The following is a 72,089-nucleotide window of genomic DNA, read 5'->3' on the forward strand; positions in this document are numbered from 1 at the left end:
ATGAAGTTGTATGAAATTTGCTACAACCAGTGTTATTGTGGTGGTTGGTAAGCACGGTACTACCGCGTGCGGTCTCAGTACAGCTAAGTTTAAAATTATACGCTTTTAGTAAATAATATTAAATACATTTGAAAGAATTTAATATACTCACAACAACTTGCGCAATAAAAAAGGAGGGCGAATTCGTACTTGTCACCAACCACTACATTCAAAAGAACTGCGAGGAGCCAATATTTTGAATTCATATCTGATTCGGCGGATGATATCCTAAACTCTGTGAAAGACATTTGAGGAGAATATTGACAATAATTATATTATGAATAAAAATAAATAATAAAGAAATATTATGAATAAAAATAAAGAAATATGTCTATAAAATGTAGGAATATAGTTATTATTATCTCATCTGACGGTATTCCAATACTGAAACAAATCAAGAAGTCAAAATAATAAATTCTATTATTCCATGACCCTTGTGTTATTACATGTTTGAATGCTTTCAGATGTAAACAAATTATGCTGGAGCAAAGCTGAATGGGAAAAAAAACTAAAATATTCGTTGATAACTAATTACATTATCACTTACACCTCATGGGACAAAAAAGTTATTCCTGTTTATTCCAATTATACAGTTTTTAATATTTTTAAAATTGGTGTTTATCTATGTTTTGTGTCTCGTATTTTAATTCTCTATCTCGCCTCCAAATATCAATCTGATCATTGGATGTGAACTCAATATCGGGAATGAATAAGATATTTTAGTAGATATATTTCCACCCTTAAATAGATGTTTCTTTCCTTTTATCTCTCTATATTCCTTGATCTTTTTTCGTTTACGTTGTTAAATATCTAGTTCTCTTCTGATGTTTTTATTATATGGTCTAGTTTTTTTTTTTTGAATCCTTTAATGTTCTTAAATATCTCATCACTGCAGCTTGTATTTTACTTTCGCCTTTCTTTTTAACGGTCCATGTTTCCGAACCATATAGCAGAGTGGGAGTGGTCGTACTTAAAAAAATTTGTTCAGTTTCATAACTTGTATTTTTTATAGGGTGACTTTTTAATTGTTCCACAGATTATCTGAAATTTCTTTATTTTATCATCTATATATTTATCTTTTAGATATATTATTATGCGGTCTAAATAATTTAACTGTGTCACATTTTCTAGTATTTTATTTTCTATGATCTAACATGATCCTCGACTTTTAAATGCCATGATTGTGTTGTGTGTGTGTGTGTGTGTGTGTGTGTGTGTGTGTGTGTGTGTGTGTGTGTGTGTGTGTGTGTGTGTGTGTGTGTGTGTGTGTGTGTGTGTGTGTGTGTGTGTGTGTGTGTGTGTGTGTGTGTGTGTGTGTGTGTGTGTGTGTGTGTGTGTGTGTGTGTGTGTGTGTGTGTGTGTTGGCTTATTTGGTTCAACCTCTCTACTGGCCGTGATGGATAAAATAGTGAGACAAAATGCATTTCCTATCCAGGTTATTCAATAGGTGTTACAGAATCATATCCAGATTTTGCTAGATGTCTATAAACGTCATTGGGGTGTTTTTAATTTGTAAACTGAGTTTTGAAGACCATTCTTCATTGCCTTGTAATATAATCTGGCAACTCCGATGCCAAAGGTTTATATTCGCGATGTCTATCTGATAAATTTGAACATTTTAAAGTACTTGACTATAAAATATGATTGGACCCACATTATTCCTGATTTTACAGATTTATTATTTCATTTTCAGATATGCAAATATGTGCAAAAAAAAAATAAATACTAATCATTATAATTAGAAATATGAGAAGTCAGTCGCTCTCTTCATTTGCCGTCTATTCACAACTGCCAAAATCCCAATTCTCCCGCAATAAGAAAGTGGAGACATGTCAAACCGATTTTTAAAAGGTTAGTGCTAAAAGAGTATCGCCTACTTGCTTTGAGAGAAAAAATCAAAAGGCCTTTGAAGAATTCATTTTGCATGAAATGGTTTAAATACAAAAATAATAAATATTATAAATACTATAGGTCAGAATTCAGGTAGCAACCCTTGACATTTCTTAACACTCTAGACGTTGGTCTATCATATCAGTGCTGAGTAGGTTCTATATGACGATTATTGAATGTAATCAACACGTACATAATTGAAAAAATTTCAAGTGGTTTTGTTTCGGAGTGGTCTATAAAAGGCATGCTATTTATAATAGTGCACTGAGACCATTTTATTTCAATGAAGATATTTGTTTTCATGTGTCCATATTATAAAACACGTGCATTTGCAGTCAACCAGAGGATACCACATGATGAAAAATTCTTTGCATCTCCTAGTTTTGGAAATCTCGAGATTCCGCGTGTTCTATGGGATAGTTCACATGTATAGAAAGGTACAAATTGAATTTTAGGTGAAAACATACCCGCAAGACTGTTATCTCTAAACCCGCCTTCATCTGAAAGGCTTATGAAACAATCCTCGCGTTATTGATATGAATTTAACTCAGGACTTCACGGCCCTAAGGATCAAGTTTTTAAAAAATTCTTGGTATCTTAAGGTATAATACACCCAAGATAAAAAAAAAATAATGTATAAAAAAAAAAAAAATATATATATATATATATATATATATTAATGCAGAAGTCAACTTGTATATTACTTGTATATGAGATAAATATGACTTCTGTATTACTTCAACCTTGGTATCTCTCGCAGGTCTGGCTCCCACTGAAGAGACCTCAATATATATAATATAACATATGAACCCTACGTAGCTCAGTGGAAGAGGCATTTGCACTCCATGGCACTTGTCCTCCCAAAGAAAGACCGAGGTTCAATTCTAGTCGCTAACTAAAGGAATTTTTTCAAAGCCTATCTTCGACCTGTTCCAGAGTTATTTCGATCTCTGGCACGAGTAAGCAGATTGCTGTTAGCCCTATCCGCTCTCCAGCCAAAGGACTGAGGTTCGAATTCCGCAGTGGGCATGGATGTTTCTGATTGTCTGTGGAAATACTAGTGGTGGTGGCGGGCGGTCTCTGGCGTTTGTGTCATTGTATTTGGTGGATTGAGATCTCCTCAGTGAGATGTAGAGCAGGTGTCCTCCCTCGATGAGTCTTTGGACTCCCTGAAAGGATTTACGTAATATCAATAATACATATTTTTTGGTAAGCAGATTGACTCGGTTTATAAAGATGTTAAATGTAATTTAATGAATTCCGAGATAGTAGGGGAAACGAGTAAATTTAATATAAAAATTTATTTGTTTCTTTATTATCTCGGATTTCAGTGATTAAATAATATATATACATATATATATATATATATATATATATATATATATATATATATATATATACTATATATATATATATATAGTATATATATATATATATATATATATATAATATAATATATATATATATATATATATTATATATATATATATATATATTATTTATATATATATATATTATATTGTATGTATATATATTATATAAGGTGCTTTTACTTTTTAATAAGATACTCTGGAGATAAGGTTATGGGATAAAGTTGATAAGTCTTCTGTATTACTAAAAGCCTTGGTATTTCAGGGTCTTGCTACTTACTCAGGAGACTTCAAAAAAGTTGAAACTGGTCTGGTAGTGAACCCTTCCCCCCCATGAAATGGCTTTCTATTTTCGGGGCAATGAAATCAATTGGGGGTAATGAAAAAATGTTGCGTGTCTAGTCTCCATATAGATTTCAATACTGTTGAGAAAAATAAATACAAAAATTAATTTTAAAAAATCGTTAAAAATCATTACTGGTATACCAAGGTTTGCTACTTTTTATAGTGAGAATCACGTGAAATGAAATAACAATATAACAGAGGCAAGTAAGGCCATCATAACAGCATTCTGTGATCTTTTAATTGTGTTCTGGAGCGTTTTTCCGATATCATAATGGAAAGCTGCAGCCATTTTGCTATCTGGCTTTTAACACTTTCATTGTCAAGCTAAAAATTGGAATTTCGTGTGGTGGCCAAATTTTTGTTATTTGTTTTATATTTAGTTAGCGACGCCCCACGCGATAACGCGTGATCGGCAGCCGTGTGAGAGCTCGCATCACATGATATCGCGTGATTGGCAACGAAGTGTTAAGCCAATTTCGACAATCTAAATCGAAATTTTGTATTTTAATGGATAAGTCGTATGTTTTAATAACGAAATATCCCGATTACAATTATGAATATTTACAAAGAATACAGTATGCGTAGGCGAGAGGACCCGGTCAGTCATAATATTTACTGATTCACCTTGACAATTTGTTATTTAGACAGAGATGCGGACATATTCTTTTATACATATTGAATGAACCGTGAAAAATCTAGATGTCATGCAACTCATACGATATTGAAGAGCTTAAAATTATTATTATAAGTAGTAGTAGTAAACTTTCGTTAGTGTCTCCTCGGAGCCGGTTGTTCATACCGAGAGGTTGAGCTGTTCTGTGTACTGTCTACTGTTTGTACTACACCCTGTACAATTACCAATTACACTGTATTTTTTCTGTTAAATATGTGTGTGTGTGTGTGTGTGTGTGTGTGTGTGTGTGTGTGTGTGTGTGTGTGTGTGTGTGTGTGTGTGTGTGTGTGTGTGTGTGTGTGTGTGTGTGTGTGTGTGTGTGTGTGTGTGTGGTGTGTGTGTGTGTGTGTGTGTGGTGTGTGTGGTGTGTGTGTCTGTGTGTCTGTGTGTGTGTGTGTGTGTGGTGTGTGTGTGTGTTTTGAGAAACAAAAATCCGAACTCTTTAATAGATCGCCTAATATGCCTTTAAAAGAGACTCAAACATTCCTTTCATCGTATTTTCATTCTTATAACAGGAGAAACTATTCCAGAGGAAGGGCTTCTGTGCATTGTACAATGGTTTCCACCATGGGGTTGAAGTTTCTTATGGATTTTGATATTACTTAGTAAATGAAAATAATTTATTTTTAATAAAATAGAAATAAAAAAATAAAATAATAAAAAAATCAGCTAATGCCTTTTTATTCCCGTATACGGGGAGTAGGCGAGGCCATTTAGCCTTATCTAACTTTTGGAGACTGAGAGTGGGCAGTTCAATCTCCACTGGTACCAATCAGAGATAGATGGCCCAAGGCTATCACTAATTAAGCGGTACTCAGTGAAGAGAGACGGCTCAAATGTGCCGCCATCTCGTGGTTCTTAACCCTAACACAATATATTTAATGTCTGAAATAATGTGGGTTCTACGGTCGATTTTCTTGAGTTTACATGACGAAAAAACCGAGTATCTGGGAGGAAAAACCTGCTTGCCGGTGCCAGAGATCGACTAACTCGGGAACCGGTCGAAAAAAGGCTTAGAAAAATTTCCTCTAGTCGCCGAATAGACTCGAAACCCAGTCTTCCTTCGTGGCGCCAAGCGCCGTGGTGAGTAAGGTAAATGGTGAAATTCCACCTATTTTGAATATCCCAGTAGCTTACTGTAAAATACACACATTAGTGTGGAATATGCATTAAAGTTCTGAAATATTGAATCCTTCCAGTAAGTTTAGGATGTAGGTGAAATGGACATTTATCCAGTTCGGTAATTTCTACCAGAAACATAAAAGGAACGATGCTCATAAAAACAACAAATAGATAAACATACAAAAGCAAATCCTCATCATGTGGTTTCCCCCCTTGATCCTCAAACTTTAATTAGATCAATATAACAGCAAAGAGAGAGAGAGAGAGAGAGGAGTCGATAAAATGATAACATATGATCACTTCTTACCCGAACGTGTAAGAAGAATAAGAAGTGATCATTCACTGGTATTAACAACATCATTATTATTAAATATCTCATGGTGAGAGTCGCTTTAAATATATAATACATGAATAAGAACGTAGTTGTCCTCAAATATAAAGTAATAACATTTAAGCAACTTACTCTAACTTGTAGACGGAGAGACTTCTAGGAACTGATCCTCAAAATTATAGTTCAGTTGGTTGTAGGAGAATAAATAGTCAAAGTTGTTACTATAGAGGGCACTCCAGGGAAAATACGTACATATAATCTAGCAAATTATAAAATTGCAATCGAAATCTAGCTCTTGACAGCATAGCTATGTTACAGAGAAAGGCGACCTCTGCTGTTCATTTCGCTACTTTTTGTAAACGACTATACATGAATATCGAAATCTTATTCAACATATTAATATATTATTGAAACAAAGAATAATCAATATTTTATGAATATTTTGTAAAATAATAATTATAATTAATTTAAAATTCAATGAGTTTTAAATATGCAGATTTTAACATAAATATTTCAGTTCTTTTTCTAAAAAGCCTTGGATTCTTTATAATGTGAATACGTTTAGTATGCATACTTTGTACTCAATATTTCTCATTTACTAATGTCATCTCTCTCTCTCTCTCTCTCTCTCTCATATCGTGTGTAGTAGTAGTAGTAGTAGTAGTACTACTACTAGTAACTCATATACATCTTTTTGGGACATTGCAACAGATTTCCAGTTCACATGTAATATGGTTTGTACCAAATTACAAGTTAACATCTAAAGTGACTGAGAGCAGGTAAATGTATTAAAAATTATGTGGAATAATTATTGTACTCATTTGCTTAATAAACTCTCATTCAACCGAAGTGAAATAATTACAAGATAATATAGGCTTACAACACAAAAATTCCATCCCTTTCTAAATGTATGAATAAGTGATTAATCATATCACACAAAACCAAAATTGTCGACATTTATTGCTTTGGCTTTCATATATTTTCCTGCTTATGTTAGTGGAAGTAGATGAGAATGAGATAAATTAAAGACAAAAATTCATTTAGTTCAATAACCAAAGGGTGGGGAATTGGAACGTAGATCTCTCATAACATATTTTAGCATACATTTTGAATGTTGTTATTATTGTTGCTGTAGTTGTTGCTCTTTCACTCCATGGTGACGTAAAAAGAGAGTTATATTCATGAAAACGTTTTTAGCTGTAATGCTTGAAAATACTGGGAATGGCTTTCAGCATCCGGATTTCTGAAAAAAAGATATGTATGATCAGTTAATTAACAGAAAACAATCAAGGTATTATTATTATTATTATTATTATTATTATTATTATTATTATTATTATTATTATTACTCGAAGGTAAGATATTCCAATACGCAGACGATACAGCAATAATATTCATCCATAATAACGCAAACATAGCCCAAACACAAATATGTAACATGACACAAATCTGATCATAGACTGGCTCACGAAAAACATACAGCTAAACTCAGAAAAGACAAAATTAATGATATTCAGAAATCCATTGACTCGACCAGACCAAATATATAACCATCCAACATTCACTTTCCAACATAAAAAAACACACAAAACGGAAAAAACCACCACAATCACTCAGGTTGAAACAATACGATACCTTGGAATTTACTTCGATGCAGATATGAACTGGAATAGCCACATAAACCATCTACACAACAAACTCCGAACAATAAATGGCAAACTCTACAGGTTAAAAGGCGTACTTCCCACACGCCTAAAAACACTAATATGCAAAGCACTATGCCAAAATATACTAAGATACGCTATAACAACGTATGCTTTCTGTACACCCTACAAAATTAAATAGATTAATATCGCTACAGTACAAAATGATAAAACTGATCTTTTGGGAACAAAGAGACAATAACTACTTTATATACACTGCAATGTCAAAATACAAAACACTGAAAGCAAAACACTTATGTCACTATGCAGCTTTGCTAAAACATTATTTCGATGCCAACTATAGGAGAGTCAGAAATACATACCGTATAACAAGACCTCAGACTACTAATTATATCACATATAAATACAATAATCATTTCGGAAAGGCCACACGAAACTTCTGCATCCCAGCAATGATAAATAAGTTACCTTTTGAATACAGAAAGCTTACAAACTACAATAGCCTGAAAAGGGATGTAATGACATACTATGAAAACAAACACGCACGCAAAATACCATACAATCTTAATGAAACACAATATATTCGTTCAGGCTTCCAGTTCAGCGACGCTTTCATATAAGCTTCGAGGATGAAAGCAAAGAAATTACGTCTCATACAAGATGTATCACATGTAAACCAATGAATGTAATGTAAGTATCATATGTAAACAAATGTAAGTAATGTATCATATGTAATCAAATGTAAGTAATATATGTAATAACTGTATCAACTGTATGCAATGTAATAAAAAATATTGTAAATCATGAGTTTACACTGTATTTTTGTGAGAATTAGGAAATATAATATTTTGATTGCATATGTGTAAATACTGTTGTATAATCACACTTTTTTAAACTTAAAAAAAAAAGTAAGCTACAACATGTAATATTATACTTATATAACTCTGAACAATATAATTGTAAACTATTATTGTGATAGTTACAAAAATAAAAAATAAAAAAAAAATATCTGTTATCATCATTACTATTTAAATCTCGTTATACGTAGCACAAAGTTCTGAACCTTGTAAAATAATATAGTGAATGGATGATCATTGTACATATGTAAATATTTGAAAGAACAATAAAAAAATTATTATTATTAATTCTACCAAACAATCAAGAAAAAATTATCGGTTTATATGGATAAGAGACAGCAAAATATTCCATAAAATGAAACAATACGCAAAACCAATCCAAATAAAATCCATTGAAGACCTCAACAGGCGGCCATATTAATTGGAATATTGACCACTTGTAAAGAAGAGAACAGCACCAACCTACATGAATGAAGACAATCAAGCAGATGTAATCACCCCGGAACATGATAATTGCCATATTCTGAAATCAATTACAGAATGGAAACAAGTGACTATCCCTCAAAAAAGGACTATATATTCTCCACATCAACTTCAGAAGCATTCAAAAATACTGGCTGACCCTGCAAGCTTATCTGAAGGAATATATATATATAGACAACATAGATATTTTAATGCTGACTGAAGTATCTAAGACAAACGAAGAGGCAACCATCTACCAAATGGTACACTTCAAACAACACAAACACTGCAGTCAAACTAAACGAGGAGATGGTATTATAATATTTACTAAAACATAAACTAGAAGTAACAGAAATAAACTATAAACTAGAATAGGCAGAAAACATATGCATCGAAATTAAAAACATGAAACAACAAAACTCCTTGATAATAAACGCAATATACAGATTACCCAACTTAAACACCACAAATTTTCTAGTTGAACTAAACAGATGACTCTCAGCACAAAAGAAGGCGCCGCAGAATAATTGATAATAATAGGAGACTGGGCAATATACACAGAACCACTTTCTCAGAAACAATAAAACACAGATTTGCTTGCGACCCCTAACCCCTCAAACAGTTGACAAACAATTTTAATCAGCAATTCTTGAACTCTGTCCAAAAAATACAAGAAACAACCTTCCCCTCACACAAAAGAACATTCTCCACTAGGTCCACGAGCAACCCGTTGATGTGGTTCCCCACAGTAACAAAAGAAGAACTATCACTGGCAATTCAACAAATAAATCCCAACAAAGGACCGGAGATAGACGGAATCAGACCAAAAGACATCAAGAAATACTGAACCAAGCTAAGTCCAGTTATACAAAAACGATTAAATAAAATCTTCGAAACGGGACACACACCTGAAACACTAAAGACTGCGTTAATCACAGCCATACACAAACAAGGAAAAAGAAAAATTATAAGTAATTACAGACCCATCGCCATGTTCTCTGTAATCAAATAAATCATGGAGTGCATCGTGCACTACAAACTCTCCACATATGTGAAAAAATTTCAAATCCAACCCAAAACACAATATGAATTTCAAAGAATTCACAGACCGAATAAACGCTGCATTGGATAAGAATAATATTACTCGTATTCATTGACTTAACAAAAGCATTTGACATGCTAACACAAAAAACCTTATAATTAAACTAACCCATATCAGAATCGGAGGTCGTCTACTCAAGTGGTTTAAAGCAGTGGTCTCAAACTGGCGGCCTGTGGGCCGCAGTTTCCCGAAGCAATTTTACACGGCCCGCGAATACATTTCAATTATGTATTTTTTGTAAATACGGTGCTTATAGTTTTAGAGCCATAGGGATATGGACTGAGCTTATGTGCGCATAAGCTCAGTCCATCTCTACAATTTACAATCAGTAAATTTAGTTTGCTAGCCGACAGTTGATGGCGCTTCAGTGTTCTGGTGTTTCCGATGCTCAACTGCGCACTTCATATTGCAATATAGATGGAGACAAACTAACGTACGGCTTATAAAACCTGTTTATTTGTGCTTGTTGTTAGATCTACATTATATCAATACCTATCGTTTAGAATTGCGCATAAATTTTGAGTGTTCCTTTCATACGAAAATTCATCTTGTTGAATTAAAATTGTAAATAAAATTATAATAGCGATTTTAATTAACAGATTAAACTGCAAGCCATGTCTTTAACAAAGAGTAAAAGAGAAGTGGACGGAGAAGGACATGTGTTTCAATATAAATGGGATATTATGTACGTTTGTGGTCTTGTGCTCAATAAAATTGTATGTTTTTTTTTTTTTTTTTTTTAATAAGGGAATATCAGTTTCGTACATTTCCTATATCTTAAATCCTGCTCTATTATTTCAAATGAAAAATCTGTAGAATATGCAAGAAAAATAGCATTATTACGACAAGATTTCGAAGAAAGATTTTGATGATTTCGAGTCCGATTTTACATTATTTTCATTACTATTAAAAACGAACGTGAAAAACGCACCAGAAAATATACAAATGGGGCTAATTAATTTGCAGTATGATATAAATCTTATTCAAAGATTTGAAGATACAGATTTGATTAACTTTTATTCGTACTTATCAAAAGATAAATACACTCCGTTACGAATTTTTGCAATAAGAATAATCGCTTTGTTTGGGAGTACATTTATATGTGAACAGTTTGTTTCGCATTTGAAAATTAATAAATCTAAGAAAAGAACCCGATTGACCGGTGAGCATCTACAATCTGTGATGAAGATAGTTTCCAGTAATTTTTCTCCAAGGCTACAAACTTTATCACAATTGAAACGCCATCAAGTGTCAAGTTGCAGTAAGAAATAAAGACGTTTATAATTATTTACATACAAACATGTATTTTTTCTGTATGTGTCGAAGGAAAATTTAATAAATAAAAGAAAGAGAATAGGTTGTCATTATTTATTCTCAAGTTATAAAGGTGATTAAAGAGTTTCATAATTATAAAGTTTATAACGGAGTGGTATCCATACATTAGGGGTAAGTACGGTTCAATAAATAAATATATATATATATATATATATATATATATATATATATATATATATATATATATATATATATATATATATATATATATATATATATATATATATATATATATATATAATATATATATATATTATATATATATATATATATATATATATATATATATATATATATATATATATATATATATATATATATATATATATATATATATATATATATTCACTCTCATTTTGTTAAAAAAAAAAATTCCGGCCCGTCAGCTGCTTTCACATCGTGCATTCGGCCCACATGTAATTTGAGTTTGAGACCACTGATTTAAAGCATACATGGAAAACAGGAAGCACATCACTCATTATTTCTTCTCAAGTTATAAAGGTGATTAAAGAGTTTCATAATTATAAAGTTTATAACGGAGTGGTATCCATACATTAGGGGTAAGTACGGTTCAATAAATAAATATATATATATATATATATATATATATATATATATATATATATATATATATATATATATATATATAATATATATATATATTATATATATATATATATATATATATATATATATATATATATATATATATATATATATATATATATATATATATATATATATTCACTCTCATTTTGTTAAAAAAAAAAATTCCGGCCCGTCAGCTGCTTTCACATCGTGCATTCGGCCCACATGTAATTTGAGTTTGAGACCACTGATTTAAAGCATACATGGAAAACAGGAAGCACATCACACGTATAGGATTACGTACAGCAAAGAATTACCGGTAACATGTGGAATACCGCAAAGAGCTGTCCTATCTCCCATTCTATTTAACATATAAACACACACGACATAAGCCGTCTTCTCTTAAAAAGTAAAATCTTCCAATATGCAGACGACACGGCCATAGTATCCATTCACAACAACGCAAATATCGCTTACACAAATATGCAACACGACATCAATCAAATCATTAACTGGTTAAATGAAAACGACATATATATAAACCCTGGAAAAACAAAGCTAATAGTATTCACTCTAACCATATACGCTATGGTTAGCTTATCAGCTCTCCACACAAATGGCTGTGTGGAGAGCTGATAAGAAAAAATAGCGGTGGTGGTGGTCAGCGGTAGATGGCATTGATGTAGTTGCGGTTAATTGTAGTTGGTGAATTAGGTGGTGGAGAGAGAGTCGTAGAGCAGGTGCCCTCCATTGATGAATCTATGTCTCCCTGGAGGTGTCAAATAACAATTATAATAATATAATTGCAATGCCGAATCGAATCTTAACATATAAAGTATAAAGACGTAAATTTGCCTCTTTACTGAGCACTGATACGCTACACCTGGAATGCTGTATGCATGTCTACTCTCCTGATTTCTTAGTTGATGAAGATATAGTAAACAAAAGTGTACAAAATAATAGTGTTGAAGCATATCTTTATCAATATATTTATCAATAAAATTTAACCTTGCTTTCACATATATCTTCAAGTCCAGTTTAAAAGTTCGTTTATTAGTTCTCTTCAAGCGAAATAGCCAAGTTTTGTTATTTTATTATTACACAAATATATGAAAGAGATTGTCTCTCTGCATGCATGCATGCATGCATGTTCTCTTATGAAACACTCTGAGTTTTTTCTAGGCAGACAACGGGCGAATATTCGGAAGCATGAATATGAATATTGATGAAAGGATGTTTTCTCACCATCCTGCAAAGCGATGATTCAGTATTTTGTACGTGTAATGAATTTTTATGTTTAAAAGTAATGAATCTATTGACTGGAATGGAAGTGTTCCACATAACTCATGCTGTTGCGACAGGAATATTTTGTAGCCCACTCGAATTAGAAAGTGAAGGTAATTGTAAGAGGACTCTAATACTTTGATCATCCAATTGCTTCTTCTTCTTCATTCCTTCATATACACAGAACGATTTTAACACCTTTTCCATTCATTTTAATATTCCACACATTTTAAAGAAACTTCTTTTTTTGTTATAAGTTGTACAATGTGTACAATGGACCACACATTAAATCATTTCTTTGTTTGAAATTTTACAAAAAATAGTACGTGTGGTTTTTAGAATAATATTTTGAAAACACAAGCAACTCATCTTTTATTCAGAAAGCGTTTTTTTTTTTTTTGTACTTTCGAGTGGTAAACCGACCGATTAGAATAAGAGAGAGAGAGAGAGAGAAAGAGAGAGAGAGAGAGAAACACATTTATGATAAGATGTGTTCTTCTTTTAAGACAAGATTAATAACGTTGTCTAAAACGGGAATATTATAACGAGTTATGCTAACAATGATTTTATGTGGATTAAAAATATACTGTTTTTATGGATGGAAGACAGGTTAGTAACATTATATGTAAAAAGTTATTTAATTTAATTCAGGTTGAATATGTCAGTATGGTTGTTATCTGTTTATACATAAATAAATAATACATATTTAGAAATATATAAAATAAAAATAAAATGTTTGTGAACCAAGAAGAAAAAGAGAGAGAGAGAGAGAGAGAGAGAGAGAGAGAGAGAGAGAGAGAGGAAGCATATAAGCTTTGACCGTACTATCAACAGAAGAGATTCAATGTTGGTTACTGTATATATGTTCTGTTGGCATTTCTTTAATAATTGTTATTTTTATTAAGCATACATACGTAATCAGCACTAAGCATACATACATAACCACAGTAATAAGATTTTTCAATAAGTAAATATTTCGTCCAATATCATAGGAATCGTCAGTTCAGATAATTCAAACATTACTAGGAATCACGAGTGTTCCTAGAATTGTTTGAATTAAATGTACTGACGTTGTCCTATGATACTTAGGACTTTTAATATTTACTTATTAAAAAATCTTAATACATTGGTTACGTGTGTATGTTTAAGCATGAATGCTGCACGGGTCTCATTATATAACAAATTATTCAACTCTTATTTATCTCATTCGGTCTCGCTGGCTGTGTATTTGCTTTTTGTCTTTTTTCTGCAGATTTCCTTCAAAAATAACCAGCCTACCACCTTTGGGGAATTTATTAAATGTAGTGTAAAGATATAAATTTTTTATGTAAGTACTAGGCACGAAATATTTTAAATGTATGATGGATTAATACCTACTGTTGACGGACTTAAGAACTTTGGAGAGATGATAATAATAATAATAATAATAATAATAATAATAATATATTTTTTTTGATAATATTTTTATTGATCTGCTAAAATATTACACATACAATAAACATCTTGAGTGACATTGCAACTTATAATTTTAGGGAATTCCGCACAAAGTGCTACATTTTCTACTTTGGATTTCAATTAAAATTTTTAAAAATACTTTTTTGCCTTTATATTATGTATTTATAACACATGTTCTTCTAATATTTACAATAAAGATTATAGAGAATTTTTGAATATAGAATATCCATATACGTTTTTTTTTATTGTTCTTTAAAATATTTACATGTGTACAATGATCATCTATTCAGTATATTATTTTACAAGGTTCAGCACTTTGTGCTACATATAATGAGATTTCAATAGTAACGATGATAACAGTTTTTTATATATAATAATCATAATAATAATTTACAATTATATTGTTCAGAGTTACATAAGTTGTATAATATTACATGTTGTGGTTTACTATATCTTTTGTTTTTTTCAAGTTTGAAACGTGTGATTATACAACGGTATTTACACATATTAATGTGTAAATACTGGTGTATATTATGCTGAATATTATGTGTCCCTATTTTCACAAACATACGGTGTAAACTCATGATTTACTTTTAAAATATTTTTTTTTTTACATTGCATATTTGTTACAGTTATTATATACATTACATTCATTTGTTTACATATGATACATTACTTACATTTGTTTACATGTGATATTTACATTACGTACATTGGTTTATCTATAATATATACATTGGTTTTCATGTGATACGTACATTACATGCATTTGGTTACATATGATACATCTTGGATGAGAATTAATTTTTTTTTCCTTTCATCCTCGAAGCTTATATGTAAGCTTATCTGAGGATGACACCAGTTGGTTATTATGTATTGTTTTTTTTTTGCTGTGTTGGGATGCTACGAAATCTATGATTGAGAAATTCGCGCGCGCGCGCGCACTCACTCACACACACACACACACACACACACACACACACACACACACACACACACACACACACACACACACACACACACACACACACACACACACACACACACACACACACACACACACACACACACACACACACACACAATAACTTGGAGTGTATTGATGCGTCGCTGAACTGGAAGCCTGAGAGAATATATTGTGTTTCATTAAGTTTATATAGTATTTTGGGTGCGTGTTTCTTGTTCATAGTATGTCCTTAGAGTTCTTTTCAGGCTATTGTAGTTTGTAAGCTTTCTGTATTCAAAAGGTAATTTGTTTATCATGTCTGAGATGTAGAAGTTTCGTGTGGCCTTTCCGTTGTGATCATTGTATTTATATGTGATATAATTAGTAGTCTGAGATCTTGTTATACGGTACGTATTTCTAACTGTGATATAGTTGGCATCGAAATAATGTTTTAGCAAAGCTGCATAGTCACATAAATGTTTTGCTGTCAGTATTTTGTGTTCTGCCATTGCAATATTTATAAAGTCATGATTTTCTCTTTGTTCCCAAAAGATCAGTTTTACCATTTTGTACTGTAGCGACATTAATCTATTTAATTTGTAGGGTGCACAGAAAGCATACATTGTTACTTAGCGTATCTGAGTATATTTTGACATAGTGCTTTGTATATTAGTGTTTTTAGAGGTATGGGAACTATGGCTTTTAATCTGTACAGTTTGCCACTTATTGTTCGGAGTTTGTTGTGTAGATGTCTTATATGGCTATTCCAGTTCATATCTGCATCGAGGTAAATTCCAAAGTATCGTATTGTTTCAACCTAAGTGATTGTAGTGGTTTTGCTGTTCTGTGTGTTTTTTGTGTTGGAAAGTGGATGTTGGATGGTTATATATTTGTTATCAACTGGTCCAGTTAGTAGATTTCTGAATGTCATTAATTTTGTCTTTTCTCAGTTTAGGTGTATGGAGTTTTTCGTGAGCCAGTCTATGATCAGATTTATATCATGTTGCATATTTATTTGGGCTATGCTTGCGTTATTATGGATGGATATTATTGCTGTATCGTCTGCGTATTGGAATATCTTACCTTTGAGTGGTATCTCATTAATATTGTGCGTGTAAATGTTGAATAGAGTTGGGAAGAGTACGGCTCCCTGTGGCACTCCACAGGTTACTGGTAGCTCTCTGCTTCGGTTTAATCCGATGCGTGTGATATGCTTTCTATTTTGGAGGTAGTTTGTAAACCACCTGTGAAGAGGCCCGTCTATTTCAACATGCCTCAACTTTTCTAGCAAGGTTTGATAGTGTATCGAATGCTTTGGTTAGATCTATAAAGACTACCATGGCTATTTTGTTTTTGTCTTTAATTACGTCTTAAGGCGGTATTAATTACACCCGTAAAGTCTTCCAAGAGAGATATTGTTCCCTTATTTTTCTGAAAACCGTATTGTGTTTTGGGGATAGTATGAAAGATCTCAGTGTATGCTGTGAGTTTCTTCAGTATGATCCGCTCCATAATTTGATTGATAATTGGTAATGTTGCTATGGGTATGTAAGTGCTGATTAAATTTATTTTTCCTTGTTTGTATATGGATGTGATTATGGCGGTCTTTAGCATACTTGGTATCTGTTCTGTTTTAAATATTTTATTTATTAGTTTTAGTAGGATAGGACTTAAACTAGTTGCATGTTGCTTTATATCTTTAGGTCTGATACCATCTATTCCTGGGCCTTTGTTTGGTTTGATTTGATGTATTGCTGAGAGAAGTTCTGCTTCTTTTATGGTTGGGAACCATAATGTCTGTTTTGATCGCGGTCCAAGTGGAGGGTCTCGTTTTGTGATTCGGGGAATATTTCTGTGAAGTTCTTGGATGGAGTCTGCAAAATATTGGTTAAAGTCATTTGCAAGTTGTTGGATAGGTTTTGCGTCTTTCATGAAGCTGTATTTTATGGTTTCGGAGGCAGTGGTGTTGGGAACGGAATCTAGCATCTCATTAATCAGATGCCAGGTTTGTTTCATGTTGTTTTGTTCTGAGGTTAGTTTGTCTCTGTAGTACCTTCTTTTTGCATTTCTGATTTGTGTTGTAAGGCGATTCCTTGTTATCTCATATTCAGTTTTTAAAGTTGTGTTATTTGGATATCGCTTTAATTCTTTCCATAAAGCGTCTTTTCTGTGTATTTCTAGGATTAAGTTTTGTGTTATCCAAGGATTTTGTGTTGTTTTTGATCGAATTCGGACTTTCTTTGTAGCTTTCTTATATATTTCCTCCAGAATGAGTTTAATGTTGTTGTATAAGATATCTGCTGAATCTGATGCCAGGTGTTCCCGGTCTGTTTTTCTTATTTTGTGGTTGACCATTTCTTCGTCTATTATTTTTTTCTGTCGCTTTTCTTCTGTGGGACATTCCATGGGTATTGTCTTGGTGTGCAGGTTTAGAGCGGTGAAGTAATGGTCTGCAACTTTGCACTTTACGACTGATGCAATATAACTATTTGGTGATGCTCGGACGTTTATATGGTCTAGCCAGGAGGCAGTGATAGTATTTCCGAATATTTCTTCTCTAGTACATGGTGTTATTGTTGGTATTAGATTGTACATGGATAGTGTGTCTAGGTATTGTACAGTGTTGTTCTGGTTTTCATTTGCAATATTTATTTTTATGTCGCCAATTATCATTAGGTGTTCGGTTGAGCATATTTGTTGGCTTGAAAGCCAGCGATTGAGTTCGTGTAAGAATTTTATCATGTTTAGGTTTGCTGCCCTGTAAATAGCATTTCGTATTATGGGATGCTGTGTATTCGTGGTATTAATGATTTGGAGGCAGAGGGTTTCAGCATGCTCAAACTGATAGGCCATTTCGTTTGCTATTAATTTTTGTTTCATAAAATTAATATTCCACCCCCTCTTTTTCTTTGGCAGCATGATGTATGTTGTTGGAAGCCTGGAATTTGGAAAGCAGTCGCTTCGTCATTAGTTATTGGTACTTCTGTAAGAATCAATAAATCAATACTATCATTGTAATTCCTCAGACAAGCCTGTAATAATAACCAATGCTTTCGGATGCTTCTGATGTTAATATGCAAGATTGAGAGACATCTCGCTTGTAGTGTGTTTTGTTTCCATGTATCAAGAGATTAGAAAGCACAATTACTGATGTATTGTGGTGTAATTACATCTATCTGATGCTTCACATTCATTAAAAATTGATACTTTTTTTCTGTTTTTTTCTTTTCTTGCTTGGTACAAAAGATTCTGATTGTAAGGTGTTAAATACTCAGATAGAAAGATTGGCGTATTGTCTTGCGATGCATTTAAATCCTTGACTACTGGTTTTTTCAGTCTGCTGGCTTTTATGAGATTGCCTCTTGTAGCCTTACTTGTCAGACGAACTATGACTGGTGCTGGTCGTGGCGAACCTTGTTTTCTGTTCTTCCTGGGAAACCGATTTATGGTCTGAATATCATTATTCAGACCATAAATCGGTCTGAATAATGATATATTTTAATAAATATATACGTCTTATACATTTATATATAATAATTTTTTGTTATATATTTAGATTTTTTTATATTTATTAAATATATTAAATATATTATTTTTATTATATTTCATTTATTATATTAATATATATTACATTATATTTATTAAATACATTTTATATTTATATTTATATTATATAATTATATATTTATATAGAATAATTATATATTCTATAATAATAATAATAATAATAATAATAATAATAATAATAATAATAATAATAATAATTTTTTTTAACATTTTATTATGTCTCAGTATAAATTACATACAATAATAATATTTACAATATTTACAATAAGGTTTATACAGAATTTTTGAATTTAGAATATTATAATAATAATAATAATTTTTTTTTTTTTTTTTTTTATAAACGAAGTATTTGTTTTTACAATGATAATGATAAGGTTTACTATCACACAAAGTATCTGTACACACACGATGAAAAACATATTATCTTTTCTGTAGTACGAAAATTCGATATACAAAATGCAGAGTACATTTTATAAGTATGAATATACATTTTTTTAAACTAGCTAAATATGGATTGACACCAATGTGCACACAATTCACGATACAATGCAGTAATGCAGCATACACATACAATTCAATAATAATAATAATAATAATATTTTTTTTTTTTTACATTTTATTATGTCTCAGTATAAGTTACATACAATAATAATATTTACAGTATTTACAATAAGGATTATACAGAATTTTTTTTTTTTTTTTTTTTTTTTTTATGTCTCAGATGAATTGCATACATAGTTGCTGTAGTAATTATATGTATATAATATTTATAACGCATTACAAGTGTGAATAATAATAATAATAATAATAATAATTATAATAAATTTAGCACTTTGGGCGTTGTGGATTTTTTTTTTTAAATTTTTCATGATTATTTATATAATCCCCCTTTATATCTTTTATGCATTTGTTCTGGAAAGAAGGCGTGAAATTAAGAAAATATTTCAAGAGCTCAAAGCATAAACGTGCGGAAAATGTGCCATTTACACAAAGAACGCCTCATTACCTGTATACATGATCGCATTCAGAAAAAAATCACGAAAAAAGTGTAAAGTAAACACAAATAACTCATATTTATTTATTTTTCTGAAATCATGAAACTACTTATTAAAATTTTCTTTGGTCACAAACATCAGTTTGCACTAAAAGCCGTTTCATAGATTTTTATGTATTTAACGTTACATTTGAGAAAAACACCGTTCATTTGTTAATAAGTGATTCGAAACTAGCTGAAAAACTAGCGAAAAAAAAAAAAAGCTGTTAAAGGTTTAAAAACCTTTAATCAGCTTTGATTATTTTGTATTATTGTTAATTTTTTTTAAAATTTTAATCGAAAATTATTAATTTTGATTATTTGTTTATGTTTAATGACTTGTATGTTTTGCATATACTAATATTGTAATACCTCAATTTACATCCGATTTTTTATATAACATTACACCCTGTAATATCAAGTAAGATATATATATATATATATATATACAATCCCGCACCAATCTCAGGAACATCGTGGACAATTCATTTCATTTTTGTTTAATATTTTTTAAATTACAAACAATTTAAGATAAAATTTTACTACCTTGTGCACATACTCTGCAGCCTGAACTGTACAGACATGTAGATATTATTCTACATTTAATTTCACTGCCACATTTTTTTCAAAGTGGGCTAGATATTTTTGTAAACGGGCGTTCAAACCTTTACGTAGCCTGCCAGTTTTGGAGACTATCCCATAAACTGAGAAGCTGTCTAAAGTTTAGTGGTGACAGGTACATCGGCGTAAATTCGAAACAGGAATATTCTGCGTGTTGCACAAGAGTCGCTTTCTCTGTATCTTAGTCGGTATCGACGAAGCTCTTCGGTTTAGAGTTGGGTTCGAACCCGGTCTAGGATATAGAAGATCTTTTTCACAGCCTTCCAAATGAAGATAAGTTATTGTTCTCATACATAGGGGCAGTGTATTTCTACCTAACCTTTTGAAATCTAAGTGATGCCAACGGGCGAGACGACACCACATTTTACTCACAGAAAATATCAGAGTATGTATATATATTAAAGCAGAAGACCAGCCATCTTGTCCTAAAATCATAGTAATAAAACCGTATCTGGTACGCAGGGAGTGATAAGTCTTGTAAGTACCAACGATTATTGTTATTATAATCGCTCACCTTAGCATGCTCATGTTAGTCACACACCTCCAAGAACAAACAGTTTCGTTAATATGCATATGAGAGTAAAATTATTTCAATACACATACATTTTTTTGCTATAATTCAAACACAGAAATTTCCCAATGATATTATGCCAGAAACTAACGAAGAACAAACTATCACAAACACACACACGCACGCACACACTTAGTTGTGTTTCCTTCTGTGATGAGGAAAACATCATCTGTGAAGGTACTAATACGAAGGTCTCATTTCTTAACTGTTCCTATGCTTTATATGCTCTTTATTATTATCATTCCGAGAACAATGGGAAAGAAATGCGCGCTCTGCGTATCCTGTAGTATTTCTGCTATAGCTTGAAATGGTTCGCTGTTATGATTTATTTTATTCCAGTATGTCTAATTAAAGCAGTATAAAGCACTTAAAGCAGTATGTATAATTTAGCTGATTGCATAGCCTTGAGAAATTCTGCAGGGTGCTTAGGGTTTACTTTTGTGCTGCCATGTTTTTCATATTTTGTTTAATGTCCGTTAGTAGAAACCATGATAAAAAAAACACATATCACAGATACGACAAGTAGTCTATTGCATCTCATTATCATATATTAATATCTGACAGTCCGTTTCCCTTTGCGGATACCTCGTCTATTGCATCTCATTACCATGCACTGAGATCCGACAGATATTTTCCGTTTCTCACTTTGTCTCTATTCTGCGCCCCACCTATTCCACTTTGCTCTTCTTCCTGAGTGCAGATATTATACTGTACTGTATTTCGTAGTGTTTCATCACTTTGATAGACCCTCAAGTAATGCCAACCGGAGTGTACATGTGTGGCTGTGAGTTTGTATTGGAGTAGTGGATGTGATGTCAGCTATAATTTATATTTTTAATGATAAATTAACAGAACTTAATCTTTATTTTTAAACTCCTTTATGTCTTAACTTCTAATCACATTGATAAGTAATATACATTAATATATTAAGAGCCGCATGTAAATGTATCGGTAGAGATATCTAAATGTGAGGTATTATTAAGTAATGCGCAATTGGACTTTTATATATTATTGGTTTAAAGAACATTTTGCATGCTTAAATACGTCATCTTACATTTTTCGTTACCGTAACTTTGAAATAGACCGTCTGTGGTCCGTCCAATAATAAGTGATAAAAACTCTCACCAGCTAAACTACGATGTTTAAAACATCTCATGAGAATGTTTTTTGTTCCATTTTTTATTTAATCTAGCATGACATTTGAAGAATAGTTACGAATCATTTCTTAACAAATAAGCGGTGTTTTTCTCAAATATAACCATAAATACTTAAAATATGTATGAAACGGCTTTTAGTGCAAACTGTAGTGTGACCAAATGAACTTTTAATAAGTAACTTCGTGATTTCAGAAAAAATAAATAAATATGAGTTATTTCTGTTTACTTTACACTTCTTCCTGATTTTCTTCTGAATGTGATCATGTATATATATAGGTAATGAGGCGTTCATTGTGTAAATGGCACAGTTTCAGGACGTTTGTATTTTGAGCCCTTGAAATATTTTTTCAATTTCACGCCTTCTTTCCAGAACAAATATATAAAACAGATTTTTTTTTGATTTAAACGTTTCATAAACGTTCGCTTGGATATTCATTTTTTCTTTTTGTAATAGAAAACTAAACACAAACTTTGCAAATACAAAAAATCATTTACTACAAATAGTCTTCTTCTTGTGTATTATAGTGTTAGGGAATATAACTTTAGAAGTGCATTCGAAAAATTTATAGGTATCTGGCTTTCTAATCACCGCCTACACGCTATAAATTTGAATACTAATAGGCAATATAATAACAAAACTACCTCAATCATTGAAAAATATTACAAAAAAAATGGTCAATATGTCATTTTAAAAAGAATTTTATATTAAGTGTGTTATACAAAGAACACTTCTACAGAAAGCCACTCTTACTCCCAAGTCGGATGTGCACTTTCGAACCTCTGTCATGGCATTATAAGATATAAAAAAAATATATGTGACAATGACGTTTAGGAAAACCCTTAAATATGAATTGTTAAACATGGTTTATATTTTATTAAATAAATGTGGTTTAGAAAGTTTACAGCTAGGTTTAAATGCATCCAGCATCCTCCAATTTCATCTGAGCATATGAAAGGCCAATCCATTCGGCATTCAATTTAAAATTTTCCAAATCCGCTTCTGCTCCTCTTTCAGTTCATCTGCTGTTATATTCTGAATGAGAATACAGAAGTTAATTTTGATATTTTTTATGCAAAATATCAAAATTTACTTTAACTTTTCGAGAACAATTAGCAACAGTTAGTCTGTTTTCTGTTTGGAGTTTGTAAATAATCAAGAACTCATAACTCTAACTTACACTTCCAAGAAAGGACTGGTGGAGTATAATTCATATAAGGATTTTGTATTTAAAAAAAGAAACGTTATTTTTATCAGAGGGAAAAATAAAATTTGCATGCGAGAAATGGATAAAAGTTTTTCTTACACACAACCGACGATTGTTAATGAGCATGGAAAAGAAAGCATCCCACCCCCACCCTCTTACTTCCCCCATCTTTCCACACGATGTAACCAAGACAAAGAATTTTCCATTCATCAGTGCAGATTTTGAAAACCTGGAACATTGAATAAAGTAAGTCGGTATACAACAACTGTTTTATAAAATTAAAATATTATTTTTCTTAGAAAGAAATAACAGGAAATGGAACCGTATTTTTTTTTCAAGAAAAGTGGTTTTCATAATGTAATTAAATTGTTTGATATTTTCACTTTATATTTAACTGAAGAATGAAGTCTATTCGATAGTATTTAACAAGGTCCTACTAAAAATACATACTTATGTTAATATTTCTTAAAGAAATTTGCTTTTATTTGTAGTGTAATTTGTTATTTGAAATTAAAGATTTGTGGAATCACGTATCTCAAAAGGCAACTTTACAGAAGTTATGTGCTTGAACAAATTAAAACTGCTGTAGGTGTTTGCATGCAACTGCTGCTCTTCAATTACATCAGAAAGATGAATAACAATCAGCGCCAACTTCAGAATTTCGTATGCAATACTATGTTGAAATATTTTCAGATTGGCAGGAAATTAAGTTGCTAATTATCACAGTTATCGAAAAATTTTAGACATTTCGAAAGCAAATTTTAATATTATCTGAGATGTGTTTTTCTTCAAAATTAATGTATAACCACAAAATAGAAAACGATTCTTATAATCCCTTCTTACAAATTAAGAAGTGAAATATTGCTTACTCAATTCTTGTACAGAATATTGTAAACTAAAATATGGGCAAATTTATGTCACTCACTAAAAAGAAGTGCTTGAAATTACAAAATAAAGTGCACAATATAGAAAATAATTAGTTTTTTTTTTTCTACTGCAGTAATGTGCACATTACACACTAGTCACCTTTTATATATAACTTTCAGATGACTGACTCTGAAAGAACGAAATACAGAATCTTGTTCTTTCCCAGTCAGTCATCCATGCAAGTGCATTAACTAGTTTCAATGATAAAATAACTGAAACAAAAGAACTGACAAGAATACATTTATAAGGCATTCATCCTAGGTTTTATTTGTTTCTTCTGACCTTTTTCTTAATAATCAAATACTGCAATATTTTTGAGAGAGGGGTTTTATGTATATAAAAGTTGCGATTTTTTTCACTTTAGTCTAGCAACCATACACGCAACTACAAAACATAGCCCTTTTAAAACGTCTGTATTCTCATGTTGGAAAAAATTCTTTCGCCAATGGAAAGCTCTGACATAAGTTAGGGGATAAGTAGAGTGAGTTACAGTCCTTCGAAGTCAGAAAACTGCGTACAACAGGGTATCCTGGAAAAAGAGATGTCGTTCTTTTTTCTTTTTTTTTTTTTTGATAAAATACCTGGTATTGTTTCCCCAGTCTTCTGCGAATGTGGATGTGTGGCTTTTTCCTATCGTGGACATTGCCTATCTCTTTCTCTCTCTCTCTCTCTCTTGCTCTCCTGTATAGGAGAAAAATATCGAAGTGCTGATTAAATGTTTACTGTATATGTATGTTTTTGTGTTTCTTTTTTATTTTTATTCCTGTGGTTAATGTGAACTTGTAATAACTCTTTATATAATATGTCTAGTTTCTTCGTTTTCTTTCTAATTTCCCTCATTTATTTTAATCAGAATATTTTTTTCTTTTTTTGTTTCCTATATGCATTTTCTTTGAATTAATAAGTAGAATGTAATCATTTAATCTATTTAATCATTTATCCATTATTATTTATTATTATTCTGACAACACTTTGTTTATTTAAAATGGTTAATTTTTCTGGGTTACGTACTAGGTAGTATACATAATGGTGGTGGATTTGTCTGGTGTAACTGTTGCTTGGCATTGAGTTCTAACACCGAACAGAGTGGTTAGCGTACTCGACCTTCAACTAATAGGCGGTGGGATTGAATCCTGCCGTGGGCACGGGTGTTTGTGATTGGTGGTCTCGGTGTGAGAACACCTTTCCACTTACTGGCGTCCTGAAGTGACTTGAAAAATGTTCCATGATTTGTCTCTAGAGCTGTTTTTCTGGACTTCATAAAAAAGAAGTAAAAAATAAATATTAATTTTAAAAAAATACAAAAATAAATATATAAATTTGATAAAAATGGGAAAACAAATTCTTAGCCCATCCACTGTACCTATACTATAGGTTTACTTTTTGTGGGTGTGAACCACATAAAAAAAAGTAATTATATTCATAGCGTGCTAGTTTTACAGTACATTAATATTTCGCTTACAACTCTTCGCTTTACTACAATCCGGTCAAAAGACGCTTTTCAATTATGACTTTAGCCCATTTACAAGATTGTATTTGTGTGTGTGTGTGTGTGTGTGTGTGTGTGTGTGTGTGTGTGTGTGTGTGTGTGTGTGTGTGTGTGTGTGTGTGTGTGTGTGTGTGTGTTTCACTGCGAATTATGATACTTTTATTACAAGAATTTTATTTATTGTGTTAAATAATGGCACATAACATTTATAGCAAGAGTGCTGTTGATCAACGTGAAAAGACGAATCATAAACCTATAACGTTATATACTAAGAAAAAAATTATTAAATCTATCGGACACTGAAATAGGCCACTGGCTAATCTTACCTCGCACTACTTTGTTACACTTGTTATAAACGAACTTCCTAGCGAAGAGAAAACGCGGTACACTAGTTGCTACTACAGTTAACAGTAAAGGTGACAATCTTGCTGCCAAAATGGATAAAACTTTTAATATTAGAGATTTGTCAAACTGGTTAACGTGTTTCCTTAAGCCAAGCTATTCTATATAACTTTTCGTATGCGAAAATTATTCTGAATATTTCTTTTTCGTAATAAACATAAAGGAATTTTTTCTTTTCTTCATTTATGAACTTAAAACTGTGTCCTACAAATATTATTAAACCATTATATGCATCTGAAAGTTGAAGTTAAAAAAAACAATAAAAAATAAATAAAAAATAAATAAATAAATAATATATATATATATATATATATATATATATATATATATATATATATATATATATATATATATATATATATATATATATATATATATATATATATATATAATCGCTATTGCGACCATGGCTTAGAATCTAATGTGTCGTATGACCTAGAGAACCTCCCCACTCCCCCGAAGTGAGTGTATGAGTAGACAATTCTAAATGAAGAGAGAAATAACTTGCTAACGCTTTTGTATGCTAATAATATATCTTTTTCTTTTTTTTTGTTAATTCAGCACTGAAAACATCCACTTAGTACATGGATGAAAACTACTAACAGCTGAAACATATTTGATCAATTAACTCACGCAAAAATTTTTTATAATTCAATCTAACATGATTTTGCGAGTCCTTATATGTAAAGAATATTTCGGAATACCTTATTAACAAATGAACTGATTTTTTTATTACGTGAATTTGAACGTGTATTTCTGATTAAATTAGTACTTCTGATTGTAGATTCTACTGTAGATTGCAGATACTTCTGTCTGTAACTATGGTATAATTACGCTAAAAGTTATTTGTGAGTACCAATATAATGTGGGGATTGAGAATGTCTACGGTTAAAATATTAAATATGAACTTTAAATAGTTTAACTTTTAATATATTGCAGAAGAGACGTTTTTCAAAGTTGACTGCATCCAGCCTTTCGCCCCACTTCATCTAAGCATTTAAAAAATGAAGTGGCACCTAGTAAAAATTTATTCAGCGTACAACTGGAAACGTTTCGGATCAGCTGCTTCCTCTCCCTGTTATAATTCCATTCATCTGCATTCTGTGAATTAGCTTCCCTTATCGATTCATTCTCAAGAATTTATAATTTTTATCTAATCATAAGACAACCATCAATATGTTTCTTTTCTCTTCTTGATCTCTTACCACCCACAACACTAAATGCTACTGGGTGTTGAGAACTTTTCATTTGTCAGAGAAGTCGTGAATAGGAATGCTTTTTGATGCCATTCACTCCTACCCATTTGAGCTTTAGATTATATTCAGACTTCCTCACAGAACATTATTTTCTATTTCTTAGAAATGTCTTCACATGAATTTTATTTATCCAGTTTTACACATAATTTGTGCTTGTTACATTTTCCTCTGTATTATCTAATGGAATGTTCCTCCTTTATTTCTAGGAAATTTCGTCGTGATAATCTTTTTTTTATTATTTATATCTTGTCAAAACTGACACTTAAACATTTTGTGTCTTTCAAGAAATTCTAAAATTCATATTTTTTTCTATATTCTATAATTTATATTATAAGTCGGATTGAGAATAATGAGCGCTGGTTTGGTTTCCATATACATAATGCTATTTATTCCAGTAAATACTAAGCTGATCAGCTATAGAGTTGTTTAGTAAATTTATACATTACAGATTGGTATACTGCAAGGAAATAAAATCTATAAATGCATAATATAATAATTTCTTTTTCGTTGATGTAAACTTCAAAGGAAGCTATTGTTCAATTGAAGGTCACTTGTGTTATCACCATTCTGGATAAAAAAGAAAATAATAAATCAAATCTGAAAAGCCAGCTTTTGTTGCAAACTCATGATAATTAAATTACACACTAGCATGTTATGTTTGATTTCAAAATAAAGAATAAATTACTAACCGTGATCTGTGTCGCTTCAGTAGATGAAAAGAAAAGAAGAAAATTGGTCAATTCTGTAATGCTTAGAGAGCAGAAGTTAGACGTCAGTTAACTAATTATATAGTTTCCATCATCGTTACTTTCGTTAGGAGGAATACGCAAATAGTTATTAATTTTAGAAAAAAAGTATCCAGACAACACTCACACTTAATAATTTATTAAATATATTAATTTAGTATGTTAATTAATACTTACGTTCAAGAAAATAATTACCATTCACAAGGAGGTTTGTAAAACGCACATTTTATTGGATCCAAGTTAATTTCGCAAAGCTAAATTTAAAAAAAAAATCTAAATTAAAATAAATTATTAATTTTAAATTAAAAGAAATCATGAATTTTAAATTTAAATAAATTACTAATTTTAAAATTACTGCATTCTAAATTAAAAAAAAAATTAAACGAATTACTAAACGTTGATGTATGCCATATTAGTAAAGTTACTAACTTTAGCATATATCAGTACAAATAGGAACTAATTCCTGAAATTGCGATTATAACGTCATCACTCAAATAAAGTGTAGCTTAAGTCATTAACAACAAAACTTAATTTGATTGCAGTAGGTTATTCCTAACTAATTCTTGAGGGGGAACATATTGAATAGATGTATGAACAGTTCACAGTATAATCATAAGGATGCGCTATAATTAATATTCAAAGACATAATATCTCTATATCCAGTTATAAGAAATTTTTGTAATTGTACTATTGCTAAGTTGCGTGAATTTAAACAACAATAATACCATTGCTAAGGCAGACGAGTTCGGAAGGACCGGTTTGATTTGAATTTGTGAAAATCATTATTATCTCTTACAATGATACCAAATTTCTTTGAATAATCAACTCCAAACCTTAAACTGAAATAAAAAAAACAAGAATCAAAATCCTTCAGTACAATCTATTATATTGCTTTACTTTTTTTTTTCTTAACTTTTTTTTTGAATTTCTATTATTCATATTTTTTTCATTTAGATTTTTTATGAAGAGAGGAAAAACAATCCTAAATTTTGTTTGTCTTAACAAGCTGGATGAGTATCGCTTGTTATATGGAAAAAAAAAATAAAAGTAGAGTTCTCAATACAGTTCCCAACCCTCTAGCTGCTACATTTTCGAAATGTTTATTTGAAATATACTATTTTACCATATTGGGATAGTAATAGTAAACCTGGAATAATCACGAAAATATTCTTTTTTTTAATATTAATTTATTAATAATATTTAATTCTGTGTAAAATGGCCCACGAATTTTGCATTTTATGGCAATTGTAAACATTTTCACTACTGTAAAAAAAAAGTCTTGGCGGCATTCATTAATCGTTTTGTAACAAATGCTTAGCGGAAGCATAATCTGTTTATTAAGTTTCATTTGTAATAAATTGAAGTAATATCTGTAGTTGTATACCTCGTTTAATACTTCGTAGGCAATAAATTTTCTAGACTCTAAATTTGTCACTAGCGTGAAAATACACCAGGAATCATTACAATAGCATATCGCGTTATTAAGTAATATCGTATTATTAATTTCTGGGACATTCCAATAGTTACTGGTAACAATGAAAGTTTTATTCTTTCGTTTTATTGATTTGTTTGATGAGAATCATTGCAATTGTTTACACGCTAATGATTCTTTAAAACTTTCAGGGCACTGGATCTCTGTCATGCCTTCTACCTATTTCCATTTATTTTTCCTTTCTTCAAAATTAACACTTTAATTTCGACAATTTGCATACCAAATAAAAGAATGTATATCTGTGGAACAAGTTGTTTCCTACCGTAAAGCTACTCATTCACACGTCTCACTCAAATAAATTATAAATTAAAGATCAGATATATCTCGATATGTAAGGTATTTTAGACTGTTGGTGTGGTCATTTTGTATCATAAAGAGCATTTTGGGGAATTTATTCAAACTTTATTTTTGAATAGATTCACTCCTACTGGACCAAGGCCACCCGCAGATATTCATATATTTTTTTAATTCAGCACTAATTTTATCTTCCATCCAAATGACCATCTACTTTTTGTGCAGCTTCTTTGACGTTAAGTAGCTGCACATGATGAATCATTTTGTGACCACTTTAACTTCTTCACGACGACGACTAAACCAAATATAATAAATCTGAGATGGAGGAACCTAGAACTTGTTCCATTTATAACCAGCGTTTTCAATTATATCTGTATATAGACAGATATAATTATAATTACACCATATGTTTTATATATTCATGTGTGTTAAAGAGCTGAATGTATGAAATAAACTCTGCATACAGAGCTATGTTTCCAATATCGAATTAATGTCAGTCCTACTGCTGCTGCTGTTTTAGGCGTAAGAGTGACTACTCTTTGAATATCTTATTACTGCATATCGTAATCATCCAGGTTCTTTTAACAATGCATATGGCTTATGAACCGATAGGTCATGAAAACAAATGTTCTTCGTTGATTTATTTCAAACTGAGAAGAGTATGTCCCATTGGTTAGTTTTATGTCTAATCAATGCCATGACTTACGGTTTGAAATATTAATCTCGCTGGCGAAATCCTAATGCAAATAACAAATAAAAGCGAACGTACTTGACACTAAGCAGAGTTCTTCATCTTTTAAGTGCTACAATACCAAGCAATTCCGGTGCCGAAGTTTATGTTTTCCTAATCTCTCTGGTCATTTTCGAAAAAACAGAGATGTACAATCACATTCCGCAATGGAAGAATAAGATATATTTATAACTTGTAGTTGAAATGGTAAGAACATTTTCAACATCATAAATAAAGAATTAAAACGAAAATAACGTTACAGTAATATGGAATGAAATTCAGGTACGATAATACTTCTGGCTGATTTAAAGAAAGAAATATCGCTGTTGAATATGTTGGATATTCGATGATGAACACTACTGGAAATGCATATCCGATACATTACTTGTCTAGAAGTTAGATAGTGACAAAATGACCAGCTGACACACATAAGGAGAGAAACAAATAGGTCAAGCGCAAGTTAGAAAACATAAATGCTAAGAGTAACCATAATTTTTCTCTGAACTTTATTGATTAAATAAACCAGATCAATGTGTGGAATCACTTATCGATATATGTTGTTAACACACAAATTAGTTGAATATTTTTGAATTATTCGTCTACTATGTACGGTGATACATATATATCACCATATTTGTTTTTAATACGCAAATAAATAAATAATAAGTTCTTACCCGGTTTCCCTCTATAGAAATTTCAATTGATTGATCAGCAGTAAGATTATATAGAGTTTGGCGTTGCTCCATCACGCAGTCTATGTATCTTCTTTTAACCTTTAAAAAGAAACTTATTTACGTAATACACCAAAACAGAAATGCATAATTATGCTTTAATTTATCTTATCCATTCAGAAGAATGACTATATAGTTAAGCAATAATATAACTTAAAATATTCCCAATTCATATAGTGCCGAAATACCATCGCGCTCATGAACTGTTTCTTTCATGAATATATCATATGCACTACCCCAAATTTTTCCCTTGAAAGCTATTTTGTCTACGAAAAGTACATTCCAGTGTTCAGAAAAAACTTACCGATCTCATGACAGAGATCTATTTTACAATGGTAATCATAAATAAAGAGTAAGGGCCCTCCGTAGCTTATTCTATATATATATATATATATATATATATATATATATATATATATATATATATATATATATGTTAAAGATACCAAGCAATTTTAAACCTGGTTTTACTCCATTTTTCCCAAGTAAGCAAACAGACAAAAATGTCAAGTTTGCGCCTGCAAGTGATGCAAGACTAGCTGATCCTACAGGTAGTGCAAGACCAAGGCAACTCGTGGTAGAAGTGGAACAAGCTCCGATCACTAATCTTAATATTTACCCTTAATGCCAAAACACATCTCCAAGAAGGGGATGTATGATGTCTTGTATTAAAGGAAAGGGGCCACTACCCAGACCGGTTTCGACCTTTTTTGAGGCCTCATCAGTGGGAGCTAGGCTAGAAATACCAAGATTTACCCTTGCATTTAGGGTAAATATTAAGATTAGTGATCGGAGCTTGTTCCACTTCTACCACGAGTTGCCTTGGTCTTGCACTACCTGTAGGATCAGCTAGTCTTGCATCACTTGCAGGCGCAAACTTGACATTTTTGTCTGTTTGCTTACTTGGGAAAAATGGAGTAAAACCAGGTTTAAAATTGCTTGGTATCTTTAACATAATTATACCCAAGGTAAAAATACTTTCTACATATATATATATATATATATATATATATATATATATATATATATATATATATATATATATATATATATATATACTGAGCTAAGGAGGATTCCTATTTTTTTTATTTATTTTTTTATTTTTATAAATCTAAATCTCTATTCATCTAAAGCATTACTTCGAGATGAAAATGCCATTTATTCATGAATTATTACATTTTAATTATTTTAATCCAACAATATGCTGAGTTTTATTATTTGCCTTACCAATATTATTCGTGAAAAAAAAAATACACGTCTTCGTATTCCTTATCTTATTCTAAAGCCTGTCCTATTCACTTACATATAATATCGTGAGTGGAAATGTGAAGATCATTACCTCGTTAGGAGTACCACAGTGGCAATCCTCATAAATATCCGCACCGCAGAAGAATTCGACCATATCCTTTACATCGTTACAGGTTGGCACTTCAACTTCAGCCATGCATTCTGCATATAATTTTAACTCCTAGAAAAGAGAAAATGGCTAAATATTAAAATAATGAACAATAAATGATAATAATAAATATATTACTTATTAATTTAATAAAAACAATTTTATTCGGTCTTTATTAATTACTTCTTTCTCAAGAGACGCTGAACTTCCGAAGAAAGATTTGGGGCAATTAACTTTGCTGAATAATAAGTACCTGAATATTACTGTTATATTACCCACATGTTAACTATTAAACTGAATTTGGACGTTCTAAGCCTGTTTCGAAAAATAAGTAAAATTAAAGATTAGTTGAGATCAACACCGATCATTACGATGGACGGTTACATAACTAAAGACTCAAACGCTTTAAGTTTTTTTTTTATATTATTATTGCTGTTATTAAAGAAAATGTCTTATTCCATAAGTCATACGAGGTACGAGAAGATCGTGCAAGTGACATGAGTTCCAAGAAAATTACATCTAATAGATCGCCTCTCTTGCTTAATGTGCTCCACCTTTCATCAGTGGAGTCACATAAAAAGTAATTGACTTAGAGAATTTTTCTATATTTTAAACATTACAGTGTTGGGCCAAAGAACATTTTCAAGTACGAAGGCGACAGTAAATCATGAGTTCTCGGAATCTTCATAGTAACTTGCGTGCTGTGGTACACGTTTATTTTTTTTGTTTTGTTTTTTTTTTGTTTCAAAACCAAAAAAAATGGGGTGAAAAAGGCAACAGTACCCTAGTGTGAAACCACGCGATCAACTTTCAGTAATTGTTTTCAATACTTCCTCACGCATGAAAAAGAGACTAGAAAATCAGAGCAAGTAAAAATGAAATAAAATAAGCAAAATATCATAATTATGATGTGAAATAAAGCGAAAACAAGAGAATGCATAAAGTAAGGTGGGTAAAATTTAAATGATATAACAAAAGGTAGTTTTCAATTTTACAAATGATAATTCTAATTCTATGATTAGATAAATAATAAATAGGAAGATAGAGAGATCTTCAAAGGTAATCTGCGCTTTTAAGCAGGAATGAAAACACGTGATGAATCACGTGACCAAGCATTTTACATATATGCTGCCTAAGTTATATTTACGTACAGTTGCAAAATGTTTTCAGTTCAAAAATTATTTTGAAACACAGCAGAGCTGATTGGTTTCTCAAAAGATCAATTTTCCTAAGTGTTTAATCAGTGAAAAAAATAGCCCATTTGGCTTTTCTATCAGGCGTAACTGTGGTTCTAAGATAGTCTATCAAGGAACAAGATCACCGTCGGCTGAGACTTGTACAGACAAACTGAACTTCCTGTGTGTAGCGGTTGACCGAAACATTTAATGAAGGCTGTTACTGACCCATATGTCAACGAACTACAGGGTGTTCGGGATAAATTTGACATATTTATAATTAATTATATTTTTCCGTAAGTTACATGTATTAACACGCACTTCTCTTCATTTAAAAGTTTGGACCCTTCTTCATTCACATACAAGATGTCAGAAAGGATGGATAGCTGGAACCCACCTGAATCATGGAAGAGAATAACTTGTATCATGATGATTCGTGCCCGCCATCAAAATAAGGATATTACGACTGCTGCCCAATGCTCCCTGAATACAGTAAAAACAATCAGGCATGAACTAGAGACTTGCAATGGTGACTACGAGGATGTAGCAAGAAGAAAGATCCCTAGCAGACGATCTGATTGCGTTCGTACAGCAGAATTCCTCGCAAATCTGCAGGAACAGGTGTTGAAGAACCCTGGCATTGGAATTCGGGCTTTGTTCGTGGAGTTGCTAACTGTAGTCAAGCCCTGGATAACAAGGGTAGGCAATGGTAGGCCGTATGTATGGCAGCAGGATTCGGCCCCTTGCCACACCTCTGGGAAAAGTCAAAAATGGTTGTCTGAAAATTTCTACGACTTCACCAGTCCAAATGTTTGGCCTCCAAACTCCCCAGACCTTAACCCCATGGATTATTTTGTATGGGGCGCAGTTGAAAAAGACACCAATCGCACTTCCAGTAATACAAAAGCCCAGTTAATGGATAAAATTAAAACAGTTTTTGCGGCCCTTCCCAGGGAGACTGTAGCATCAGCTTGTTCGAGGTTCCGAAGCAGAATTGAAGCTGTGATCGATGCTAATGGTGGTTATTTTGAGTAAATCTTGTTGATGGTATTGTAATTAACTCTGCCTGTAATGTTTTTTGTCAATTCATTAAATTTAATAGATACAAAGAAGATTTTCTTTTTCCTTACGAAACTGTCAAATTTATCCCGAACACCCTGTATATGCAGGAAATTGAAGAGGATCGATATTGACAGTTGCATGCCTATTAAAAGTTTAATTCAAATACATAAGTCATCCGAGTCAGTCATGGCTGGTAAGTGTATTTTTAAAGTGGTTCGGATATTATTTGCTTCTGTTCCATTAATTGTGTTAATACAGCTCCCACAGTTCTTCATTTAATATTCTGTAACAGTTGTTTGCATTCTAGGTTGTTCAACAGGTTGTTGAACAATACAGAGGGAAATGCTCTCTCTCTCTCTCTCTCTCTCTCTCTCACACACACAACACACACACAAACACACACACACAAAAGCCTTGGGTATATATGTCTAAGTGCTTGGTTATATAAAATGTTGCGATTAGTTTTAATTGTGTTATACGAAATGTGTTTTCTCTGTTGTTACGATAATAGTTATTGAAATAATTTCTTACTGATTATCAAAATGCAGTGTCTCCGATATTTTATCCACAGAATTTCGTCTATAATCATGAAGTGTTCGGTTATTCATCAGTGCATCTTAAACCGTTAATACAATTACGATTTATTATGCAATTCTTCTACGGACTTTTTTTCTAATTTTCATAGACTGCCTGTGGTGTTTCAAAAATTCTGACTTATATTATTTTCTAATCCTTCTTCGGCAAGTTTCCTATTTAGTGATCTTAAAAAAAAATGAACGTGTAGACCTCGCTGTATTTAAGACATAAATATTGTCATTTAGGTCTAAGAGATTGAGGTACACTTCTACTGCAATTTCTGCCCTGAAATCTTTATTTTATTGATAGCATCATTCATCAACAACGGACTACTAATCTTCTCCACCCTTCATTCAGCAACGATGGGTGGAGACTAGCTGCCCACAGATCTCCAAGAAATTAGGGGTAAAGAGCTCCGCTACTCCATTTCGGAATTAAATATCATTCATTAAGAATTTTAGCAGTCACATGAAGTTTGATATGTGGCGTTTATGAAATCGAAGTATATAAAAAGGATGTATTTAGCGTGTGCAGTGAAAACTTCCATGCATTAGTTATGTGTCATTGTTATGCACATTAACTTCACTGCAGGGCGCAAGACTCTTAGTTCTTTATAATCAACATTTGCGTTTTAGAGTTGTTTATTAGGGTGTGTAAATATTGATAACAGAATTTGGTTTTCTTGAAGCCATATTGCTTTTCAGATATCATTATGCACTGATGTTGTATTTCTGTGAATAATTTTGCAGCATGTGTTTAGTACTTTTTGGGGAATTGTAAGAGAAATATTTTAGGTTAGTTATAAATATGTAATTTCTAATTTTATGTTTATTGGTCTATGTGATCATTGAAACTTTTAGTATTGGGGAATAATACTGATGTCAAATATCATGTTTCCTACTCCCTAAAATACTGAAGACAATTTGGTAAAAGAGTCCTTAAAAGGTCTACGCTTAATTTTATCTTGTTGCACTGCCATTTGATTTTAATAATAGCGTGCATTATATTTATATTACTTTATATTGATCCTACGTCCTGTATAGTCACACACACACACACACACACACACACACACACACACACACACACACACACACACACACACACACACACACACACACACACACACACACACACACACACACACACAGATTCGGCACAATATGAAAATTGCGTATTTTTTCCTACTGGGTTGCCGTCTTGTGCGATGAAAAACCCCAGTTTACCGAAGAATTCTTTGAAATGGAGATGGGTTAATATTTCTGTTACTGTGGCAGGAGTTATACTTACGCAAATTTGGATTTCATTTGGTTTTCGGGCAAATTCAAACAAATTGACTCAATGCTCCCATAATTGACAGACATTATCGAGTATGTGGTTTTATTTAGGCCACGCGTTTAACATATTTGAATCGATCTTTACCTCTGCCGCCTTTTCGCACACGATTTCCAGACCTCCGTAGCTCATTTGGTATAGGCGAATCTCTCTTCGGTTGTTGAAAGAACTGGGTTCAAAGCCACATATAGGACGCGAAGAGCCTCCAGCAGGGATTTTCAAGTCATACGGAGATAAAGAATTTTCATTTTGGGAAAGTGGTGTGGTTTTCGTCACTCAACTAGAAAATCTGCCAATAGAACACACTCAATTTACAGATAAAAAATTCATTACAATGAATAGTGTCATACTAGTTTCGTAAGATTATGTAGAGGCTCCGTAGCTCAGTCGGTATAGACGAAGCCCTTTGGTCCGAAAAGACCTGGGATCGATTCCCGTTCATGAAGTGAGGAACCTTTATCTAGTCTCTTTTGACTAAAGGTGAGTTAGCAGGTCTCTTGCAGAGGTTGAGGGTTTTGGACACTTGGATTTTACGTGTCTCAGAAGAGACAAACCGGCTCCGTGAACACACACTTCTACAGACGTAAAATACCTTCACCACATCGTCAGGCTCTGCGACTACTTGATTGGGATTACGCACGTAAAGTCGCATCATGTAAAAGACCAACCCCCAACATAGATAGGATAAAGCACAAGATGAAGAAGTATAGTTTCGTAAGATTGTGCTGAATCCGTGTGTGAACATTCAGGACCTATCGTATCAGCATAAGGTAATAATAATAATAACAACAATAATACTAAACCTGAACTCATTTATATTCGCACCTGAGTCGTTTCCTATATAGTTTCAATTATTCATTAAAGTCAATTGAATTATTTTAATTATTCTTTCAAATGCTCTGTTTCTTTCATCTCTTCTACACATTGAATGATAGAGTATTTGAAGGTTTGAGGATTCGACATTTTTAATGCAACCGGATTGCCATTCGTCTGCTGCACACGCTGGAGTGGATGTGCTAGGTGTGCACATGCGTGTTTAAGAGACCTTTAAGTCTGAATGAGAAGAAGCAACCGGGGAAAGCATGAATGGACTGTGTAAGATACTCTAATTCACTTCAACTGAAAGGCCCTAAAAGAGTTCTTCGCGTGTTACAGAGGATTCAAACAAAACTCTTTCCAAACAAACGTGCATCTTAGTTAAAAACTGAGCTGAGGTAGCTCTCTTTCAAATGCTACTATATTGTAAATTAAACTAAGCATTTTAATATTTGAACACATATAAACATGTATTCATATTTTCATGTAATCAAGAAATTATGAGATGACAACTGCAGCCTTTTCTACTTATTCATTGTCTTCTATATTTTTTCGAAGACTATCGAGAAAATGTCAATATCATTAATTTCGGAGCCTTTGCCTAGCGATCCTTATAATACTTGATTTCTTTCAATTGAAGCAATCAGACAATCTGTAATTTTCAATTAGTTTTGTCTATCTATGAAGATGTTACAGAACATTTTTCCAGACTCCATTTATTTGGACAGAGAGCACTTTCCTTTCTCTTTTACAGCGTTTCTTTCTCACACTTTTAAATCATGTCATTAGTGTTTACAGTTTTTAAAATGCATTGGTTCGACAACATCCCAAGTAATGGAAACGGTATCCCAAGTATGATATTTAACTACAATCCAAAATTAATAATAAAAAACAATGAAATTATATATATAATTCGGTTTGAAGATTTAAGTTATCGCTGAAGCTATTTCTGATTGGCTACCTGTGGAGACTGAGCTGTACCTCCAGTCTCCGAATATTACATTGAGTTAAAACGTTCTCTCCTGCTCCCTACAGGAGAATATGCGTTAGCGGATTTATTTATTTATTGTATTTATTTATTGAAGAATTTAGTTTTTTGCGTAAAATTATTTCTGGCTACAAATTTAACAGAATTATTATTGCGTTTTACAACAATAAATGATAAAATACTGACTGCTATCTCCTGTTTATAACATAAGATAAGATTAATACATTTAGAAAGAAATAACGAATACAAAGAACATATTGTTATAGAATTTATGCAAACATTTTAATTCTTCAATGTGCTTCTCTTCAGTAAGACCTAAAAAATGTATAAAAGGAAAAAAAGTTGTATCACAATTCCGATATCAAATGTAATTGAATTTCTGAAATTCAGTTCTAAAATTGATATATACGGTTACTCAACATTATTCCTTTCTAGTATTTCAATCAAAATATCAGTGAATTTGAGAGTCATATCTCCTGATTTAATCTCATATTTTGAATGAGCAACACGTCGGGGTTATTTATTTCATACATAGAATGAGTTTCGGTTTCACATTTATGGTTACTGTCATTTCAACTTTAATTGAAGATTTTATTAAAGGTATCTTTCCAACGCAGAAAGTAGCAATAACGTCCTTTGTCTGAAAAGAGGTCTGTTCGGTTCAGGGTTTCAGTACCAGATCTTTTTCAGTCAATATTTACATAGGTTTTTCATCAAAAGGTATTCAAGTATTCTCAGACGGAAACTGAAGAGCAACCCTCGTTCCCTCCCACCCTTCCGAAAACTGCGACTTCTTTTGCAAAATTCGGCAAATAACACCTGGGACATACTAACGTAGAAGACGATGTAATTGGGATTAAACAGGCTGTCATTACAAAAATTAAGTTTATGGAATGCGAAGTGACTTCAGGATTTAAGCAACTTATTTAATTAATTAGATATTCAAATGTGACGTCATTTTCACGCCCTATGATCACCCCGTACCTCACTGGGTTTTCGGAGTGAAGCTTCCTTCTGGTATCAGAAGTGGTAAGATCACAGAGGTTCTTTCTACAAAGAATTAGTAGGGAAATCACGCACATTCTTGTCTCTGGTGGGTTTTGAACCCCGCCAGAGACAAGAATTAGGGACAACGAGATGGGAATAAAAAGCGTTTGCTGATTTTTTTTTTTTTTGATATATCCTTCTTCTTGAGGATCCTACAATTGATCAGGTTCTTCTCTTAGTAGCAAAATCTTTCCTTCCACTGTCTTCTGTTCTGGGCCTTCTCTTTCAAGGTTTGTTTCCATTCAGCGTGCCATCTAACATTGTTTTCCTTACTCTTCCTCTGGGTCTTTTTTCCGTCTATTTTTCCTCTGATGATTCCATTTCCTCTCAGAATATGTCCGATCCTATTTCCCTTCCTTCTTTTTATCCTCTTTAATAGACTTCTTTCTTCTTCTACTGCTCTTTTTAAGACCTCTTCATTTGTTATTTTGTCTGTCCATTTGATTTTCTCCATCCTTCTCCAAATCCACATCACAAATCTTTCCAAAATCTTAATTTCTTCTTTCTTCAATCTCCAATTTTCAGCTGCATAGAGGGCATCACTCCACACATAACATTTTATTAGTCTTTCTTTAGGTTTCTGTCCATTTTACTTCCGATTAAATTCCATTTTATGTTAAAGGCATCTCTTCCCATTGCTATTCTTACTTTTATGTCACTTTTACATCTTCCATCACTGTTAATCACACTTCCTTGATATTTAAATGTCTTTACTTGAATCAATTTTTTCCATTGATTCGGATATCCATATTCGCCTCTTTCCGTGCTGATTTCATTGCTTTTGTTTTTCTTATGTTAATTTTCATTCCATAATTGATACAGGATTCCAGTAATGTGTTCAACAAATGTTGTAGTCCTGTTTCAGTGTTTGATAGTAATGCCTTGTCATCTGCGTAGCGTATTGTAAATATCTGTCTACCTCCAATTTTTATTCCTTCTTCTGAATTATCCAGTGCTTCTTTTATCATTGCTTCGGAATACAGGTTAAACAAAATTGGAGACAGAGAACAGCCTTTTCTTACTCCTCGTCCAATGATACCTGGTTCCGTTGTATCATATATGTCTCTTACCATGGCAGTTTGTCCTATGAATAGTGAAATAATTAGCCTTTCCAATCTATACCAATCTTTTCCATTGCTTCCGCCATCTTATCCCATTTTACAAAGTCAAAAGCTTTTTAAAAATCTATGTAACAGATATTAACTTCTTTATTCACTTCCAGATTTCTTTCACTTATTATTCTTAACAGTCCAATCGCATCTCTTGTTCCATTACCCTTCCTGAAGCCAAAGTGATATTTTCCAAGAAATTCGCCCGCCTTAGATGCAATTCTCAGTGTTAGGATTCTCATAAATATTTTTGATGTATGAGAAATGAGGCTTATTGTTCTAAAATCCTTGCAGTTTCACTGCATTACGTTTCTTTAGTATAAACATTAAGGTCATAAAATCTTTTAGTAGTTTTCCTTAGTTATAAATTAAATTTATTATTTTGGTTATTTCTTCAGGTCCTTTCTTCTGAAGTTGTTTCAGGTATTCTGCAGGTATTTCATCTATTCCTTCTGTCTTTCCACATTTTAGTTCTTTAATGGCCTTTTATAATTCCGTCTTCAAAATCTCTGGGCCTAGATCATCTTCATTTACTTTCTTTATACCTTCTAATGGCAACTGATATGGCCTATTTTCCTTGTCATATAGATCTTCAATGTATTCTTTCCATCTCATTAGGATTTTATCTTCTTCAGTGATGAATTTCCCATTCTTATTTTCTATGCCTCTAGCTCGAATTTTTTGAAATAATATAATATAAAATAATATAATATAATATAATATAATATAATATAATATAATATAATATAATATAATATAATATAATATAATATAATATAATATAATATAATATAATAATTCTATAATATAAAGATATTACATATATTGTCTGTTTATTTTTTATTAAATGACATCGGTTTTGTTGGCCATGCAGTTAGTGTATCCGCTCATCAGCTAAGGGGCTGTATGTTCGAATCGCGATAAGGACATGAATTCCTTTTGGGTAATAAGGTGTAGGTCATTTGTTTATTTATTTTATATTTAATACATAATATTAAAATTAAAATTAAAATATGCAGTCTTCTTCGAACTCTTGATTCAAACATAGAAATATGGTCGACGAGGATATTTGTTTTGTTTTAAATCTTTGATATGGACTGTTAGTTATATAAAAATATCGGTTGATGTAAAACATAAAGAACTGCGTATGACGTTGACCAAAATGAATCCTATGTTTATATGACATTAAAGATCACCTAACGCGCACAGTTCACTGCCACATTCTAATTGTATATCTCAATATCCTTATGCTAGACTTCACTTCTACATCAATGAAAACCTTCCTTGATATACGATATCAATATAACATTAACCTGATTATAAAATCAGATATATATATATATATATATATAGAGAGAGAGAGAGAGAGAGAGAGAGAGAGAGAGAGAGAGAGAGAGAGAGATAGATAGATATAGATAGATAGATAGATTTTTTTTATTATTTATTTAACTTGTTAAAATAAACATTACACAATAGGTAACAAGGACTATTTACATATTATATATTATAAGTATATAAGTATATATATTTCAGAGAAAGAAACATTTTCCTTTCGGGTGTACAATAGAGAATGCAATAAGTGAATTAAAAATTTACAGTTCAGTTTCAGTCTGAGTTATCTTTCAGATGAAGCACATTGTCGTCGTCAATCCAGAAGAGGGTACCAGTCGGATTCCACGCCTCTATGAATTTCGCGACAGTTCTTGTTTCTTTGAAGTGCTCAAGTTCCAATATCAGCCTACATTTTAGTTTCCGACGGAGAATATACATGAGGGTTTGTGCAGTTTCAGTGATGCATGGGTGCTGGTTACTTCTTGTCTGTTTTAGGTAGAAGCTGTAGATGACATCCTTAGCGCAGATGAAGAGGAAATTGCATGTTCTGTGTCTGTTTTCTTCTGTGTGGACTAAATTCCAGTAGTCTTCTTGGCTGTGTGCGTAGTTACAGGTGCTCGACGCAGTATTCAGGGCATAGGTGATTATCATTTTGTTTGCGGGACAGGACAGATATCTGTGTTTCAAGATACCTGAAACGTCACAGAATAGACATAGATCCGTTTAACTTAGCTGAAATTTGTAGAGCTTAGAAGGAGTTGGCAATATGTTATGCCATAGTCTCCACTGTATGTGGGAATCTGGTTTGGCACATTTTGATTTATATGGCAGATCCCACTGAAACCTGTGTGGTATATGCATCCTTGTAGATGAGAGTGTTAAGGCTGAATATAAGAAGGGCGAGGATGGGGACACTGACATGAGGAAGTGGTATATTTTCTTGTAGTTGGAGGGAAGAGTTGGAAGTGAGGCTTCAGATTGTACAAGATGAAATATTGGCCCCGAGCAGTTTCTAGAAGGAATACGGATTTCCTGAGGTGTAGCGATATCTGAATAGGCTTTTATAATGGAGGCTTGCAGCTGGTGATATTGTTTTTCAGTTTTTGGGTGCTTCATTGGTAGGCTTGTGAATACTTTCCACTTTAGCGTGTAGGTTAGGAGGTCTCCTATGTCACTTATTCCTGCCCAGTTCCATGTAGGGAAAAGAAAAGGCTGGCCCGTTGTGAGACTTGTGATGTTTCTGTTCGCAAATAGTGGTTCTGTAAGTACAGCTGACTCTGTTGATCCTGTGAGTGTGTGATGAAGTCCAGTGTTTTTCCATTGATGTAGAGCGTCTTTGTAAAAATGAGGTAGTTTAGGAGGAGATAAATAGATTTTTTTTTTATTGTGAACATAACAATCTTATATACATGATTAACCGGTTTTTGGTTCTCTGCAGTCAGGCAGAGAGGTTACATGCTCATACTCTTGTTGAAGATCATAGGAGTTACTATTGCACAATATTATCTATTTACATGAGAGTGGCAGCTGATTAATTTTCGCACTGTTAAGCACAACAATCCTTCTTTCTTCTCCCTTTCTTTGGGAGGGGGGGTAAAGATATCACTTCTATGCTGGAAAGTGGATTATAATGCAGTCGCCCTGCTCACCCAGGAGTTCAGACAGCTGAGCTCAGACAGCACAGCAAACTCTGTGAGTTTGCTGTGTTGTCTGGTCTTGTATGTATGAGGTAGAAGTTGTATATCACCGCCTTCGCCGTGATGAAAAGGTAATTGCAGAATGAATGGTTATTTGACTCCGCATGGACGAGATTGAAATATTCCTCTTCTGTATGAAGACTACCACAGGTGAGAGCTGCCGTTTCCCGAGACAAACTGATTAATTGGGTGTTGACTGGGCATTCCAAGTAGATATGCCGGACTGTTCCTAATTGGTAGCAGAACAGGCAGTTATCTGAGACGTTTGAGTTAAATTTTCGTAATATATAGGAGTGGGTAATATATTGTGCCACATTCTCCACTGAATATCTGCGTCAGGTTTGATGGCTCTTGTGCGATATGGTAGATCCCATGGAAATAGTGTTTGATCAGATGATGCAGGATTTTCCAATAAAGTGCTTTGGTTCGACTGTTGTGTTAGAGTGCTGTAGATCTTGTTGGTGTTGCTGGGTGTAAGTTTCTCCCATGAGTTATTGGTTTTTATCAGAAAGATAGGCGCCGGATCTTCTGAGTTGGGAGGGCTAAGCCCCACTTCTGTTATGCTATCAGGCATAGCGGCTTGAAAAGCGGCCTTTACGGTGTCTATCTGCTCAGACTCATTCCCATATTCCAGGTTTTCGAGCGAATTTGGAAAGCTCCAGGTGAGGCTTGGAGAAAGAATGTCACCCAAGATCCTGACGCTTCGCGAGCTCCATGGAGGAAAGAAAACTCTTTCTGAGTGATCGGGCTTCTTACCATTGTGTTGTGAAAGATGGGTTCAATGAGGATTTCAGGTAGGGATGCTGTCTTCACTGTGTGCTGGAGGTTTAGCTTCTTCCATCGTCGAAGGGCATCTTTGTAGAAGTTTGTTAAATTTACTGGCACTTGAGCTGTTATCATTCTTAAGATTGTGGAGAGAGAGAGACCTCTAGTGGCATAAGTGAAAATATATTCAGTGGTGCTTTGTGTGATATTTCCTGTTGTATGGTATTCAGGAGAAATCGAGCGCGGAACGTTGTTATCCTGTTGTCAATGGAGATCAAATTTTGTCCTCCATCTTTGAGAGAAGTACATAGCTTGGAGTAGGAAAGCCAGTTTGTTTTGTTCCATATGAATCGATATATGGTTGACTTTATTTGTTTGATGAATTGCACTGGTGGCGTAAGAATTTTTAGTGTATGCCAAAGGACACTGGTGGCTATTTGGTTAAAGATTATTGTTCTCCCTCTTGTGGAGGCAGAGGCTCGTATTGCTGCCCACTTTCCTGGTACTTGCTTGAAACGCTTGTTTAGTGTTTCTCAGTTCTTATCCATATAAGAGGGTGTGTTTCCGAGGTAAATCCCCAGGTATTTGTTTCCCTCTGTGGACCAGGTACCAGGAATTGGGGAATCGGGTCGGTTTTTCCATTTGCCACACCACAGTCCTGTGGTTTTATGTGTGTTTAGTTACGCTCCTGAGGCTGCCTAATATTGTTGGTATGCCATTTGTATGTTATGGAAGTCCTCTTCTTTGCGGGCTATGATTGTAACATCATCAGCATATGCTGTCAGGGTTATGGTTTGGTAGGGAAGTTTAGGGTGGCATGCCCTGAGCAGCATGCTGAGTCTACACAAAAAGGGTTCAATGGCAATTGTGTAAAGAGGACCGGAGAGTGGACAGCCTTGTTTAATACTTCTGCTGTATGATGCAGTTATGGTAAGCCTGTTGTTTATTTTCATGCAAAATTGTGCCTTGGCATACAACATCTTAATAGAGTGAATGATGCCTGAACCAAAGCCAAATGCTTTCAAGCAGTTGAAGAGGTACAGGTGTTCAACGCGGTCGAACGCTTTTTCTTGGTCTAGTGTTACAAGACCCATTGTTTCACTGTTATTGTTGTTCGCTATGCTTATGAGATCCCTTATGAGGTGTAAGTTTTCGTGGATTGATCTACCAGGGATGGAATAGCTCTGATGCCTATTTATAATTTCGCTCAGAGCGGGTTTAAGTTTGTTGGCAACGGCTTTTGATATAATTTTGCAGTCTGTGTTTGTGATAGAGATGGGTCTCCAGTTTTCTAGTTTCGTCGCTTCTCCTTTCTTTGGAATGAGTTTAATAACTGATGTTGTCATATTGAGTGGGAAGCCATTGGTATTCGCGTCGACAAAAACTCTGTAGAGGATAGGTCCAAGATGTTCCCAGAAGGACTGGTAAAATTCAGTGGTGAGCCCGTCTATGCCAGGAGATTTATCTTTAGGTAAGGAGGTGCAGGCAGTTTTCAGATCGTGTAACGTGATGGGGAGTTCTGTGTTACTCCTTGTTATTGGTAAGAGTCTTTTCACATCGGAGAGAATTATATTCATGGCCTCCATTGATGTTGAGTTGGCTTGGTACAAAGTTTTGTAGTACTGCAAGGTATGTAAGATGATTTTGTCATGATTTTCTTTGATGTTTCCATTATCTTTTTTAATAGCAGATATAGTGGTGCACTCTTGTTGGCGTTTTTCTAGTGAGAAGAAATACTTTGTGGGGGCATCTGCGAAGTTAATATGTTTACGTCGTGCTCTTATTAGTGCTCCTCTTGCAGAGTGCTCTAGGTGTGAGCGTATGGTGACTTCTAGGGACTGGTATTCCTCAGATTCTGGATGATGCAATTGCTGTTGTTGTTGCAAATTTTTAAGGACTGAATGCTTATTCAAATTTCTTCTGTGACTATATTTTTGGGTGAATACCCTAACTTTGGATTTAAAAAGTGACCACCACTCGGAAATTGATTGTGAAGTAGATATATCTCTGATGAGAGTTTCGATATAGATTTTGGAGGTTCTGAGATATTCTGTATCCTTTAGTAGGCTGTTGTTAAAAATCCAGTATGCTCCTCCTTTGTGTCTGGTGTGTCCAGGAATGCAAATGCTAAGAAGGATGGAATCATGGTCTGATGCATGAGATGGATGGTATGTGACTCTCCTGATGTAGGATATTATGTGCATCGAAGTGTAGTATCTGTCGAACCGTGCCTGGTATAGGACACTGGTAGGACCACCTTTGGCTCTCCAGGAGAACACTTTCTCATGTGAGTGCAAGTGTCTGAAGGTGTCAGTCAGATCGAAGTCATTTATTACATCCTGGAGGAGCTGAGCTAGTGAGTGTCGATGTTCTTGGCATTGCTGTCTGTCCATTGCAGGATCCAGAGTGCAGTTGAAATCCCCTGCAAGTATGATGTGGTCATTCACCTTGCTGAGGTGGTTTCGCACAAACTTTAGTACCTGCACTGCAAGATGTTCATTTTGGCCAACAGCCAAGATAGATAGATAGATAGATAGATAGATAGATAACAAGGTCAACTTTAACTGGACCATCGTAGACAGCCTCATAAAGACATGACTGGAATAGTCTACTAAGAATGATGATATCTCCTCTGTTTTACATAAAATATACAGAAATATATAAAAGTCAACAAAACGACATCCAAGAACAAACTCCTTATAAACAACGAGTATCTAACATCAAAACTAAGTGCTGTGAAATGAAACTACTACTTCCGCTAAAAAAAAAAAAAATAATAACGGCTGAGAATGGATCCCAAAAATATTTATGTGCAGTTTTCATACTTCCAAAGACTGCCTTATTTGAAGGGATGAAAATAAATAATAAATAAAACAACCCATGTTTGCTTTATAACCACATATCAAGAATAGTTCTTATAAAAATTAAAATTTTTATTTAGTACTCCTTTCGTTTTTATTTAAGTTTATTTATTTACTTATTTATTTATTTATTTATTATTTTTTGAAAAATTTGATGAATGTTTTCAACGGAAAAAAGCGGTAGTCAAGGTGATTTAAACTTACATATTCCATTACACGCAAAAATAAAACAGGAAAATTCTGACTTGTGAATTCACCCTGAAGCCTGCAGAGCTGAGTACAAAATGGGGGGGAAAACACCTAAAGCAGGTGGTATAATAGTTATCGAGATAAAATTAGTTTGTGTGAAAATGCTAATAATCAACCAAAATTAAACACTTTGTACATTAAAGCAGCGATAAAAATATACGAAATTGGATGATATGAAAATAAACTGCGATTTATTTTAAACTGCTCCGAAAAGATGAAAATTCTGGAGATCCGCTGAATAAAAATACACACAATAATTAATAGGATGCCAGGAAAAATATTTTTTTAAAAATATTCTATTTAAAGGATAGGGTGACAAAATAGTCCTTTTAATAAAAATCAAAAATTATGCAGCTTCATTCTCCTGATGATTTTGCTTGGAATGAGCTTCGAAACAAATTCGCCATACTTTTGCTGTTACATGTAACCACTTGATACGTTCCCTCATAAAATATTGCTACAGAGATTACACTATAATATTGTAATGGCTAAACAACGTTAATTGCCTAAAATATTTAACCGTAAATCTCACAAATGCCAACTCATAAATAGCAAAAGGTAATCCAACTCTCTACGTATAGTACGGATATAATTGCTTCATGAAATTATAACTAAATTCTTAACATTTATTGTATTTTTCTTAAAAGAGATGTCATTTCTTGTCATCATAGTATTTGTGCTGTATTTGTATATTTCATTTTGACATTCTTTATAACATTATTTTTGTAATAATAAAACTGGTAGATATTCAGAGATAGCTGGTCCAAAGAGGATATCACTAATTAATCGGCAAGCAATGATAGAGAGAGAGAGAGAGAGAGAGAGATTTATGGCAGCTACTTGAATTATTTCTACAGGAATGTTATTTTTCTGATGACGCCATCAGTTATTTTCAGCCAATATTTCAGCCAATAATTCAAATGTATTTTAATATACTAATAATGAAATGAATTTACTTTTTTAAAGTTTTATCTTTTTTTTTGTTTCATTGCACCTTCCACCTGATATATCCAAATTAATTGCCCTTTAGAATCTGTGCGTGTTTAATAACGGTGCAATAGTGAAGTGAATAAAAGTGCAATAAAATTTGCTTTTCATCAGAGGTGCTTTTTATTGAGTGTGATAATGTCGACTGAGTCAGAGTTGCTTTGATTATTTTTCGCGACCACATATTCCATGTTTTCGAAATACGATATTTCATTTCCAAAGTGGAAAACTTTCTGCTTACAGTCAGTTTGTTCCATTTGAACTTTACCCAATAATCCAGCGGAATCCTTTTTCGTTACTGCCAGGTTTAAAAATATATGCTTTTGATTACTCATCATCATCATCATTATGCGTATCAAGGATTTAGGCCTACCATGGCCTGTTTCGGCCTTAGAAGTCATCGCTGAATCGGTTAAGAGGACGTCCTGGTTTTCTTTTTCCTAATGGCTTGTACTTTAAGGCTTCATGAATTATTTTTCACGGTATTAACAACACCACATACACTTTTATCACGAAGATGTTTTATTAAGAGCCATTTGTTCTAACGATACAGCTCTGACCACTGAACTCCAATACCTGCGCCATACGTTCTTAGCCAACGGCTACAATCCCTACAAAATAGATAAAATGCTACATAGGCCCATTACTCTGCTCTCCCCTAATACACAAGAATACAATATGACCATTTCTATTCCCTATATCAGAGGTACATCGGAAAAGATATCCAAAGTATTGTTGAAACATGGCCTTCGCACCACTTTCAAACCTCATGTCAAGCTGGCAACTCTGATCCGCTCGCCTAAGATTAAACTTCACCCTTTAGCACACTCAGGAGTGTGCTAAAGGGTGAAGTTTAAAGTATGAAGTTTAAAGTATGTATGAAGTTCCTTGTGACTGTGATTTGGCCTATTATGAGCAAACAGGAAGATCAGTGTACATCCACCTGGAAGAACATGAAAGTTACATTCGCTACTATTACTATGGCAAGTCTAGACTGGCAGACCATGCTTTGGACTGTTCTTCACACAGGATTAGATGGAGGAAAACGAATGTACTATTTAGGAGTCGTTATAGATCTGAAAGATTATTTTTTGAGTCAGCAATGGCTTTGAAGATTTCTCCCAACCTTAACAAATATGGTTGCATTAATTTGCCAAAATTTTAGGAGACGGTTATCTTAAGAAAAACTCCTGGATAGATGCTTTTTTCCCCTTCCCTTTAGACGGCGCCAAAAATAGGACTTTAGATCTTTTGTCTTTTGCAATTATATAGTTTCACTCACTCACTGTCGCGTTTACATGTGTGTTGTGCTCTGATGATGCTGAGTTGAAAATCAGCGAAATATAAGCATTAATAAAACATCTTTGTGATAAAAGTGTGTGTGTGTGGTGTTGTTAATACCGTGAAAAATAAGTAATGAATAACCATCAACACCTAAGCTTATCTCTTAGACTTTAAGGCTTGTTTTGGTATTCTTTCTATTTTCATTCTTTGAGCGTTTTCCATCCATTTATGTCTATATTTTTTAATTTTTTTTCTATTACTGGTTCTTGGTTTAATTCTTTCATAATTTCGTCGTGTCTTTTGTGATCAAATAGGGTATACTTTGCAGTTTTTCTCATAAACTTCATTTCTGTTGTTATTAATCTTTGTTTGTCTTTTTCTTTCATTGTACAGATTTCGCTTCCATACATTAAGACGGATAGGAATAATGTATTGTATACTTTTAGTCTGGTTTGTTTTTGAACTAGGTTTGGGTTAGATATAAAGTTAATTACACCTGTTATTTTTAAATATTTTGCTTTTAATTACTACTACTTAAAAACAAAATCAAGCAAATTTGGAAAAATATTAAAAAAAAAGTACCAAAAGTATCCCAAATCGCATGCTACGTAATTTTTTTTTCAGTCAATCCAACTTTATTATTTAAATATAATATTTATAAATACATCATATGATATAAATATTTATAAATACATCATAATTGTGCATAACAGATACTTTAACATACATAATAGTTTTAAATAATAATAATAATTAATTAATTAATAAGATAATAAGCCCAAAGGCTAATTATTTTAAAATATTTTGCTTTTAATTACTAGTAATTAAAAACAAATCAAGCAAATTTGGAAAAATATAAAAAAAATACCAAAAGTATCTCAAATCGCATGCTACATAATTTTTTTCAGTCAATCCAACTTTATTATTTAAATATCATATTTATAAATACATTACATGATGTAAATATTTATAAATATATCATAATTGCACATACATCATATAGCCTTTCGGCTTATTATCTTAGTTATTAACAATAATTAAATGTAGGGGTGCACCACTTTGGCAATTCGATAGTAGAGGTATGTAAGTTCGTGCTCACTTAAAAACCTTGATATTCCAGGTCTACCTACTCACTGATGAGACCTCAAAAAAGGTTGAAACCGGTCTGGGTAGTGACCTCTTCTCATAATGTAAAACAATATATATACATCTCTTAGCAGCTGAGTTTTACATTATGAGAGAAAGAACATTAAAGTTAGTGACGGGGCTTGCTCCAGCGTTGCATGGAGTTGCCCTGGTGTTGTACTACCCAAGTGAACATTAACACTTGGGCCTTCCGATAGTTTTTTCGGCATGAAACTCTATGGATTTCGATGGATTTCGATCCGAGTTTCGAACCCGGCTATAAAATAGAACGGGATTTACCATCCCCCCTTTCAAATAATAATAATTGTTTACAATACACACACACACACACATGTATAATTTTTTTTCATAAAATGAATAAGCATAATTAATCTAATTAATGTATGAAATTTAGTTATATTTAAACTGAAATAACTTTCGAGAAAAATGAAGTAACGCGCCATATAGCTACTGAACAATTACGAATTATTGTTATATTCAATATGCTGGTCTTCTTCTTCTTCTTCTTCTTCTTCTTCTTCTTATTATTATTATTATTATTATTATTATTATTATTATTATTATTATTATCATCATCATCATCATCATTATTGCATGTTAATAAAATTAAAGCTGGTAAAACAGCAATTTAATCTCAAATCAAAAAATAAAAGTTTACAAGATGTAAAAAAGTACATTAAATACGAGCAATAAACGATTTTTCAACACTGCATATTCACACCTCATAAAATACAAAATATGCTAAGCAGTGCTAAGCATATTTTGTATATCCAGATAAGCATATACAGATAAATTCGATATATTTGCTTATTGAACTTATCAATACTACACTCTAAGAAGCTACTATCAACACATTACACAAGTCGTATATGAATCTTATATACGCCTGGTTTTTTTCATGGCTTGATGTAGGCCACCAAGCTTACGGCCGATTTGCCTCTATGCTGGATGAAACATCCCAGCTCTAGCGTGGAAAAATAACTGCTACCTTCGCAGTCTCTGTTCCCACACACTTTCAATTAAAAAAAAAAAAACGGACTTAAAGATTTTTCTCCTCACGATGAGAATCGAGCTCAGATCTTAGCCAGTCGAAACAGACCAATGTCCTGTCATCCTTCAAATGCACTAGCTTTTGAAGAATGATTGGTTCTTGAATCTATAATCTAGAATCCTATGTAGGCGATTCTATATAGGATGTTTTATTATTTACTATCTCATAGATGATATTTTTTAAAAGTATGAAAGAGCTTAGTACAATATTTCTCATTCAGATATTTCATGTAACTTCGAAAAAAAAATAGTTTCGGCACTTTTTAATGTGATTACATTTCATTTTGTAAACGTATCCTTCATTTTTATCCCTCATGAATCCATGAAATTGGTGGGCTATGGATTAGATAACACGGATTACCTAATCACCAGCCAACAAATCAGGCGCTTTTTAAAGCCACTTCATGCCTTTATTAAGAAGAGTGGTAGTTCGCGAACTGGAAACACAGCAAATTTTATTTCCATGCCTGTATGATAACAAGAGAAAATGTTCATTTTGCTTTATTTTCGGATATTTTCCATACCTTTTGGTTCTTTTTTGCAGCAGATTAATTTATTTATTGTCGTTTGCAACATATCAATTTACATGACTTTTATCTTTTTCTCCCTAATTTTATGACTAATTTTCCTGACGATTCCAAATACCAATTCCTTAGTAAATTTATATTTCTATAGCTAAATGGACTCTGGACGGACAAAAGGAAACCACTGAAGGTTTCCTTTTGTACGTCTAATTTTGAAAAAAAAAAAAATCTGAATTTGAAAACCAGCTTAAAGCACTTAAAGCTTAACTTAAATTACACTTAAAAACTTAACGCTTTGTATTCTAGATGGTGCAACAATCATTTTCTTTCCAACGGAATGAACAAACAGTGGGTCATCGTAGTGCCAACATAAATGGGAAAATAGAGATCGAGAGAAAGAGAGTGGAGTAGAGAATATCCATGAATGATGTGCTCAAATGATGATAACTAGTTGTATAGTTTTTTTTTTTTTTTTTTTCTTTCGGTTTTCTTCATTTGTGAAAACTAGGAAACGATTAAAATTATTCAAAATTCTGGTTGTCAGAGAGCGTATCCACTCTCTAGCCAACAGGCCCCTGTTTAAAATTAAAACTCAAACAACTAAGGTTATGAAGCTCTGGCATAATGTCTATATATTGTGTGTGTTATGCAGGACGTTTTGCTTGTTTTATGGGATAAACAACCCTGCTTTCGTGACGAAAAAACTCTCCACCTCTGTGATTGAGAGAATTTTAGAAATACCCATTAAAAAAACAAAATGGAAATCTTGCTTTTCCTCATTAAGTAGTATAATTTAAGAACTCACAGCCTCAGGTTCTATTATGAACTTATACAGTTAAATTACTTTACGAAGGTAAGTCATAATATGTACTATTTTAATATTTATGGATTTATCTTAAGAATTTGCGATTTGGACAGAGAAGAGGATGAGTTTTTATACAGCCGATTTACTCATCAGGGAAATCTAGACGTGCAAGTTAGAACTTCAATTATTATTATTATTATTATTATTTCATTAAAAGCTAACTCAATCTTCGAAGCAGGTGGGGTTAATCCGCCTCATTCATCCACACATAATCCTCATAATCAAATACTGCAAATTATGTTACAAAACAGTCAGTACGGTGTATAATAATAACGAAGATACAGATATTTAAAAAAAGTACACAAATTTGGATCCAAAGAAAAATATACTGAAAAGAAATAATGTACATTGTACTGCGTACAATATAATGTACAGAGCATCAAGTGTAATATGCATTAATTGTAAATATGTAAATACTCTGTACGATGAAAATAGAAAAATTTTTATTTATACATAATGTGTAAACATGCAAAAAAATCTGTAATAATTTTCTGTAATAATCATGTGATTTATCTGAAACATCATATTATTATTATTATTATTATTATTATTATTATTATTATTATTATTATTATTATTATTATTATTATTATTATTATTATTATTGTCCAGTATTCAAAAATCTCGTGTAATCTTCATTGTTAATATTAGAAGAACACGTGCTCTAAATATACATGCAAAAAAGTATTATTATCAAAATTTTAATTGAAATGCAATGTACAATATGAATCACATATGCAGCACTTAGTGCTGAATTTTGTAAAAATTACAAGCTGGAATGTCACTAAAGATGATTATTGAAATTGTGTAAATATTTTAGAAATCAATAAAAAAATTATTTTTTAATATTATATGACACCTTCTTGGAGTCGGAGAACTCAACGCAAGTCACTTTACACATTATGCACTATATCACTGAAAACTTCATCCGTATACTACATCAACTATTACTTACTTCACGGAATTCGCGCATTGTGTGGGTGTAGTTCGTTCGTATGAGAAAATAAACTGTTGCCCTTGTATGACTGACTGAATATCAATGGTATGAATGTTCGGGAAAATAATTTTCAGATCGGTTCTCGTTAATCTTTGTAAATTAACACATCAATTCTGTAGGTGTGAAGTATCATAAATAATTTCATCTGCTGGTTGAATTTCACGATTTATTTATCGCTCTGGATCTCAGTAATAGTGTACTGTAAAGCTGAAAACCCAAAACTTAAATAACTGGTATATTAAATAATAATTTTTGTCATGTATTTGAATTTTTTAAGAGTCTTTAGATGATTTAGTAAATCCAGGTAATTTAAGTTTAAATAAATGATAAATTTTAATTAAATTATCAGGATACCATAGATTTTGAAGGTCACCCATTAGTTTAGTTATGAGTACGGACAGGGCAGTTTAAAAACGTCCTTCCTGCACGTTTATGTTAGGGATGGAAAGGTGAATTTCTACAAAAAAAAAAAAAAAAAAGAATAGAAATCTAGAATGATTGGAAGACGTAAAAAATAGACCAGAAAACGAAAAACGCATAAAAAACAAATCAGACAAATTACTTAGCTTTCACTTTTACTTCTCAAAGTTCAACTATACAAACATAGTGGGGAAAAAAGAGAGGGGGAAAGAGGTGGCGGGAATAATCGATATTACCAGTTATTATTCTCACTTTAATAAGAAATAAACAAAGAATAATTTCATCAGAGGTAATAATATAATTCAAATCAAATTATTACATAGACAGAAAGCGAGATTATCTTCAACCATACAAAACAAACAAATTAATAAAATAAAATAAAATAAAATAAAACGATCATGTCTTAGCAGGTAGTAATATTTAAGCAACTTACAGTAACTTGCAGACGGAGAAACTGCTAATAATTTTTGTACCAAATAGCTATTGATGTATACTGTAGTACGATAAGTCGTTCAATTTTTTACAACAGAGGACAGTTTCTCAGTACGATATACATATCTATATACATCAGCAAATTATGAAATATCTACTTAAATCGAGACCACACCCTCATCAATATTTATAAGTCTTTATTACTTGTAATCCCTATCTACACATTTGTAATCTTGGCGATCTCTCTTGACTCTTTTTGCTGCATATTAAAAACGACTGTACTGCAATATGAAATTCTGATCAACATTAAAAATATTCGTTCATGTTTTATACCACGTAAGCAAAATTATTTGCCTTTTGAAACTCTTAAAAGTTACAAAAGTGATCAAAAGCTATAGAAAATATATATCTTTGGCTAGAGTTGGCGGAACAGCACTATCAAAATACGCAGATACTTCAGAAGGCTGTATTTGAATAAACGTTTTACTGGCCTGACAAATAATTCGAATGTCGTTTCTCATCCGAGATTTTACGAAACTCGTAGTACCACAATATCCCATCAAAAAACTCATGCGATCTACTAAAGGTGATGCTTAGTCGTTGCGAAAAGAATAATTAAAAGAAAAGAGTCAAAATGGGTGCTGTCATTCGGATTTTGATATACTACGATGCCCGCTAAAACTCATTCACATTAATTAATTCATTCATTGATTCCATTACGCTGGTAAACCTTCAGCAACGTTACACGTGATCATTATTAGGGAGATTTCTACTGATAATACTAGTATTTGCAGCAACTCATATAAAAATGCAACTAGCTGTTTGGTTATGTAATCGGAATAGTAGAGTCGTTTGCTGCGGCAGTCGTTCTCTTAATGCCTGTTACTATATTTAATCCTTAATATGCCAATAGCGAGATTCTTCAGTTATGCAAGATTTCTCGGTGACTAATGAAGCCGGTGATAGAAGTTATACTAATAAATAATGAAGAATAGTGATGATTGTCAAAATGTTTTTCTTGTTGCTTTGTTGTTTTTAAGACTTGGTGTGTTATTGCACATAAAACACGTACGCAACGTGTTCTAGGCAACGATTTAAGAATGCTGTTAGTCAGTAATTGTCAATCATTTTGAACACAAATAGGAAAAACAAAACACAATTCTCTTCAGAAACCATAAGATAAATCCATAGTAATTATGTCAAATAATCTCCAATACTGGCCATAAGTCCCCTTGTTGACCAGCAGCTCATTTCGCAATCATTTTTGAACTGAGCTGTTACCTTATTATATGCGCTTAGGCAACATTCGATTGCAAGTTTGCAGGTAGTAGAAAAGGTCTCGATATTTGTAAAAGTGACTGTTCCTTCTACATCATAACTTCAGATGTCGGGCAATATGGATATGTTTCTCCTTTAAGATAATTTAAGGAGTATATAGAGAACTTTTTAGATACTGAAATAAGAGAAGCCAGTGCGGAAATATACTTGACTTGATTACTACATTGGTGTCCAACACCTAATGGCGAATACTATTTTCAAGATTACAACCACAAATTCTGACAACTCCCTGACGACGTGTGTAAATTTTGATTACTGACGATTTCGAATAGACGTAGTTAGGTAGTCTAGGCCAGGGGTTGGCAATCCCAGGTCGTCGAATGGATAAAACCATTATGACCAATGGTGTTTTTAAAAAAGTTCGAATTAAATCGACGGATCTATTTTATTTGTATTTTAATTTATATTTTTGGTATATTTAATTGGTAAAATCTAATATTCTTAATTTTGTAATTTTCGTCAACTGCACTGTCTAGAGCAAATTCCTTTCATAATTTAATTTTTTTTTTTTGACACAATGCCATGGGCTTTACTGTTCGCACTACTGATGACAGCACTAAAACTGAAAACTTCTGGATTCAAAAAAAAACCAGTGCTTTTGAATCCAGTAATTTTCATACCTACGTTTTTCCTGGTGTGTGTGTGTGTGTGTGTGTGTGTGTGTGTGTGTGTGTGTGTGTGTGTGTGTGTGTGTGTGTGTGTGTGTGTGTGTGTGTGTGTGTGTGTTTTATTATTTATTTATATTTAGGAGACGGTGTAGCTCAGTGGAAGTCCATCCCAAGTCTTCGTTCCAGAATATTGTACAAGTCTAGTCGTCGTTCCTAATTTTATCGGTCAATATCGTTAAATATCGAACGTTTCCCGAGTTAGTCAATCTATGGCAAGGGAAAGCGGATTTTGTTCACCTGGAAACTCGGGTTTTTCATCCCGTAAATTCAAGAAAATTCACCGTCGAACCCAAATTATTTTCAAAGATTAAAAATATTGTGTCAGGGTTATGGACCAAGAGATGGCGGCACTAGTTAGCCGTCTCTTTATTCAGTGTTAAGGCTCTAATTAGAGTCTTATTGAGTGTCTATTAAATTAGTAATAGCCTTGTACCAGTTATTTCTAATTAGCTTGCAGTGAATAATGAACTGCCTACTCAGTCTCCAAAAGTTAGATAGGGCTAAAGCGGTCTCGGCTACTCCCTATACGAGAATAAAAGTAGTTAACTGATTTTGTTCTAATATCAATACAGGTACAACACACAGTTCAGTTTGATACCAGTTGCCTTTTTATTATGCTAGGAGAGCTAGAACTATATTATCGCTAATGTCAGAGAAAGGCAACTGGTATCAAACTGAACTGTGTGTTGTACCTGGATTGATATTAGAACAAAATCTTTCACACGAGTGTTCGTTAACAAGTAATTTGTAAGCATTGTTTTAATTCTAAACCATAACTTTAACGAAACTTTAAACCTTCATAGTTTTAATTTTCTGTTTTTCTTTAACGGGTATTAAACGTTTACGTGAGATGACTTACGTAATCACCTCTGATTCTTAAACTATCTAAATACTTCATGACGTTAACTAAATTTGTTCTTCCAAATCACCACATAGGAAATTAGATCAATATTCACCTAATGCATTGTACTTCAATATAATGAAATATTTTTGTGATTATTTATCACGTTCTTTTATATTTAAGCCATTCAAAATAATTCCTGGAAAGAAACTGGCTGATGCTAGCAATGTTTTTTTAACAATACAGTACCATTAATGCATACTGGCTATTTTAAAGATTCTGCAGAGATTACTTTCATTTAATTATTTACTTATATTTGCGAATTCTTAATAGTTCAACTAGAAATGTGAATACCTTTAGTTGGAAAGACTTGGGATCAAATCTACTTTAGGAGATCAGATGATTTTATAAGGAGTTGAAAAATAAATAATCTTTCTTGTTAAAACCAATACGGCGACATTTTCACCACTGTTCCCAAAACAACAATTGGTCGATAATTCTACACAACTGTTTTCGATCTCTCGTTATACAATGCCATTAACTTTCAGCCCACTCATTTCTCTAGAGTTCTTCCTATTACAAGCATCATTCTGAATAACCCATCCAAGAAGTGTTAGCAAATAGGAAATAAAATAACTTCGCTCATTAATTCAGAATTTTTTTAAAATGTAAGTGCATGGACGTCCTCAGATGGAAAAACGGGGCCCTTGCCCCCCCCCCAATGATATACTTATGAAAAAGAAAATGTAAAAAATTAAATAATTAAATAAAAGTTTTTTGACATAATTATTTGTCTCCAATCTTTGCCCTTCCGTGGAAAATTTTGCTTTGCCCATCCCCCCGCTGGAAAATTTTCTTTGAACGCCCATGTATAAGTGCATATATTTATATTTTTCTCCCTAAAATTCCAGAGCATTCCATCCATTTGGTAAAGCAGTTAAAAGCAAAAACTTGGGGTGGGGGGGTAACTGCATTATACTAATGATTTTTGTACATTTGACGTCGTTTTTTAAAAAAATTGAATATGCACTGTAGTTCTCACGACCTCTTTTGATCGAGATAACAGCTTGCATTCGTCTTGGCACTGACTCCATTTAGAGAGGTATCTGAAGTTATTCTGAACCAAGTAAGCATAATAACGTCCCGATGGACAACAACCCAGCGAGGCACTGACGTCTACTGGCATACCCACAAATGTCTAGCGAAATTCAAATGAGGAGCATTAGTTGGCCGCTAGCCAATTAATGCTCTTCATTTGAATTTCACACACTATGCTTGGATATGCTCTTCGAATACCATGCTTACATAATTCCAGCCTTGTTAAACAAAATATCGTCTTGCTAAAAGAGTCCAGATCCTTCGGGCTATGCTTATCACATGTAGGGCAGTTCTTGTCCCGAAACAGTCCCATAGTAAGAGTCCCAATTTATTCAGTGAAGATGAAAGGAACCAGTGATGTCGATGAGAACAATACCAGTACCAGGATACTGCCATCACGGGAATTTTCTAGGAAAATTAGGAAGTCTGGTTGGTCAGAAAGAGGTTCGGTTGTCGTAATGTTTTCTTTCATGAGGTAGTACAAACACAATATGTGACTGGAACGGATGTAGCCAAAACTGGAATTTATTATTGTTGTCATGTTCACACACAAATTTCAGATTCTGCAGAACGTATTCGAAGTTTAGATCTACTTTTTTCCATTAAATATCGTTAGAGAAATTATAACCGACATAAATACAATTTTTGATATCTTTACATGATTTTATTATTTATTTGTTAATCAATTTGAGCTTATTTATCACAGAAGAGAATGTTACTCTGAAATCTTACAAAGAATTAATCGTTGTACAACGATTACATAAATTATTATAAATTACATACATACATTATTTTTGAAACCCTTCGAGGTATTCTAAATTTTTCTACTCTGGAGTAGAAAAATTTACAATACATCGAAGGGTTTCAAAAATATATTCTTTCGGTTTTAATTTCAGAAGAGTTTTATTAAATCATCTTTACGTACCAAATTATTCTTGAATTATTTCTATTTCCTAGATGCCAAAGAGAACGAGTTTGGTCTGCATATCTAACAATATATTTTCCTTCCCGGTGTTGTCAGAAGTATCAATTAATACAAAGAAAATTACTATTAAGAACTTTATTGAATTTATGCTTTATAAGGGATGCATTATAAGTAAATACAGTACAAAAATGGGAAACAAAAATCTTGTTAATTGCTGTGCACTTCATAAAACCCTCTTCATCATGAATCCATCTGTCTTGATTCTGGATAAGGAAAATAACAGTAAACTAAAATTTGAAAAGAAGTTTTCATTGCAATGTTAGCAATTACAATACATCCTAGTATGCATGCTTGATTTCTAAGACAACTATTTTTCCTGTTACTAGACTCCATGAAATAAAATCTATTCTGTTATCCTTAGAGAAGTAGCTATTAAACTGTGGGTCTCGAAAAGGTTTCTGAGAGTGGCAGCAACCATTGATAAACTAAATTAAAATAAACATTTATTATAGAACTATTGACATTATTATCCGCTACAACCTTTAATTCTATATTTTCTAATTTCCTTCCTTTTTCTGCATATGTAACTTGTAAACTATAAAAAAAAGTGAACAATTCGTAGATTGTTATAATATATGCAAACAATATACATTTTGAACAATCTTTGAGACAACTGCAAAAATGAGAAGATTTATTCTCATTGTTCTAATTGATATAAAATTGATATAATATTTGATACAGTATTTAAAATAAGACCAATGATCATGTTGAGCTGGTCTTTTTAACAGGTAATGAGCATCTTGGAATTAAATCCCATTAAATCGATTTTAGTCGATCTACAAGTAGACCCACATTTCCGTCTTTCAATGGACAGTAAGTTCTTAGCGTTTCGTAGTGCGTTCCAAAATATGATCAGTTGGATTAAATTCCGTTGAATTCTCATAGTAATCGTTAGGAATAATGTACTCAGTGAGTTCCTCTAAACAGTCCTTTATGCATTACTCGTAGTTGCATAGTGCATAATTGTTCTGAAAACTTCACCTCCGTGGACAAATACTGTATAGCATAAAAGAGTGGAATTCTCTCTTTTAATGTTAAACGGTGATCAGCATCATATTTGTAAATTTAGGGACACAAAAACACACGTGTTGAACAGATTATTTTATTAATTACTAACAAAATAAAACTTGACGTTTTGATCCCTATATCGGGGTCATCATCGGAAGAATACAAGTGTATAAGGAACCAAGCTACATGCTCATGCCCTGTATACCGGTAAACTAAATCTACATAATAACTAATATTTAAGGAAATTGACAGCGTATACTGGAAATATAGATTAAATAAACTTTAATATACACTTTCCGATATTTCGGCGAACGTTACGTTGCCATCTTCTTGGGAACTTACTAAAAGGACACGTGCACACAAGTACTAATACAACAAATGAGACTGAGGCTAGGACGCTAGCGTTTTCCTAAAGTCCTGATGGTGTCCCCTGGCGGGCTATATTGGTAGTTCTTGGCCTTTGGGCTGAAGTTCTTTTGATAAAAGTTTCCCAAATTTGGGGCAGTTTCATGCATCCAAATTTGTTGAGGTTTGGCATGTTCCTATGGGCCGAGGCTGATTCCATGAATAGTCTTTCATACTTGAACTTGCTGCGGTGTATTACTGTGGCTTTCTTCCTCGGCCCTTAGGAACATGCCAAACCTCAACAAATTTGGATGCATGAAACTGCCCCAAATTTGGGAAACTTTTATTACTGGGCTTGCAGACCACGCTCTGGATACTCGCCACAGAATAAAATGGAAGAAAGCCACAGTAATACACCGCAGCAAGTTCAAGTATGAAAGACTATTCATGGAATCAGCCTCGGCCCTTAGGAACATGCCAAACCTCAACAAATTTGGATGCATGAAACTGCCCCAAATTTGGGAAACTTTTATCAAAAGAACTTCAGCCCAAAGGCCAAGAACTACCAATATAGCCCGCCAGGGGGCACCATCAGGACTTTAGGAAAACGCTAGCGTCCTAGCCTCAGTCTCATTTGTTGTATTAGTACTTGTGTGCACGTGTCCTTTTAGTAAGTTCCCAAGAAGATGGCAACGTAACGTTCGCCGAAATATCGGAAAGTGTATATTAAAGTTTATTTAATCTATATTTCCAGTATACGCTGTCAATTTCCTTAAATATTAGTTATTATGTCTAACCAGCGTATAAGCCTCTCAACAAGAATAAATCTACATAGTTAGTTAATCCTTTTCCCTAGCCTGACCTCTAGTGATAAAAAAAATAATAATAAATAAATAAATAAAATAAAATAAATACATAAATAAAAAAATAATAAATAAAAAAATAATAAATAAAAATTTAAAAAGTAAATAAATACAACTACAATAAACTGCTAAAGTCCTCATGTATTAATATTCTTCTGGAGAGTTCTGATTTTTATAATATAATTTCTTTCAGCTGCTGTTGAATGTTACAAACACTTCACCAGGTTGTTTTATTTATTTTTTTTTTCTGACCTACCAATTCCTTGAGTGGAATTGGTAGGTCAGTCCCCTTCCTACATAAAACATACACAACATTTCATTAATAAAATTAAAAACATTACACTCAACGACCGAGATTTATTAGTCAGCTTTGACATAACTTTCCTTTTCACCAATGTCCCAATCAATGACACTATCTTGCTCCTATAGAACATATTTCCACACGACATCACGGCCCTCTTTGCCCACGTACTCCGCTCCGGATATTTCGTGTGGCTAAACAATTTTTACCTTCAAAAAAAAAGGTACAGCCATGGGCTCCCCACTTTCCCCCAATAGCTAACTTTCATATGGAAGACTTTGAGCAACGTGCTCTAGAGACAACAGGTCTAAAGTCCAAAATTTGGCTCAGGTACGTCGACGATATTTTCGCCATTTGGTCCCACGGCCGCGAAGCTCTAAATACATTCCTTAGCCACCTAAACAAACAACACAAACATACCCAATTCACCATTGAAATGAAAAAAAAAAAACAACTCTCTTCCTTTCCTAGACACTTGTCACGCGTCTTCCCTCTGGCTGTCTCTCCTTCTCAGTTTACCGCAAATCTACACACACAGGCCAATACATACATAAAATTTTTTACCACCACCACCCAACACAAAAACTAGGTGTCATAAGCACCCTTAAACACAGGACTTTAACTATTTGTTCTAATGAACAGGCTCTAAACCAGGAATACAAGATCATCAACCAAACATTTATAAAAAATGGATACAATAAAAATAAACTATTCACAAGATCCTCCATAAAGATACCAGTAAGAACAAAAAGATTTCAGGAATGCTATTGCCATTCCTTATGTTAGAGGCATTTCTGAAAAAATAGACAGAACACTACGCAAATACAACATCAAAACCACCTTTAAACCCCCAAATAAGTTAAGACACCTACTCAGTTCTTCTAAAGATCCTCTTCCACACCTAGCCCACCCAGGGGTATACAAAATACAATGCACATGTAACATACCATACATAGGGGAAACAGGGCAAACTATCCCAATCAGACAAGACGAACACAAACGACACATTAAATACCTCCATTTTGGAAAAACTGGCCTTTCTGACCACGCACTCCAAATATACCACAGAATTAACTGGAAAAATACCAAGTCCCTACACCGCACCAAAACCTAGTTTGAGAGAAAATTTAAAGAGTCATGTGAAATGCTCAAACACAACCGAAATCTCAACAAAAATGATGGCGTAACCATTTCAAGAATGTGGAGGACCCATCTACAACTTGTATAACAACCTAAACTAGCCATATAAAATAAAAATGAAAAAATCCTACTATAAGAAGACAACCTGGTGAGGTGTTTGTAACATTCAACAGCAGCTGAAAGAAATCATATTATAACAATCAGAACTATCGAGAAGAATATTAATACATGAGGACTTTAGCAGTTTATTGTAGTTGTATTTATTTATTTTTATTTATTTTATTTTGTTATACACTTGTATTCTTCCGATGATGACCTCGATACAGGGGTCGAAACGTCAAGTTTTATTTTGTTAGTAATTAATAAAATAATCTGTTCAACACGTGTGTTTTTGTGTCCCTAAATTTACAAATATAAAAGAGTGGAAGATTTCAACTCCGAATTGCCACTGGGGAGATTATTATATCCGTCAGCAATACATAGGTATGTGCCGGTTAATGCATATTATTATTTGGGTTTCTGACAGGCAGAACTTGTCCATACATTCTCAGATCGATACAGTGGAAACTGCGGATCTCTATTCATTGCGATATTTAGGATGACTCAAATCACTTAACATTCGTGGTGTTTTTAGATCATTAAAGATTAGATTTAAAAATGCTTTTTTGGTGAATCTTATTTCCAGTTATGCTGTTTAGATGATAGGCAGAAGATCTAGCAAAACATTGGGGAAGAATTACTCTGATCTTTTGACCTGAGAAACAAACTTTTCTATAACTATGGGTGGATCATTTAGAAGTGTTAAGACTTTTAGTGTTGATTGATTAACAATTAAGTAAGCAAGGCAGTCATTTTCAGAAGGTAAAATTATTTTTTAGTCATTTGATTAAAGAATTAAAGAAACACAGGCTGTATCTTCCTTAAATTCAATTCTGAAATGCCTATATCGCCTAAATATAATTTCAGTAACCAGTATGGCTACAGTTCCTTATAATTTCGTTTCCCTTTTATTTTCATCAGTCTCGTCATATAATTAAGACAAATTATGAAGAACAAAATTATATTAAAGCACCTGTTATAACAACAAGAAAAAACCCATTTAATCCCTATCTTTCATCAAATTGTATTAATTTATTCTTTTTCTTTTAGGATATATAAGAAGACATATCAGAGGTTTTGAAGAAATTCGAAGACACAGAGGTGCGACAGTTATCACGTTTCTCATGATGTAATAAAAGTCCGAGATTAAGATATAACAAATTTTCTGTGAGACTTTAGACGACTGTGACAGCATATCCAGCAGTTGCCAGATGGATTGCCCAGTTTAAAGATGGACATCCTGGAGTCAGGAGACCATCCAAAGCGATCACACTTGAAAACATCGATGCAGTGCATGCCTGGATCCTTGTTGATAGACAAACGAGTTGGCTTCAATATCCAAGGAACGAGTTGGCTTCATTATAACGTCAGAACATACAGACGTTCTCAGTGAAATATGTCGTCAGATGTTTGGATGCCGAATAAAAGGGAGAATGAGTCATTTTGAGAATTCAGGTGCAAATTTTTGGCTCATATTGTGACTGTTGATGAAACAGCACTATGACCCAGAGAACAAACAATATTCAATGGAGTGGAGAAAAAGTTTCTTCACGGCCGAAGAAGTTCCGAATCCAAAAGTCAGCAGGGAAGGTTCTTGCCATTTTCTTTTGGAATATGGATGTGTAATCCTTACTAAATACTTCAAAAGAGGTAAAATTCTTACAGCAGCAGTTTATTCAACAGCTCTGAAGGAACCGAAGGAGGTACTGAAGGAAAAACAGCCACGAGAAATGAGCAGTTGCTTTTGCAGGAAAACGCATCTGCTCACAGTGCTCATGAAACCTAAGAGACAATGCACAACTTGGGCTTTAAATTTCTCTTTCACCCACCCTATTTGCCAGACCTGACGCCATCTCACTATATCCTGTTCCGAGATTTAAAGAAACACTTGAAAGGAACAAAAATTATCACAGATGATGAAGTCATATCTGCAGCTGAGGACTGTTTTTTGCAACAAGGGAAAAAACGTTTTTCTCAGCTTCTTTTTAATAAAAAAGTTTTTTTATAAAAGACATTTTAAAACTTTTCATATAAGTAATATCTAATTACATTTAGAACAAAAGTTGTAAGCAATATAATTTTACCTAATTGCGTTGTTCATATTTCTTTCTTCACAAAACTACAACGTAGATGCATATAACTTATGCCCGTGTATATTCTTGTATGCAGGTGTACATGTGCATATAATGTAAATAGTATGGTCTGAATAACAAAGTGAAAAGTATTCTTTCGTGCACCTAGATATCACCTTTTTTTTACGATAATAACACACACATGGAATATTGTTGAAAGCGAAAATAAATATCATATGTTGAAATTTAAATTATTCTAGGAATATTACGGCAATACAGCACGCATGGTTAGCCTAGTGGCTATTCGCATCGCAACCACATGCCTGGGAAAGGAGTGTCCTAGGTTCGATTCCCGTTGACGGCGTGAGTAACTTAAGGATCTTTCTCAGCCATAGCCAAGTTAGCCGAACTTGTGGGTGGACAGCAGGTTTTTTCCCCAGTTTATCTGGGGTATTTCATCCCGTTAACCGTCCCAGTGAACACACGCAGGCTACAGTCATATGATATAGTGCTTAATCCCTCATTAGAATGGCTCAACCAGTCCTAAGGGGAGATCGAGAAACGGGGGTGGGGAACCTTACATGAATAAATAAATAAATAAAAACAGCAATACAATGAAATACATTTCCTTCACTCAATTTTATTTCATATTTAGGGGGGGGGGGTATATGAAAGTATGTAGCTAATTATGTATAGTGTTTCTCCCTTGCTATCATATCAACTAAGAAATATCTGAGCAAGACATGTCACATGTATAAAAATTATGTTCTTGATGTTATGTAATAAATTACTAAGAAATGATGAAACTGATGTAAACTATAATACCAATTTATAAAAAAAATTATCCCAAGCAAAACACTAGTCTACTATGAATTCATAGACTTTCGTGGGTAGAAGTAAATATCAAATCCAAATAGCGAAATTCTCATCAAGTGTGAACGTGTGAACTAGTCACGGACAAGTAATTTGGCTTCGTAGACACCTAATGAATATTCCTATCCGCAAACTGTGTATGCAGGAAGCCACATAACGCTGATAAAACTAAATTCATATTATTTATAACTTGCGCCAGGATTTCAAATCTAACCTCGTATGAAAGAGTTAATATTAGTTTACCAATTTAGCAAATAAATTAATTTGGAAAGTTATTTAATGAATACTTACATTCACAAAAATAATTAAGACTCAGGAGGAGGAGGTGTAGGATTGTCATATGAACATGCTATTGGTCCTAAGTCAATTTCACAAACCTAGGAATTAGAAATACAAATTTTGCAAGTTAGCTGAATTTGTATATCTGTAAAGTCACTAATGATAACGCATACGAGCTTAAGAAGAAACCAGTTCCTCAAATTTCAACTATGTAGACAAAACTCGAAAGTTCAGTTAAATTTACTATTATAAAATCTTATTGAGTGCAGTCAGTTGTTCCAAGTTAATTTTTGATAATAAAGATCTTCAAGAAACAAAAACAATTCATGGTGTAATCGGAGAAATTCTGTATAAGAAAATATTTAGCAAAGGTGATTTATTTCTATCAAATTATAAAGAATTTTGTTTATTGCTCCTCTGCTTGACTTCCAACAACATTTCTTCATATGACCGAATTCGAATACTTCTAGGCAACGAACTATATCCGTTAACTTAGAAACCAATGACAGAGATGACTACCGTACTTGTCAGGTGGCTAGCATCATCTGAAATTAAGTTTTCATTCGTTTCCATTATCTTTTTTCGGGACGTTTGTTAAGTATCTTCGAAATTGTGGCGTAATTTTTGTGTGATTGGGGCTATTTTTTATTTTAGTTTATAACATTTTTTCGCAGAAGGGAATGATGGCATTAATTTAAAATAGCATTTTATTGAAAATCATAATTTGGTGAGTTTTATTATGTAAGTCTTGTGACATGTTTCTTCATTCTCTTTCTGTACAGTTTGTTATCCTAGTTTTCCGGGTTTGTTTCCATTATATTTTATAAGCTTCTGTCGACGATGGTTTTGGTTTTCTACTGTGATATTTTCAATGACATTGTGGTGTGTGTGTGTGTGTGTGTGTGTGTGTGTGTGTGTGTGTGTGTGTGTGTGTGTGTGTGTGTGTGTGTGTGTGTGTGTGTGTGTGTGTGTGTGTGTGTGTGTGTGTGTGTGTGTGTGTGTGTGTGTGTGTGTGTGTGTGTGTGTGTGGTAGTTTGTTAATGGTGTTAATGATTGTAATAATAAATCTAGAATAATAGCTAATTTCTGGTATGTTCATATTCATTCATTAAGAATATTTCATTTAATGCTGAACCGGAGGCGTTCCCATCGTTTAGCGGGATATCCTCTTGTCATTTAGTCTGCCAGTTCGTGGCTTGAGAAAGACAAAGTATAGCGGTTGCAGGGAGAACTTTCCAGGCTACGTGCAAATGGACAGGAAACTGGGCTCCCCCTCTGTAAGCAGAATGTTTGTGGAGGGGGTCTCTCATCCCCTGATTGCATGCCCTGATTTTTTATTATCTCTTCCTCTTCACACAGAATGGATTACAAATCAAAGAAACATGATTTTACTGCAGGTCCTAAAATAACTCCCAAGAATCATCTCAGAAACCCAGCTGGCAACCTCAGTAATCACAATCCACCTGAACTGCTCAAACTACATATTTAGATACATTTTCTTCCTCACTATACTTATCGAGTAATTTAAGCATTTATTTTTCAATGATTAAATGAATAAGAATAACGTTTGAACATCTGCCATGAACACATGAGTAATACATATTGCATCCTGCCATATTTCTAAATTAAATAAATATCACCATATCAACAGTAACTAATGCACAAAATGCAATGGCTATTTGTTTTACAAATCAAAATAAAGAAATAAATAAATAAGATCTTACCCGGTGTGCCTCTATGTAAAGTTCGACTACTTGCTTCTCGTTGATACAGTATTGTCCTTCGCGTCCCGCGATTACGCAGTCTAAGAATTTTTTTTTTTCCTTTTTAAATAAAAACGTATACAAATAATACATAGCAAGAGAAAATATATTTGTTATGCTTTAAATTTGCACACAGTTTTAAAAATAACGATTATATCGTTAGAGAAGAATAATCAGAATAAACAACTTAAAAGTATTTTTATTCGTTAAAAACATTACTTCTACGTGAAAACACTACTCATTTATGATGGACATAGATATTGCATTTTAGAGGGAATTGTGTTTAGATTTTTTTTTATCAGAAATTCTTTTTTGTGATTTGAAAAAAGAATTTTAAGCTCCATTATGAAGTATGTGGACAACTAATGATTGTCCGATAAAAAAACAGGTTTATATTTATAAATGGTAATACATTAATATTTTAAGATTCTGGATTTAATAAGAAAAGGATGATAAAATTGCCTGTAGCTTTTAATTTACTCGTGCAAAAATTACTCTGAATGTTCACCACTCTTCGAGATACTCCGCAATCGAACAACACAAATCAGCGTAACAAAATGACCATTAATCCCTTTCAATGAAGAAACCATTTCCTCCTGTTACTTTACCTCAACCCAGATATTTGATGATTCGAAATATTTTTCTATTCTATCTTATCTTCTATGAGAAGTCAAGTTATTCAAATTCTCAAATATTGTAAAATTCTAAAAATTTCTATTCTAAAACTTTTCCTCATAACTTTCTTTAATTAAAACTGACTCTGCCATTCAAGAAACGTATCTTCATGTTTAGTATTGAATATTATAACGTGTGCTCCAGACTTCACTCCTTGGATTGAATAAATGATTATATACTTGTTGCTTGGAAGTATATCATCAATTAAGTCTCTTCGAGAGATGCATCATATCGCCGTGATATTTCTGTAATCCCTTTGACAACGCCACCTCTTTTACACTGATCCATTTTGGCTGAGGATGCGTATTTTCAATCTGTTGAGTTGATACCAGGCTCTCGTTTTTCTACCCGCTCCACGCAATCTAATTTGACTATGTGGGTACGCTGATGTAGCAAGACACATTAGTCCATCTAGGATAGTTACATTGTTGAACTCTGCCAATTACCAAAATTCATATTTCTGAAAATAACGTAAATAATTACTAGCACATACGTTTAAGCTGAATTCATGGAGTGAGGGTAAATCGAGCGAACGCGGAGGATAACCAACCCAACGGCAACCACTCGAGACCCAGTAGATTCATACTGAAATAAAATTTATAAAAGAAAATAGGAACAGAAGAAGAATTATATACAAATTACCGACCGCCATGACCAAGATATACTCGTACATACCGAGAATTTCATCACACACACAAAAGGTGGCTTGTTTTACTCGTATGTTCGACCATATTTATCCTCACTTTTATCCCTTGCCAGTTTTTGTTCATTCTTAGTATTTTTATTTTTTCCAATACAATTTGATACACGCACGCACGCACGCACGCACACACACACACACACACACACACACACACACACACACACACACACACACACACACACACACACACACACACACACACACATAATGTTCAACGCTGTCAAATGAAATAACGATGATATTGAAATTTTAATTAACCTATCATCAAGCTGTTACAATGTCTAATTCTGCTTTATAGCCATCTCATTAAATCACCACTTCTGTAACCAGTTAACACATTTTCTGCTTAATGATATTCGGATATTTCTCTTAACTTGTTTCTTCACTATTACTTTTTATGCCATCGAGTAAGTACAGCCGGTCATGTACTTCCAGCAAACGCTGCTATTATTAGTGAAAAAAGAAAAATCTTTACCTCGCTAAGAGTATCAGCACAGCGGCAATCTTTGTATAAATCTTCACTGCAGAAGAATTCGACCAACTTCTCTGGATCATCAGAGGATGGTACTCCAGCTTCATTTATGCACCGTTCATATAAATTGAAGATCTGAAAACATGAAATAAAAATACTTAAACATAACAAGCGAAAAATTAAATATAAAAAAAATTACAAAAATAACACAGATTTTAGTACAAATCCCATCTTGACATTTATTCATTCTCACGTAATCGAAAATGCAGTACACCATTAAATAAAAAAATAATAATAAAATACAAAATCCATTATTAATTGTAAATCATTATAAACTGCGCTTGCTGATCTCACTTCATTTTCTTCCTAAGTTGAGGAATGTTCTGCTTCATGTATGCAGAGAAGAGGTCAGTTGGCACAAGATCTTTGATGTTGTAAACTACACAAGGAATAAGAAAGTTGTTGGATTTAGATTTAGATATTCTTCAGTGCAAGCTCATTCTGTAGTAACACATTTTTGTCCATGGTTTCTTCCTATGGGAGAAACATTTATTGAAATTCGCTTTTCTGTTGTCCAAAAGTATCTTCGTCAAATTTTCTTTAATCACCTGGACGTTGACACTATTATCTTTCTGAATTAATTTTTTGTCAGGAGAATAAAATTTACAAGTCTTGATGTTTTGCGGAAATCCGTTTAGCAACAAGTGCTGAGGTCTCCGGTGAATTTTAGTCGAATTAAACTCGAATTCCGATCTCTTCTATAGAGCAT

Source organism: Typopeltis vanoorti, chromosome 1, assembly GCF_054136105.1.
Source record: "Typopeltis vanoorti isolate ZY-2024b chromosome 1, IOZ_Tvanoo_1.0, whole genome shotgun sequence".
NCBI lineage: Eukaryota > Metazoa > Arthropoda > Arachnida > Uropygi > Thelyphonidae > Typopeltis > Typopeltis vanoorti.